Below are 53,592 nucleotides of genomic sequence, written 5' to 3'. Positions count from 1 at the left end.
AGAAGAAGAGAAGGAGGAGGAGGAGGAGGAGGAAGAAGAAGAAGAAGAAGAAGAAGAAGAAGAAGAAGAAGAAGAAGAAGAAGAGGAAGAGGAAGAGGAAGAGGAAGAGGAAGAGGAAGAAGAAGAAGAAGAAGAAGAAGAAGAAGAAGAAGAAGAAGAAGAGAAGGAGGAGGAGGAGGAGGATAGAAAGAAAGAAAAGAGGTATTCTTGAGGAAATAGCCGATGAAGAAAAAAATCATCTTGTGCAAGAGAAGTGTGAAATGCTTTATCACAGGAGACAGCCAGGAAAATGCTGGATGGCGGCTGAATCATGCTGAAAGGACTCACAAGATGATAGCATGATTTCCTCACTGCCTGGGGTGTCTGATTTGAACTTTGACTCAGGGGAATTGTGGCAGTGGATTGAGACCTGCAGAATACCTTACACCCATGAGCTCACCGTGGTCAAAGGAAAGCATATGATCACCTGTGGGACACTTGACCGGGGCCTCATTTGTTACCACGAGACAACATAAGTAAGGGAAGGAATGGGGCATTTCCTACACAGACGTTACCACCAGGCACCTAAACAGGATGAAGGGAGGAATCTGTTGTTAAATATTTTAATTTTTATCTTTAATTATGTCATGTGCACATGAGTGCAGGTGCCCAGAAGAGGGTATTCGATCCCCTGGAGCTGGAGTTGCATACAGGTAGTTGTAAACCATGCAGTGTGCATGCTGGGAACTGCACTCTGTCCTTCTGCAAGAGCAATACATGCTCCTAGCCAATGAGCCAGTTCCCAGTCCCAAGAGCTCCAACTCTTAATAGGAGGATGATACTCGCTAAAAGAATGATCAGATATTGATTGCCATATTGTAACACCAACGACTCGCAGATCTTGGCATCAATCAGTACCTGCCGCTATCACCAAAAGAGACCCAGACGTTATGAACCCTCCAGTGGAAAATTAGCATGGACCCTCCAACAGTAAGAAGTGTGGCGGCTAATGCTTGTAATCCCAGCACTGAGGAAACTGAGACAGAGGGATCATGTGTCCCAGAAAAACCTGGACTACACAGAAAGATTTTACCTCGTAAACATGTGAAATGACTCAGTAGGTTAAGGCACTTGCCACCAAGCCTGGTGACCTGAGTTCAGTCCCCAGGACCCAATGGAGCCAACTTCCATAAGTTGTCCTCTGACCTCCATGCATGTACATGTGACACACCTTCCCCCACATATGCACAAATTAATAAAATAAGATGTAATACATTTTTAAGGATTCTGTCTTCCAAAAAAAAATGCAAGAAGATTTTGTGCCCAGCGTCCTGTCAGAGGCACTGGAGTGAACTAGAGTCATGGCGAGGACTCGCAGGGAACAGCGGGTAGATATGCAGAAAAGCCCTTGAGAGACCCATCTAGAAGTCCCAGGCAGGCTAGTGGCCCTAGCCCCCTGCAAAAGGGAAAAAATAAAATAGAAAGGAAAGTTGTAAGATTAAAGACTCATTTCTCTCTGGGCAAGCATTACCTGTATGTTCTTGCTTGCTTTGGTGATAAAACAATTTAAAAACATTTCAATTCTACTTCCTGCTCTCTTCCGGAGACAAATGGACGTCACTGGTTCCTTCTAATGCAACTATGACCGAGCACCTGTGAGGACAGGGGAAGGAGGGAAGATCTCTTTTGTCGCACATATTAAAGGGTTTGGTCCTGGCCTCTTGGTCCTATGCACTTGGGCAGAGCATGGTGGTGCTAGGAACATGTGGAGGAGGCTGCTAACCTCATGGCGGGCAAGAAGCGGAACAGAGCAGCAACAGGAAGGGGCTGGGGCAAGATCCGGTACACACACACACAGCTTCATGACCCACCTTCTCTAACCAGTGCCAATACCTTCAATAGTCTATTTGAAAGGTTTAGAAACGTTACTTGTTTTTTTATTGAGGCAGGATCTCAGCCTCACAATGGAGGAGGAGGCTAGCCTGAAACCACAGCAGGCTGGCCCGAACTCCTGAGCAACAGTTCTGCCCCAGCCTCCTATATTGTTAGAATTACAGATTTGCATCACCACACCCGGCCTTACTTTTCTTTTTAATCATGTGTCTATATGGGTGCTTGTGGGTGAGTGCTGGTGCCTACAGAGGCTAGAAGATGGCGCTGGATTCCCCGGAGCTGTAGTTTCAGGCAGTTACAAGCTGCCTGCCATGGGTGTTAAGAGCTGTCCGCGGGTCCTCTGCCTTATCAGTATGCACTGTTAACTGCTGAGCCATCTTTCCAGCCTATTCAGCTTTTGACTTGATCAGTACATTAAGCCATGCGGTAGACCAGAGCTCCCATGAACCAATTGAACCCCCACCCCAATACACTAGGGTGTTCCTATCTCCTAGACATCTTTCAAGCTAATCAAATTGACAATCAAGATTAATCTAGAAGTATATCCAGGCTTCATACTGGTCTTGGAGAGTTCAGATGGTTTATGGGGCCTTCTAGACTCCCTGGTCTGCTGTAGGCAATTGTGTTGAGGTCAAGAGCTCTTTTCCTCTCTTAGGAAACTCCTGCCTGTCCCTGTGCTAGGATGGGGATGCTGTAGCAGCGTGAGCCTCTCACCGGGGTTCAAGAACCCACTGTGTGCCAGGCTCTATACATGAGCTTCCTCCTGCAGCCTAACAAAAGGCAGAGATCAAGGTCTCACCTCTCTCTTCCCAAGTTCTGTGGTGTATAGAATTGTTATCTGGTTTCTGCCCCTAGTCAGACACTTCGGAGTGCTCTGGGTGCTAATAGATGTTGTGTTTTCTGCATCTGTTAGTGTTCTAGCACTGATCAAATGCCATGACCAAGGCAACTTATGGAAGGGTTTACTTGGCTTCTGAGACCAGAGGGTTCTGGTCCATCATGGCAGCCAGCGCAGAAGCTGAGGGTTTATACTGTAAACTCTAAGTAGGAAGCAAGAGAAAGAGAGAGAGACTTGGGAATGGCATGTAGCTTTTGTAACTTCACAGCCCACCCTCAGTGACATCCTACCTCCAGCTAGACAACACTTATTAAATTTATTCAAACAGTACCACAAACTGGGACAAACTGGACCCTGGTCCAAGTCAGTCTACCTGAACCAAGTTTCTGCTGCCCTTCCAGAACTCTGGCTGATCGCCCAGCCAGCTGACCCAGAGCCAGGCTCTGCTTTAGTCCTGCTGGTCCCCCAACTCCCACTCCAGTCTCTGGGGGCCCAGCCCTTGCAACTCCCCAATCCAAAGCTCCCATTGTGACCCTCAACACACCCTTCCAGACATCCTCTTGCCTAATATGCCTCGATCTTCTTCCTCCTGACCAAGTAGCTTCATATTTGTGGCAACTCTACCAGTCTTGGGCGAGGCCAAAATGTTCCCACAAAGCAGATGAGAGCCAAAGAAGGGCCTGCCATTGTGCAATAAAAATCGTTTTGCTGTCTGCTCAATGGGGTCACTGCCAGGTGTCGAGTGTGAACCGAGCACTTACTCTAAATGTATGGGGGACAAGGGATGGCTCTTAGCTTTGAGACACGGGGAAATTATCTGTAGAATTGGGAGCTAAGAGTCCCAGTGGGGATACAACTGCAAAACCAGTTGCTATGACCCCTGAAGAGTCCCCTAGACTGCTGGGTAAGTGGCTAACTCTCAAGGCCTGTGATCTGGGTCTGGACCCTTGTTCTGCTTCTGACCAGGCTCATAGACAAGGAGAGTCACTTAACATCTCCTGCCTCAGTTCCCTCATTTACAGAATGGATCTTACATTAGGGGGCTTCCCTCGGCACCCCACTGAACTACACTGGTTAACGTTTAGGATTTAGAAAGGGTTTCATAGCCGGTGGTCCATGGCCCACAGTCTGTGCCCAGCACATGTTGGCTGTCAGAGTGACAAGGGTTGCCACTGTCACTGGTAAGGAAGAGGGACAAGGAGAAGTATTGTCCACCAAGCAGCACTGTGGGGCTAACCTCTATCTGTGTGCTGGATGGCATTCATAGCACAGTGCCCACTGACCCGACCTGCTGTTCCCCGGGGCGTTACAAAGAGCTTGCTGAGAGTGGGGTCTGGACGCCAGCCACACAGAAGGCTGTCGGTAGAGTCGTGGAAGAGGACTCGGTGATATTTACAAGCCCATTACATGCAGAAGTGTTTAAGGGCTGGAGTTCCACTAAACTGCCTGCCAATTTTCATCCTGCTGGGTTTGTGCAAGGCTGAGCCCTCCCCTTCTCCCCTCCGCTCCCTCCCTTCCCAAGCCCTGGACAGACTGCCAAGGTCTTAATGACTCTGGAGAGCTATTATGAGCTACGAGGTGAAAAAGAGGATTTTCTTTACAAAGTGGTGTATGTGTTTTTCACCACTGATGGCGACAGCGGTTAAGAATCATCTGGGTCACCGTGTGTGTTAAACTTCTCCAAGCATCTTGGGTCTTACATGGTGGAGGCAAACAGCCTCCCAGGACTACTCTGCCCCACAGAGAAATCCTGAGCACTTTCAAAAACACAGGCTGAGTACAGACCAGAGCCATTGCCCGGGGCCCACCAACTTCTGTCTGGGAGATGTGGGATTCAGACACTGTCTTCCCTCCTTCTGTGACAGCTCAGAGAAAGAGACACGAGAGGGTGACCAGCCCAGAAGGCATGCACCCTGCCTCTCCTACTGCATCATAGGACAGACAGGGCCAATAAAGCTGGACATTAGCTGAACCAATCCTGTCCCTCGATGCTATTGGTACAGCCATAGGGTTATGGTTTTCTAGAAAAGTGGTTGGGGTTACAGTTTGATGGTGTTTTAGGATCCACCTGGTCCCTTGCCCTGTCATCTCCCTGTCCCCTGTGTGAAGTCCCCAGGGCCATCATCACAGAGCTGCAAGAAGCTGGTTTGTCTTGTCTTGTCTTGTCTTGAGGCAGACACTTTAGTGGGGCCCCTCATCAATTTCCCAATCACGGTTACTGGGACATTGACTCGGGTGGTGTGAGCCAAGCCAGGGATGAAGGGAAAAAGATGCCAGCTGCTGGGGTAGCTGGTGAGAGGCACAGCGCATGCCTGCTAGAGGGCCTCAGCAAAGACTCTTCTGTTCTTTTGCATTTCTTGGGTTTTCTACAATAAGCTTGCACACACCAAAACAAAACAAACAAACAAAAAAAACCCCACCCGATCTTAGAAGCAAATTCTGAGGCTGCACCAACCTCCTACTGCAGTAAGAAGACTCGGGTCTCAGCACAGCATAAGCTGCCCATATCAAGATGGAGACATATGATGAGCTTAGTGGCGCACACCTTTAATCCCAGCACTTGGGAGGCAGAGGCAGGCAGATCTCTGAGTCTGAGGCCAGCCTGGTCTACAGAGTGAGTTCCATGCCAGCTAGGGCTACATGGGGACATAACAGAACCTAGGATTTTTATCTCTCTCTTTTTAAAATTTATTTATTTAGTGATAATTTTCCAGAAGTTGGCTCTCTCTTTTCACCATGTGGATCCCAGGAATCAAATGCTTGGCTCCAAGCACCAAACCACAAGTATTTTATTAAAATGTGCAGGGGTGGGTCCTCAGGAGAAGGGGAAAGAGGGGAGGGAAGAGTCCAGTCAGTAAAATGCTTTGCCTTACAAACATGAGTCCTATCCTAGGAATCTGTGTTTAAAAAAAGAAAAAAAAAACAAAAACAAGAGTCAGGTGTAGTGACTTTTTATGCCGGTGCTGGGAGATAGAATTGGGGACATCCCTGGGGCTCTGTGGCCAGGCAGCCTCACCTACGTGGTGAGTTCCACATCAGCCAGACCCTGTCCTCTGTGGGCGAAAGAAGACGTGAGGGTGTTCTCTGACCTCCACACGGACTTGCACACATGCACATGGACCCTCCCACAACATGGACCCTACGCGCACACACGCACACACACAAATGTATGGGAGAAAGGACACAGCTGAGAACCAGAGAGTCCTTGGGTTTCTGTCCCACGAGCAGGAGCTAAAGCCACTTGCTGATGCTTAATCTCATAAATCCTTACCTGTGTGCAAGTGCTGGCCCAGCCTCCAGCGACCCACACCTTCAGTTTCCCTGCCCAGATCCCTTCTCTTTCCATTGGCCACTGCCACTTGTCCTATCTCCCGCTCTGTCCAATTCTGTTTGGATGTCCCTATTGCTCCCAGGTCTAGTTGGGCTCAGGAACAGCTAAACTAGAGAAGGCACAAAAAGCCTGAAGTGGGTGGCACTAAAGAGTATAGGATGTGGGGGTGGCTACTTTTGTGGGTCCCTAGGGAGAGCTTGTCTGAGGGTGAAGCCAGCAGGTGAAAATTGAGCAGAGATGAAGAGGAGGCTATCCCGGGGCTGTCACCAGAGCCTGAGCCCTATGTCTATCCTGGATGACCCTTTGCAAGCCTTTCAGACCTCTTCTTTGCCTGAAGGAGTGTGGGGAACACGGGGAGCCATAAACAGAGGCTTATGACTTGTAATCCCAGAGTCCACATGAGACTGAATATTTAAGTCAACATGTTAAAGTCTGGATTTCATCTAAAACAGTTCCCCTGGGAACCATACAGACAATCTGGTGACAGGCAGCCTGTGCCCTTCACAGTTCAGTCAGGGACCTGCCAGGGAACGGTCCCCCTAACTTCCCATTTCTCTCCCCATTGACACCTGTGACAGTCTGCTGGCATTCAGCTTGAGGTCTCAGTCTATCTTCTGGGGTAGTTTGTAGAGAGGCTTGCAAGCCTGTGCTAAGATGAAGACATGGCAGCAGCTTCTGCTTTAGAGGCTGTGCTCTGCACACAAGAGTTATATTCTTGCAGTCACAAGAGCTATGCTCTCCTAAATAATCCCCTCTTTGTTGAACTACACCTCCCAACACCATTGCATTGCAGCTCAAGTTTCCAGTACATCAATTTGGGGGCACATCCACACCATAGCAACACACACACCATAGCAACTTATACCATAACACTCCCCCACATATATTCACTCATATGCACACACATATTCACAGACACATACATGTGCCTACACATATACACACATATATATGCACACACATATACACAGAGACACAAATATACACAGATGCATATATACACACATGCACATGTTCACAGACACACACATACACGTGCCTACACAATACACACAGGGACACAAGCATATGTAGACACATGTATACATACACATACAGACACATACACACAAGTATACACACATAAGCATGCATACATATACATACAAGGCACATATACACATACACACAAATACACACCCTTATTAGTTTTACTGAAGGCCACATATGAATCTGAACTATGAATTTTAATAAAAAATTTTTTTAATATTTTTGAGACAGGTTTCTCTGTGCAGCCCTAACTATCCTGAAACTCTCTCTGTAGACCAAGCTAGCCTCAAACTCAGAGATCTGCCTTCCTCTGTCTCCCGAGTGCTAGGATTAAAGGTGTGTGTGCCACCACCACCTGGCATGGATTTTAACAAATGTTTAAATCTTTTTTTCTCCATAAGGATCTCTAAGATTCAATGACTGGGTCGTTCAGCAGCTAAGTTTTCCTGCCACCCTGAACTACAATTCCTTATGTCCTGCTACAGAGTCGGCTGCCCCAGACAGGGCACAGCCTTGTTGAGAATCTCTGAGGGTGCCAGCTAAGGAGGCTGCCAGCAGTCAGTCTCCCTGCAGCCTCTTAGTAGTCTCTCATGGAGACTGTCACTACAAACTGTTCAAATGTAGCCACTGGCATGGCATGAGGTCCACAGATCTCAGAACGATGGGGGCTGGCCAGCCATGAACCACAGATAGTGCCTCCAAGCTCTAATGGCATGGTCCACTTCTGCCTCAGTACCCTCAGCAGGTGCTGGCATGGTATGTCTTGGAGGGAAGAGAACAAGGAGGCCTTGGCCCTTTTTTTCTCAAAGGCCATCAGGTACTCCCCTGACAAACCCCTTCCTCATGGCTTTACCCCTGCCAGCTCCAGGGAACTGAACTGGCAACACGCCTTGCTCTCCTCAGAAGTGATTAGAGCAAACCTACTCTCTGGGGGAAGGTGATGAGGAGGGGAGAAGACAGACTAAGTATCTCAGGCTCGTCCCTGGAGAGGTAATTAGTCTATCTCGGCAATGGCTCATTTTTAACTCTGTCATCATTTTCGTCAGCAGGTTAAGCTGCTCAGAGAAAAGTAACAGCTATTAATTAGTATGCAGATTCATCAAGCAATATGAAACAGAAAGGAATTGGTTTGGGAGTTAAAGGTATAGATTATTCCAAGCTGCCTCCCACCCCAGGGTGATGGGTCTGGTGGCTGGACTTGAAGGAGGGTCAGTCTGCTGTCCTCTCAGGCCTGGTGACAGCAAGACACACTGGTCACAGGATAGTGAAGGGTCAGCCTCCTGAGTATTGCTAGCTTGGCCACAAGTCTTGAGATCTGTTATTCAGGGGGACACACTGTCCTATCCAGGTCCTGTTCCATTCTATCATTGTTAAATGCATACTGATATTTAACTTGTCATTTAAATTTTTCTTTAAAAATGTATTATATTTGAAGAGAGAGAGAGAGAGAGCAGGCGTAGCCACAAGCACCTTCATCCACTAAGTCACCTCTCCAGACCTAAATAATATTTTTGGCCGGGCGGTGGTGGCACACGCCTTTAATCCTAGCACTCGGGAGGCAGAGGCAGGCGGATCTCTGTGAGTTCGAGACCAGCCTGGTCTACAAGAGCTAGTTCCAGGACAGGCTCCAAAGCCACAGAGAAACCCTGTCTCAAAAAACCAAAAAAAAAAAAATATTTTTGGTGAGAATATAAACTTCAGGGTGAAATCCACAGCCACTCAACCCAATTCAAAGTTGGTTTTTTTTTGGTTTGGTTTTTTTTTAGAGGGGGTTTCTTTGTGTAGCCCTGGCTATTCTAGAACTCCCTCTGTAGACCAGGCTGGCTCTGGCCGCCTCTGCCTCCCAAGTGCTGGGATTAAAGACATGCACCTCTGCTGCCAAGCTCTGAACTCTTATTCCAATGCTTACTGAAGCATCTTTCGAACTTTGAGAGACACACGCTTCATGGCCAGTGAGTGGGAAACTGTGTGTGGTAAGTTCCAGAGCAGAAGGAGGCTGTGGGGTAAAGAAGAGCCAGAGGATGGAGAGCTCCCCTTGGAGACAACCTCGGGCCACTGGGACTCTGGAACCCCTCAGTGGCTCTCCAAGTATGGTGGAGGCGATGAAACGGTCTTCTATGCCTAGTTCTTCACCAATCTACTTGGACTCTCCTGAAACTTACTGTTTTGCCTCCCAATGCTCAGCAAGTCCTTCATGATGCGTTTGAGTCATGGGGTCACCTAGGGTCAGCTAGGGGAGAGATGCCAGTCTTCACTGGGCAGTGTCTTTGGGACCGGGTATTCAGTTAGCACTGAGTCTCTACCATGAACAACACATGGCGTTAACTCCTGTGTGGAGGGGGACGGACTGAACGGTGAAAAGGAGAACAGACAGGCAGAAGAATAAAGGTCAAACCCTGCTAACTGAAACTTGGGATGGGGATGGCAACAGCTTTAGCTAACAAGTAATTACAGTACAGTGGGGAACAATGGGAGGAAGGGTAGAGACAGGAGGATTCCAGATGCTCGTTGGCTAGTCAGCCTAGCCAAAAGGGCAAGCTTCGGGTCACCTGGAGATGCTTTGTTTTTGAATAAGGGGAAGAATGATGTAATAAGACACTTATTGTTGATCTCTGACCACATGTACACACATGTATTTAACACACACATGCACACATGCATGCAGGCAAAAATTGTGTGGCTATACACAGAAAGGCAGTGGGAAAATTCATAAAAGCCAGAAAGTATACTAGAGGCTTCCAACGTCTGGAAAAAGAGGGGCCATGGGCTATTGTCTAATAGGTAATGATTTCTTCTAGAAATCACCAGAAAGTTCTGGAAAAGGATAGTGATGGAGGCAGCATTTCCACTATGAATGTATTTAATGGCCCTGAACTGTGCACTGAGCCTTGAGTACTTAAACATGGCATCAGGACAGGACTGCCAGCTCATTCCACAAGACCAATGGTCACTCTGAAACAAAACCCAGACGGAGGCAACACAAGAAAACAACCCCTCTGCATGTCTTCTGAATGCCGTGCTGCAGACCTCAGGAAAATGCTAGCAGACTGTCCAGAAACCCATAGGGAGGCATTTGCACCGTGACCAAGTGGATTTGCCCTGGAATTCACAAGGATTCTTATCCTGGGGATGGAAATCTGGCTTAGCATCCAAAAATCAATTATGATATGCCACAGTAATAGGATAAAGGACAAAACCCCCAAGATCATCACAGCAAGAAAAGGCATTTGGCAACTCTCACAGCCTTTCACAAAAACGCTTGGCAAACAGGATATGGGAGGGGATGCCCTCAACTGGAGAGAGATGCTCCGTGAAAAGCTGGTTCCACCGCACTTCCTAACAGGAGGCTGAACCTCTCCCTCTCAGGTTGGGAACAGGATGAGAGTGTCCGCCCTCACCACTTACAGTCTTACCCAGTGATGAGACAGTGCTAGAGACATGGAGCACCCAGATGACACAGAGGGTTCGAGCCCAGGCACAGAAAATGGTAAGAGACTGGCAGCTATGGGGGAACAGGGAGCAGATTCAGCAGAGTTCCAGACTTCCAGATCAGGATCAAGTTCAACTGCATTTCTCCAGTGAAGTTGTGACACTGGGATAAAGGAGAGGATTCCAGTGACAACAGCTTCAGTAAGGATAGATGTTTAGGATGACACGGAGCAGCAGTAAGGAGCTAGACACTAAAAACTACACATTTTTTTTTTGTAAACAAGCATTTTATTTATTTTTTTAATTAATTATTTATTTATCTATTTATTATGTATACAATATTCTGTCTGCATGTATGCCTGAAGGCCAGAAGAGGGCGCCAGACCTCATTGCAGATGGTTGTGAGCCACCATGTGGTTGCTGGGAATTGAACTCAGGACCTTTGGAAGAGCAGGCAATGCTCTTAACCGCTGAGCCATCTCTCCAGCCCCCTACAAATATTTTTCATAAAAATTAAAAACCAAAGTCTTGTGTGGTGATGAATTCCTTTATCCTATTACTGCGGCATGTCATAATTGATTTTTGGATGCTAAACCAGATTTCCACCCCCAGGATAAGAATCCTTGTGGAGTCCAGGACAAATCCACCTTGTCACAGTGCAAATACCTCCCTATAGGTTTCTGTACAGTCTGCTAGCATTTGGAAGGCAGAGGAAGGTGGATCTCTGGGTTTGAGGCCAGCCTGGTCTACATAGCAAATTCCAGACCAGCCAGAACTACATAATAATACTGTCTCAAAAAGAAAGAAAGGAAAAAAGGAAGGAAGGCAAACAAAAAAACTCACACAGATAAAAAGTTATCCATGTTGGAGAATTTATTGTTTGGTGCTGTGGAATAATCCTTCTGTACACTGTGTGAATATATATCACTATGATTGGTTTAATAAACAAACTGTCTGGCCAATAGCTGAACAGTATAAAGTTAGGCGGGAAAACCAAACTGAGAATGATGGGATGAGGAAGGGCAGAGTCAGAGGAGTCTCCAAATAGATGGATAACGACTCAGACATACCAAATGGTATAGAGGTATAAGTCACAAGCCTTGGGCCAGCACATAGATTAATAGAAACGAGTTAAGTTGTAAGAGCTAGTTAGTCACAAGCCAGAGCTATTGGCCGAGCTTTATAATTTATATTAAGTCTCTGTACTGTGTTGGTTATTTGGGAGCAGTCAGGACAGGAAAACTCCACCTACAAATGGCACCCAACATATGGCATAAATCTACATAAGATCTTAAAAGTTTTTAAAAGGTTCTAAACCCACAAAAATGGTGCCAGCCACAGCAGAGAGACGCATCTCCTGGCAGGTGCTGGTATACCATGAGCTAAGCCACATGGCAACTCCCGCAGTCTCTCACCCAGGCGGTGATACAGAGAGGCCTATTGATTCTGTTGCTGTTGCTGAAGAGAAGTCAGCAATACAGGCTGCTCCTTGGTCTCTGTGGGGAACTAAACTCCTTGGATGGTCCCTCTAGTTGGTCTTCTGTGTTATTAGCCTTCATGTTGTGGAATATTAACTATGTAAAGATGTGTGACATTTGTTTATGCTGTATTTGTTTAACAAAGTAAGGATGTGTGTTTATGCAAAACTGAGTTGCAGGGGCTGCAGAGATGGCTCAGTGGTTAAGAGCATTGCCTGCTCTTCCAAAGGTTCTGAGTTCAATTCCCAGCAACCACATGGTGGCTCACAACCATCTGTAATGAGGTCTGGTGCCCTCTTCTGGCCTGCAGACATACACACAAACAGAATATTGTATACATACTAAATAAATATTTAAAAAAAAAAACTGAGTTGCATTTGTTTCACCTTGCCTGCCTAAGGCACCTGATTGACCTAATAAAGAGCTGAATGGCCAATAGCTAGGCAGAGCAAGATAGGTAGGGTTGATGGGGAGAGACAAATAGGAGGAGAAGTTTAGGTGGGGAAGAATGAGGAGAAGGGAGGAGGGAACAAGGGAGATTCCCCGGGAGAAGAAGCCAAGCAGCCACCAGCTAGCAGATGGGAGAAGCAGTGAAAGTACATTATACAGAAAATAGGAAAAGTAAAAAGCTTCAAGGCAAGTGGTAGATAAAGAGAAACGGGTTAATTTAAGTTAAAAGTGCTAGCTGGACACGAGCCTAAGCTGGCATGAACATTCATAATAAGTCTCCCTGTCATGATTTGGGAGCTGGTTGGTGGCCTAAAAGCAAAAGCCTTCATATCCAGAATCCACCAACCATAGATAGAAAATATGTTTAGATTCAGAAAACTGGCTGTACTCCACCCATAAAGAAGCTTTGGGAAAGCTGGAACAGGTAGGTGTCACCTTAAGACCAGTGTCTGAAATCCTAGCTCTGTCCCTCTTCATTAAAGCTTTGCCCTTGGGAAATCTGAACTGCTGGAAGATGCTCAATTGGGCACTTCTGAGCTGCTTTAGATACACAAACAAGCACTCATCAAGTCGATCACGGAGGTCCTGTGCTCCGGGAATTTCCTCAAATGCTCTCTCCTGAATCCAGTCTCCCTGGAGCTCCCAGTCTGGGGCTGGCTTTTAGCTGGACTCAGTGGGACCCATCTCTAACAGGAGATATTTTCTGGTAAGCCATAGTCCATCCGGGAATATTTCAGGAACATTCTGCTTCTAAGTTCTGATGGAGCTCCTCTACCTTTGGTTCACAGAACAAAAATCTTCCTTCTTCAGAACACTGCCATTACAGGGCTTTAACAGGTTAAAACCAGGTTATATACATAATAGGCTTTTCGAAAAGGATTTGTTTTTATTTTATGTATATGTCTGTGTATATGCATGTACACCACACATACAATGCCTGTGGAGGCCAGCAAAGGGCATTGGATCCCCCCCCAGAACTGGGGTTACAACTGGTTGTGAGCCCTCATGTGGGTGCTGAGACGTGAAGTCACTCTTGGGAAGAGCAGCCAGCACTCTTAACCTCTGAGCCATCTCTCGGCCCCACGTATTAAGTTTTCAATGTACGCTAATGAAAACAGTCATGAGATGCTTGTGTAGAAACGGCTTTAACAAACCAGGAATTCTCGCCAACAGACATTCCAGGGCCCCAGACTTCCTGCCGTCATAACAACGAACACAATTTAGTTTTGGTATAAATTCTGAATGGACCCACCTCCTGGAAGAACCCTAGAAATGCCAAGGAACTGAGCGATCAATGACGGGTCCTAATCTGATGTGTAGGGACATTCAAGGGCAGACAGCAGCGCTCCATTTCTCTCTGGAAATGTTTCCTCGTGGTAGAATGGAGTACTGCTCTCAGAAGAGGTAAAGATGCAGATGGCAGGTGAATGTGCCAGATTTGGCATGTGTCACCTTTTAGGTAGATGACAAAATGAGCTCTTAGCTTTTCTTCCCTCATCGCTGGTCTTGGGATTCTGGAGGCCTTGCCCAGCCTGTCCTATGCCTCCTCCATGGGAAAAAGTTAAGGTGTCCCCGACCTTCAAGATAAAGGACACTAAGTTACTCAAGATTTACTCTAGAAATCCAAAAAATAATTATGGCTTGCAGGGAAAATCAAGGCATTTCTATAAATGCGAGATCCAAAAATCTGGTCTCACTCTGTGTTAGGCATTTTTCTATTGCTCGGATAAAACATGATGACGAAGGCAACTTATAGAAGGAAGCGTTTATTTAGATTTACAGTTCCAGAGGGTAAGTGTCCATCACATCACAGGAGGGAAGTGTGACAGCTGGAAGGCGTGGCAACTGGAGCAACAAGCTAACAGCACACATCTTAAACGGCAAGGAACCTCCAAAGCTGGTAACATACTTCTTCTAGCAAGGCCGCACCTCCTAAATTTGCCCAGACAGTACCACTAACAGGAGACTAAGTGTTCAAATGCCTGAGTGTTTGGGGGGGAAATCTCATTCAAATCACCACACGGCAAAATGCAATCAAGACGTTCAGGCCATGCTGTGCTGGCCAATGTTTAACAAGTGACTCTTTCAATAAAATCTCAGTTTGCGATGTTTGCCAATTACGGTGGTGTAAACACGCCCATGATTACCAATTCGAACCAAGAGCTTGGTGTAATTACGTGAAGAGTGGAAGAGAGAGGTGCACAGCCAGTTTTATCATGAGAGCACACTCTGGTCTTAGGGGGACATGGGCCAAGGATGTGACTTGTAACCATATAAGCGTAAATCAAGAGTCAATCGCATTTTGTCCTATTTAAAGGAATGCCGAACAGACTAAAGAAATGGCGACCATAGGAAACAGAAGAGGAAAGAATAAAGAGCTGAACTGGCTGTGCCTCTCTGGGCAACTCTCCAGGAAGAGGGAGCCCCACCTGGGGACACAAGCTGCACCTCTCAGAGACACAGCCCATGCCCATGGTGGTTGCATGAAAAATGGAACTCTACCGGTACAGTTGAAGTCCCTGGTCACCAGGCAACTTTCTGATTAGAACTTGTTCTCCTGAAGAGTCATGGATGTCCAGGGGAGAGAAGCCAGGTCCTATGAGCCAGCAGTTCACTCAACAGTTCGTTCCCTGTTCACCTTTCACTAATGACTGCCATTCGCAACCACGTCGTCCCTCACTCTTTGATCACGCTGTGATCACTTTTGGGGAAGTACATTCCAGACATTCCAGGGTTCTCCACTATCTTGAGACTCCTCCCTGGGCAGCTCCTCCCTCTGCCTCCAGTGTCCACCCCCGCTCCCCCTCCCCCCATCCATGCAGATCAGCGGATACCTGGGGTAGGGGGAGCAAAGGCAACACCTTGGCTATGTGGTCAGCCATCAGTGCCTCCTAACAGGTGTTTTTCCTCCCCCATCAACTTTCGTGACTGTTCTAAGAAGGTGGGTCTGATACAAGGTACCTCTGAAAATACTTTTCTCCACACCAAAGATGTTTTTTAATGCCATGGCCTAGTTCAAATGACAGCCCTGTATGGTTTTTTTCCTACACAGAAAGAATTGCTTCTGCAAAACCAGCTCCCCAATCTTCTTTCCTCCCCTGTGACAGGGAGGAAAAGTAAAATGGGTGTGCAGAGGCTGTCAAACCTCCAGATGTTTTCTATTAACAGGCAAGGAGAGCAGGAGAGAGGTCGAGGAAGCCTAGCCATGAGACCTACCTTCAAAGTTAAAGTCCGGACATGAGGCAACCTCTGCCCTCCTAACATTTAACTGCTTAAAATTGGACTCTGCTCTGTGTCAATGTTGCCACCTGCCATGGGGCCATGGTGCTTGCTGGGAGCCAGAGGGCACGTTAATTAGCTTTAATACCACACATCTGGGCAACTTCAGCGTGCAAACACCAGAGCTGGCAGACAGACTGACAGCTGGGAATGGGAAGCACAGTCAAGACGCAGCTTTAGAGAAGACCATTGTTGAATCAGCAGAATAAAACCGCCTGGTCCGTGCCCTCACCACCAACGCTGCTGGTGTGGCGACTCCTGTGTATGAAGGTCTACGTGGTCCTGGATGGGAACACAAAGATAGGACAGCATCCTAATTCTGGGGACCCTTAAGAGACAGTGTAGAAGGACTTGTTTTTAAACATCCTGACACACTTGGCAATCAAACATTCCTCTTTGTTAAAATCCCGGGTCCTGACAAAGGCGATATGCAGCCGTAAATGACCCCCAAATGAAAGGGCTCTTGGATCGCATTCATCCATCTTGCTGGTGTTAGTATTTTACACTTCAGCTTTCAAGTTCTTCTTTCCTTTGGAGAAAAGGTTTAATGTTTCCCAGTCTGGCCACAGACTCACTATGGAGCTCAAAGATGACCCTGAATGTCTCATCCTCCTGCTCCTACTTCCCAGGTGGTGGTACATCACAGGCAAGTGCCACCTGCCTGATGTATGTGATGCAGGGGGGGGGACAGGGGTTGAACTCAGGACTTCATGTCTGGCAGCAAGCTCTCTTTGAAATGAGCTACATCCTCATCCTGGCTTTGAAACTCAACTGTCTTTTATACCTTAATGACGATGGTGTGAAAACACCTGGAGACAGTGACCTTTCTCTACCTCTAACTCCCTCCATGAGCCTGTGGTCCATTGTTTGTGGGACCTCTGGATTCCTTCATCTTTGTGGTGTTGCACACACCACACATAAGAGAACCTTTCCTCATTCCATTGGGAGCCCCTGCTGCAGAAGGAAAGCCCTAAGTGAAGGCTGCCTGTGTTTTCCTGCAGGAAGATGCAGGGGCGTTCCAGTGTCTCCTGGGATACCTTCCCCACCGACAGCATCCCTTGTTTTGTGCAGACCAAGGGAAGGAAACTGTTCCTGAAAGTAAGCAGACGTGAGGATAACAGCATCCTGTGGCCACTGCCACCCTTCCCTCACAGTGTACTCCAGTTGCTCCTCTATAATTTTTAATGTGAACCCCACCATGGGCATGTGTGTACATGTGCTGCGGTAAACCTCTGGCTGTCAAAGGACAAGCTGCTAGAATCTGTTTTATCCTCCTGCCACATGAAAGTGAACTCAAGTCATCAGGTTCGGCCGTGAGTGCTCCACTCACTGTCCCGTCTGTACACACTCGTTTTTTGAGACAGGGTCTCTTATTGAACCTGGAGCTTGTTTGCCTAGACAGGGCTGGGCAGTGAGCTGCAGGAACCCGTCTGCCTTTCACTAGCTCTAGGGTTACAGAGATGCCGGTGTGAGACTTCCCTGTGAGTGCTGGGAATTAGAGCTCAGGTCCTCACGCTTGTGGGGCCAGCTGTCTACTGAATGAGCCGTCTCCCTGGCCCTCTTAGATGCTTCAAGAACTCTTTCACTGAACTTGACCTTTAACCATGCCATGCGCATATAAAGTGCATTCCGATTGCTCACCCTTTCCCGTCCTTTTCCTACCCCTCTATCCCTGCACTCTACAAGTCCTTCCCGTAGAAGATCATGTCTTTGATGATCTTTTTAACTGGGATCACTATGTGTATTTAGAACTATTACTGCTGAAGGCAATAATTGCCACCCGCAGAATCCATCAGTAGACAATAATTCAATGGGGGAGGGGGGCCCATGAGCCCTACCCCAATCCATAATTGACGGTTGAGAGGCCCAGTCTTGTGCAAGCCCACAGTAGCCCGTCACAGCTCCTGGAAGTCATGCTCAGCAGACAGCATTTCACTGCCCCCTCCTTAGTCTCCAGCTCCTACATTCTTTCTGTCCCCTCTTCCACAACGACCCTCGAGTCTTAGAGGGGGTGGTATAAGTGACCTGGCTAGGGCTGAGCACTCAACCATCGCTCCTTCATAGCAGCTTTTGCAGCTATGCATCTCTGCCCTTACCATCATTCACAGCAAAAAGAAGCTTCTCTTAGACTTAGCGTTCGTCTATGATATAAACATAAGCATCTAGCAGGCAGCTTAACACCATGGCAATTTAGCTAGACCACAGTTATATGCTTGCCCCTAGGGCTTAAGACCTCCTCAGCTATAGGGTTTACAACATGAGGCCTGAATTCCTTCTTAAGGAGCATGACTTAATTAAGAGTGCCACCCATTATTGCACCAGTGGGCACATCTTGCCTGGAAACTTTGTGCCGTGGTTTGTAGGGTTCACCTCTGGGTAAAGTGCCTGATGCTTTTTCTACCCCCACCCCACCCTCCGAAGCCTGTGTAGCATCTTCTGGTGCTATGACAGCTAGGTAGCAGTGCAAGATGCTTTTAGCTAAATAAAACTAAAGTCATTTTTGTCACATCCAGACAGAGCTTTCTGGATTAGTAATAAAACTTATAAGAACCCTTACAGGAGACCTCATGCTATACCCCAACCTGCTTTCTACCTGCTCCCCACATCTGGCAAGCTGACCTATGGTGATGCCTATGACCTGCCCTGTTAGAACTCTCTGCATTAAGTTTTGTTATTTCCTTAACCTAGAATGTCATTCTGCCCCCGTGTTTCCACCAAACAAACTAATGAATGCTTCAAAGTCCGTCCTACATAGCCACTCGCTGATTTATTCATCGCTTAGGCAGGCTTGGCACTGATTTAGATGGAGCCTAGTGGGATGGGGGAACATGACGGCAGAGGTGATGAGAACGCTCGGCTACTGTATTATTAGTCAGGGTTGACAGAAACAGAACCAACACAGGTGCTCACAGCCACATGCTGTCTAATAGGTAGGGTTCTGGAAAGCAAGGGGTGGAAATGGGAGCGACATTACTATCTATTAACATTAGTGACTTGCAAAATTTTTGCTTCCTGTTCCTGCTGGCCTAGAGGTCTTTATCCCAAAGGCAAGACGCTTGGATGCTTCTACTGGGAATCACAACAGTTCCATTGAACCAGCAGCTATCATGTCTTGCATGTATACCAGGATGGTAGTGTAGGAATTGAAGGTATGAGCCATGATACCCCATTCTTATTGAATGCTAGTAAATGTACTGATTAGGAACAACCCTCTTAGATGTCCAGTGTAGGAGTTACTTTTTAAGATCCTCAGTGTCAACAGGAAATTGGTTTTAGGAGTGCTCACATTTGAGGATCTCTGCAAATACCAAGGCCAGCAGAGTAACAATTCCTTGAGGTAAGATCCGATCCAATTCAGCAATCCATGTTGGTTCAAACTTCTAAGGAAGTTTATTTTGGGTATATTTACTTACAGTATAATTTGGGGGAAAGTAACACAATCCTGTGTAACAATAAAGCTTCTGAAATAATTACATTGAGAAAAAAATTAAATTCTTTTCAAAGTACATGTCACTTTTTTCATGAAGATGGGTTCCATAGATAGACTACATATGTTATCTTAATAACCTGGGGGAGTGATATAGATATGAATAATTTGCATTGGTATGGATCTTGGTTTATTGATACAAATTTAAGGTCAATTTTGTTATATGTTGGCACAGCTTAAGTTTTAGATAGGGCAGGCAAGCAGAAAGTACTGTGTATACCATAGTTATGGTGCATCTTAAGTTTTAAGAGGCGCTTAGTATTTTAAAAAGCGCTCCTGGGCCAGGCTGTGGTGGCGCACGCCTTTAATCCCAGCACTTGGGAATCAGAGGCGGATCTCTGTGAGTTTGAGGCCAGCCTGGACTAGAAGAGCTAGTTCCAGGACAGGCTTCAAAGCTATAGAGAAACCCTGTCTCTAAAAACAAAACAAAACAAAACAAAAAAGCGCTCCTGGACAGTAAAGAATTACAGATATGCAATAAAGACAAATCCAGATGAGTCATAGTGTTGGATAAATATACAAAGCTTGGACCTTGGACGAGAGAAGAAAAAGAATATAGAGAGTCATAAAGGTTAATGCTTAAAAAAAGGATAAAGTCTTTAAAGAGACAGAGTACAGATAGTCATAGATTAAAAGGAGTAAAGAAAGATAAGCCACGTAAAAATGGAAAATTTACAGAGTCTGGATTATGTATATTATTATGTCATCTTTGAATTTTTTGACTGTGAATGAGCTAAGTACAGAGAGACATTTCATTATATGGGCTGCTAAGCTAAACCAGCATATATATTATAAAGGTATCATGACTTCCAAATTTGGGTCTGAGGATATGTTCCTTTGGAAAAGAGATTCTTCTCTTGTTTCCACAGAGGATGAGAACCTGTGGATTGCTTCTATACTGGTATGATTTAATGAAACAAGACCCCCTCCCCCAAAGGTCCCCGTGAACACTCCCAAAAATTACTATGCCCAACAATCAGCAGGAAGCAGTATGGAGAAAACTACACCCATATTCCCAAATATTGTCTATAAATGTTTGTTTACATTTAAAGGGGGATATGATATAGATATGAATAATTTTGCATTGGTATAGATCTTAGTTTATTGATACAAATTTAAGGTCAATCTTGTTATATATATATTTTTTTCTGCTCTCAATTAAGGTGTTGTGTAGTTCATTTAAAAAATGTAATGTATAATTAAGAAATATAGGTTAATAGATCATCATCTATAATAGTCAAGCTTGTACTAATGTTAGTTAGATTTTCTAGATGTATAGAGATATATTTCAGTTAGAGAGGTATTCTTTAAATCTTTCAGAGACCATCAGAATATGGCATTTAAAATGTTTAAGAACTTAAGACTTAGCCGGGCAGTGGTGGCGCACGCCTTTAATCCCAGCACTCGGGAGGCAGAGGCAGGTGGATCTCTGTGAATTCGAGACCAGCCTGGTCTACAAGAGCTAGTTCCAGGACAGGCTCTCTGTGAATTCGAGACCAGCCTGTTTATAATAGCTAGTTTTAGGATAGGCTCCAAAACCCCAGAAAAACCCTGTCCCAAAAAACCAAAAAAAAAAAAAAAAAAGAAGAACTTAAGACTTTTCATGACAGTGAGACACATCTGCTCTTGGCAGCACCAGTTACTTCAAGAGGAAGATGGGCATCGAAGAGGCTCCTTATGGAGTTTGCCAGCCATTTGGGCAAGAAGCTGCTCTTGCCTGTACTACTTAACTGGGCAAGCAGGACCCACAGAGAAATGACTGCTTAACTTGCCTAAAAGTGAGACAATCCTTTAGGGTTCTTGATACATGAAAGAGTCTGCCAGACATTCTGCAGGGCACAGAAAAACCAACAAACTGCCAATATAGGCAGAACTGTCTTTGAAATTTCCTGCTTCATGGAAAAGCCTGCTGGATACTATGGGCCTGTAGGCTGAAGATGGATGTCCCAACAGTACAGACATTGGGCAACTGTCCAAGCAGTGAAATGTCTCTAGAATGTTGGAAGTTGGTTGCAATGCACTTCATGTTTACTTAGGTAATAATAGCTTTTTGTAGTCTTTGATAGAGTTGAAGAACAGATAGTAATAATACAGTTTTCCCCACTTATGATAAAAAATAAAAGATATAACTGTAATTTTTGCTTCATACCTATTTTGTTATATGTAATTTTACTATGTTTAAGTTAAAACCTTTCTTTTTTATTTAAACAGAAAAGGGGAGGTAATGTGGGATTTCCCTCTGTATGCTGTGATTACCATTAGTGAATGAAGAAAACTGGCTTGGCCTGTTGATAGGGCAGAATTTAGGTAAGCTGAATGCTGGGAGAAAGAAGGGGGGAGTCAGAGAGAAGCCATGGAGCCGTTGCCAGAGTCAAACATGCCAAAACTTTGCCAGTAAGCCACTGTCATGTGGCGATACACAGATTAATAGAAATGGGCTAAATTAATATGTAAGAGATTAGCCAATAAGAAGCTAGAGCTAATGGGCCAAGCAGTGATTTAATTAATATAGTTTCTATGTGATTATTTTAGTTCTGGGAGGCTGAGACAAACAAGTGGCACCCTCCTCCAACAGGGGAGGATCTGGTGTCATCTCTGGTCATACAGTTAGCACAAGGTCACTAGGCTACTAGATACCTCCTGCTTATGAGGGTCTGCAAGGACCAAGTGTAGCCTGGCTGCACAAATAGCACAAAGGTCACCTAGGCTATTAATCACCTCCATTCACAGCCTTCAAGGTAGAAAACAGATTATATGTCTCTTCCTTTGAAGAGACAACCCTGTATGTTCACATTCCAGGTTTTCCTAATGCTTATGCATGAGCTCAAGGACCTTTGTGCCCACACCTGCAGATATACAATCTTAAGGTGTGTTGTCTCTCTTTTTCTAAATTTAGATTATTTTGAAGTATGAATGTTTTGAATTCCTAGAGAAGATGCTCAGACATGGATTTAAGCCAACAGAAAGTCTTTATTTGCTGACCAATGACTACGCTGTGTGTTCAGGATCCCACTGTAGCCCTGAGTTTTGCTCAGGGTGAGCTTTAAAGCACAAAAACCATACATTGGGTTGATGTACTTCAGCTAAGCAAGAATTGAACCCAGGTCCTCTAAAAGAACAACTGCTTTCAAACACTGAGCCGTTTCTCCAGCCTGCTCAAGGCTCTTATATGAAGTGGCACAGTGTTCACATATGTACTTTACTTACAGGTTTATCTGTTGGAGAAAAGGACCTCACTTGATAGTTCAACATGGCCTTGAACTTGCAATCCTATCCCAGTTCCCAGATTATCAACAGCTGGATTTCAATGTTTCCTAAAACTACTATGTAAGACTGCCCATAACCTAGACTGCAGGCAGGATTCACAGTGACATCTAATGCCAATGAACCTGGCTTCCAGCCGGGCTTTTGTTCATCAATACTGAGTAGTGGAATTACAGGTGTGGGCCACCACCTCTAATTTACTTATGGCTTATGTTTGGTATTGGGGCTTGGATGTAGGGCCTCACAAGTATAGCAAGTGCTTTACCTCTGAGCTGTATCCCCAACTCTTTAGGTTAATTTTGCTATTGTTTTTTTTTTAATATTTATTTATTATGTATACAACATTCTGTCTGTGTGTATGCCTGCAGGCCAGAAGAGGGCACCAGACCTCATTACAGATGGTTGTGAGCCACCATGTGGTTGCTGGGAATTGAACTCAGGACCTTTGGAAGAGCAGGCAATGCTCTTAACCTCTGAGCCATCTCTCCAGCCCCTAATTTTGCTATTGTTGTGTTTTAGAGACAGGGTCTTTTTGTGTAGCTCTGGCTGTCCTGGAACTAGGTAGATCAGGCTAGCCTGGAACTCACAGAGATCTGCCTACCTCTTAGTCCTCAAGTGCTGAGATTAAAAGAGTGTACCATCATGTCCAGCTCTGGTATGTATTACAGAAGAAAGAGAGGCGGTGGTGGCACATACCTTTAATCCCAGCACTCAGGAGGCAGAGGCAGGTGGATCTCTGTGAGTTCAAGGCCAGCCTGGTCTACAAGAGTTAGTTCCAGGACAGGCACCAAAGCTACCTTATCTCGAAGAGGGCTTTTGCATTTCTCAGGCTGAACTGGGTTGATCCTCTTGCCTCAGCCTTCCAAAAACTATGACTTTGGTTGGAAGTCAACATGACCTGACTGGTTTCAGATACTTTGGAGTATTTGTATTAGCGAATACAATGTTAATGACATAGTTGAAATGTGTAGAGATTGACAAGAAAAATTCTACACATGTTCAACACAATTTTTCAGAATATGCTTAATTTGCAGGCAGTTGATTGCAGAACCCATGTAAGTAATAAGTGCAATCATTTTTTTCTTTCTTTCTGTGGCTTTGGGTTTGAATTTAGGATTTCCCATATGTTAGGCAAGTACTCTACCACTGTGCCAACTATTCTCTATTATTATGAGGGCGCTTGATGGTTTCTGGCTGCTCAGCCCAGAATTAATTACACAGAATCTATGTTATTTAAAACACTGCTCTAGCTTCTTATTGGCTAACTCTAACATATTAATGTAACCCATTTCTATTAATCTGTGTCTCTGTGGCTTTAACTGGCTCAAGTTCCCGTGTCTGTCTCCAGCGGGGACTACATGGCTTCTCTCCGACTCTGCCCTTCTTTCTCCCTGCATTCAGTTTAGTTTTCCCCACCTACCTAAATTCTGCCCTATCAACAGACCAAGGCAGTTTCTTTATTCACCAATGGTATCACAGAGGGGAATCCCATATCAATTATTTCGCTGTTCTGGTCAAGGGGTCGCTAGATGAAATAGCCTGAAACTAAGAGACTTGATTTCTGCTTGGAACCCTTTTTCTCCTCTCCTAAAAGTTAGGAACTGCTGCTCTAAAAATGCTTATTTTTCTGAAAATAATTTCTAGATGGTTAATGATGGGTCTAATGACAACAGTGTCTTCTGGTTGACATTCTCTTTAAACCTTAATCAGAAGAATTCGACCACCCGGAATCCCTTTGTGCAACTGAACCGCAGTCAGCTAAAAGAACAAAACCAGGAGTCCTAATGCTGGACGCAGATGTTGGTCCCGCAGCCGAAGCATCCCCCGGGGAACTTTATCTCCTGTTGGCCCCAACTGGTCCTCCAGCTTTGGGGAATTGACTTCACCTCCACAGCTCCCAAGGAGGCAATCGGAGGACGTCTATCAGGTGACAGCAATGGGGAAAGGCGACTCGTGAGAACCTGTCCCTCGGGGGTCTCCAGCCCCACGCAGCAACTTTCAGCTTCCACGCCGCGCGCAGAGACGCGGCAGGGACATCCGCGGGAGAAGCACGCTGAATCCGCCTCCTGTTCCCCGGCCCCGATCCCGCCGAATCGGCCGCCCAGCACAGCACCAGAGGCGTCCAGCAGAGTCACTGGCTGACCGCACGAGTCCTCCCGCCAGCGCCTTGCCCGCGACGGGCGCGCGGACCGCCTCAAACCGGGAAGGCGGCCGACACGTGACCAACGTGTTTCACCCGCGCCGCCGGAGGCGCCGGCTCTACCCCCTCCCGCCCTGCCAACAGCCTGCGTCCCAGCGCCCATGCGCGAAATTCATGCTCCTCCCAGCGGCCGTTTCCAAGGTGGAGGGGGAGGTGCAGTACGCTTGAGCCACGTGACACGCCGCGGCCCTTACGAAGCCGTGCTGGCGGCTGGGGCCCCGACGCGCTTGCGCAGTAGTTGGACGAGGGCGTTTCTGACTTCCTCCTCTTTTTATTTCGAATTGGTTCAGACGGGTATTTTCGAGTTACAAAATGGCGGCTCCGAGCGCTCTCTTCAGCGTTCAGTAGCGGCTTCCAGGCTGAGCGGATGTCTCTTCCCCTCAGTGTGGGACTCAAAAACGCACAGCTCCCAGGCCTGCTGACCACGAAGTCCTCGGAGGCGCTCAGGGCCCCGGAAGCTCCCCGCGGCCGCTACCGCCGCCTCGGCCCTGCTCGTCGCGGCGCCCGGCACCCAGCGCGATCTACGGCGGCCGCCCAAGAGGTGAGTGCCGGGCAGGCCGGGAGGGCGGGGCGGCGTTGGCCTTTGGCGACGCGGCCGGCTGTTTGTGAAGCCGGACCTGCCCAGCGACCTGCGGCGTCCTCCTGGCCAGAGGAGGGCTCAGCGGGGCTCGGGCCTCGGCCGGGGCGGCGACGGTGGCGGCGGTAGGGCTGCCCTGACCCACCCCTGGCCTACCTTCCTCACACGTCGTCCTCCGCCCGCCCCCGGCTGGCCCCGGTGGCACCGCAGCGTTCCCAGGCCGTTGGTCACTCGCGTTCGTGCAGAGCCGGTTTTGAGGTTAGGGCTTCCCGGGCGGTTTCAGTGACCTCGATCTGCGCTTGGCTGTCGCGGATAGCCCACGTGAAGTTCCTCTCTGAGCACAGGACTGTACCCGGTGCACACGCTCACTGCAGGAAGCGATCGCTCACGAATAATGCGCTTCTCCGAATATCTACAGCGCTTCCTTCCGATCTAGAAAGCATTTCATAACTTGGTGCCATTTTAGCCACAAACGCGGACATTTGGCAAACTCTTCCTGGCTGCTGGTGTAACTCATTTGTTACGGGGATTAGATTTCCCCGGTATCACAGTGGTCGAAGGTTGGACTAGCACGGACCTGAGTTCTGTCCCCAGCACCCCTAAAGAAAAAAGGAAAAGCCTTAATAATAGCTATAATAGCTAGCAAGTGAGTCTCTAGCGCCAGGACGTGTTCCAAGTACTTCGCAAAGATGTCTTTTCGAAAGAGGAAAAGAACTTTTTGGAGGAATAAGTAGGTATTTGGTATCTATGTTTTTAAAGGCAAAGTTTTGCTTTGTGTGGCTCCAGCGCTGTCCTTGAACTTGTGTGACTTAGACTGGCTTCAGCTCTCTCATCCTGCCTCAACCTCCCCATTGCCATCACCCCGGTTGGTGAAATGTGTTTTAAAAACTTAACCTATAGTTCGAGTTACTTTGTTTTCCCACACTACACCTTTTGGGTTTGGGAGTATAAAGAGTATTTTATTTTTAATCGAGCATGTTTATTTAATTTTTACAAAGCACTTCCTGTGTTCCAGGCACCATTCTAAGCTGTGCTTTTTATCTTACTTAGTAGTTTTTTGTAGCACTCCTTTCGTCCCACTAAACTCTGTCCTGGATCTTGTAATGCCACTCGTATCTTGTCTTTTTCTCGGATATGTAATGCCTCAGATCACTGATGCAGCAACAGTTAGCCATGAGTCAAGCGGGGTTGGGACATTTGGAGTCATCAGTAAACCGAACTAAAATTCTTGCCTTCTGGTTTATCTGACTGAATAAATATGAAATGGCCTCAGCTTCATTAATTTGTTTTATTATGGCAGTTACTTTTTAGTTTCAAGAATGAGTTAGACGCTCAAGTTTTACTTAGTATTTTATTTGCGGTTTCCACCATCCCTTTTGTCCACATCATGAAACAGTGACTCTAACTGGTCCACTGCCCGCCTCTTCTGCCCTCTGGTGTTGATTATAGGTAATGACTAGAAAATCTCCCAATGGATCCAGAGATCTTTCCTGTGAAGAATTCTATGAAGTATGCTATTTCTGATTAGGTCAACTTTGCACTTGGGGGTTGGGGGCATAAAAGAAGAGGGTTCCCAGTTACTGGTGTTATCACAGCTCATGCTGTGTATTTTAGAATCTTCAATTTTAATCATTCGTTCTGTAATCAGAAAAAAGACGTACCTATAAGAGAAATGTAAAAGATTGGGATGTATTAAAAGCCAGAGCCCTCCCTGCACATCAGATTGTGAAGGGCTTTGGAAATCTCTGATTTGAAACGAATTCTGTAGTTGCTAATCTTCTGATAGAGAGCAATGGACGATGGGTAAGATGGGATCTAGTGTCTGTTCTAGGATGCCCACTGTGGTGGGTTGCTGTGCTGAGGGCAGGGGAATGGAGAAAGTGTCGGAAAGAGTCCTGACAGATACAGCCAGCCTGGACAGGTGCCCTGCTGCTGCTGCTGCTGCTGCTGCGACTCGAAGAACCCACACAGTGCTTAGATCAAAGCCCTCAGTCAGATCTGATGGGGCTTAATTTTTTTCCATTTTATTTGGTGTGTGTGTTTGTACACAGTACCTGTGAAGGGTAGAAGAGGGCACTGGATCCCCACAGCCTGTGAGCTGCTGGACGTGGGTGCTGGAATAAAGCTCAGGTCCTCTGCAAGAGTAGTTTGTGCTCTGAACTGCTGAGCTCTCTCTTCAGCCTCTGTTGTTGCTATTGAACTCACAGAGATTCACCTACTTCCAACTCTAACCTTGAGGTTAAAGGTGTGTGCCACCACCATCCCTGGCTATTACTGTCATCGTCATTATTATCATTATTAAAGATTTATTATTTGGGTGAGTGCTTACTCAGCTGTGAAATCCAGAAGAGTTAGGTACCCCAGGAATTGGAGTTACGGGTACTTGTGAGTTTCTGGTGGGTGCTGGGGATCAAACACTCGTCCTCTACAGTACCAGCGCATTCCCTTACCTGCCAAGCCATCTTTCCCACCCTGAGGGTGTATTTTTGAAGCATGTTATTTTCTGAATTTGTGAGTAATGTCTTACCTTTTCACAATATGTAATTCAGAGCAATTAAATGTTAATTGGAAGACATTTATGTCAATTGTAGCCTTGAGAAAATTACTCATTGCCGGGCGGTGGTGGCGCACGCCTTTAATCCCAGCACTTGGGAGGCAGAGGCAGACGGATCTCTGTGAGTTCGAGACCAGCCTGGTCTACAAGAAGAGCTAGTTCCAGGACAGGCTCCAAAACCACAGAGAAACCCTGTCTCCAAAAACCAAAAAAAAAAGAAAAGAAAAGAAAATTACTCATTGGCTGGAGAGGTGGCTCAGAGATTAAGATCACTGTCTGCTCTTCCAGAGGTCCTGAGTTCAATTCCCAGCAATCACATGGTGGCTCACAACTACTTGTAACAAGATAGGGTGGTCTCTTCTGGCATACAGACAGAATACTGTGTACATAATAAATAAATCTAAAAAAAAAAGAAAAGAAAATTATTCATGTTACTGAAGTATTTCCAGTATATTATTAAATCCTTAATCCAAGAATAAACTTATGGATCATCTTTAAATTTTAAATATTAAAAATGTTTTGTTTATGACAAAAATATTTACTTTGACTTAAGGACTTTACTGTATGTATAATATGCTGCATAAATATTGTAGATTTTGAAAGATCAATAGATGTTTCTTCTTATCTTTCTGAATGGAGTTGGCTTCCTGTTCAGAAAGAGTGCCAGTGTTCCTCAGGTGTCTTTGCCTGCCTCTTCAAATAGAGATAGAGTACGCACCACCGGAGTCCCACAGCCTGACAGAGCTCTCACTGAAGCCGTTTCACTGCATCAGGAGCCTGCTTACCACATTCAGTGCTGGACTAGATTTTTAAAATTACTTGTAACAAAAAAATTAATTAAAAAAGTAAAATTAGCTTCTCTTAACTCCATATTTTCCTTAATTTCCTACTATATTTCCCTCCCTTTGAGCAAAGTCCTCTAAGTAAAGCTCATTTGCTTAAAACCAGTTAACTGCTTTTTCTTACGTTTCTCTATTTTGTGATTTTATTACAAAATAAATGAAGACAAAATTATTTGTAAGACCTATCTTGGTGCAAAAAAGCAAACATCTTATTTCTATTTTCTATAATCTAGGTTCACAAAAATGGCCAAAAGAATTGCTGAGAAGGAATTAACAGATAGGAATTGGGATCAAGAAGACGAAGCTGAAGAGGTACAGAGCCATTCCCTTAGTGGTTTCTTGCTGTCCGTGTTTATGCTCATGTTGCGTTCCCCGTGAAGAATGTGGTAGAATTTTAAAGCCTTTAGGAATACACAGCAGGAGAGGTGATGCTTCCTCATGAGCTGTATGCATTTGCTGTAGGAACTTGTTCTTCATATGTGACTGTGCTTTTCTCCTAGTGTGTGCTCCTGATGAGTGTGGAGAAGTATCTTCCTGCAGAAATCAGACATTTGCAGCATCCTTTGCTGTGGTTTCGTGTGTTTTAGTCATGGAATTAGCAGTCTGTAGTTCTCACCTCAGTCTGCTCTCTCCATGCTCCCCCTTGCTCCTGTGTTTCTCATGCCCACTGTTTGCTGTTCAGATCCTAGCTCTGCGCCCCAGCAGTTGCACTGATTGGACTAGAATTTCTATCAGTGTTGTAGTTTCTTTGCTAGCAAAATTAAAGTTGTCTTTTGTGAGGAAATCTTTGCAGTTTTAGGTCTCTTGTGCAAGTTAATACTTGTAGGCCAGTTCACTAAGAAAATTTGTAGCAAAGCTAACTCCAGCTCTATAGCACACAGCTAGGTGGTAAGGGGAAAAGGAACGGAGCATAAACAGTGTTTTGCAGCTTTATTCATGGGGTCTTCCTTTTTGATACTGATATGCTTAGGAAAGCAAACCACTGGGAAGTTAATATTTTTCAGGACCTTTGACTGACTTGGTCTTTAATCAAGTCTTTGGTCTTAAGCACAGCCTTTGGGTGGAACAAGCTATACACTGCCATATAATTGTTTTGACACTAAAGTGTCTAATAGTGAAAAAACTCAACAGGATCTACTGAATGAGTATGGAAATCAATTAGATTAATTGGTCAAATATAGCCAAATGGTCTTTGTTCTGGGTATGGAGGTCCTTTTTAATGTTGACACAATCCGAAATATCTGTAGATGAGGGTACTTTTGTTTTTGAGATAGTCCCACTTTGTAATTCATGCTGGACCAGAACTGTCTATCAGTCCTGCTGCCTCAGCCTGCTATGTGTAGGAGCTAATTGATTGGAGCTGACACACCTAGCTGGATGAGAATTTTGTACAGGAACTAGTTAGTTCTACCCTATAGGTGAGAGAATCGGTGAGATAAAACTTTCAGCACATTCATCACACTGTGAAGAGCTCTGGTTGGCTAGGGTCATTGTGACCGTGGTAAGGTGGGCAGGACCGGGACTGCTCTCCGAAACAGTGAGCGAAGGCTGTGGCTCAGTTGTAGAGCTTAGCAGTGCAGGATCCCAGTCTCTAAAGAAAAAGTGGATGCTATCTGTGTCAGCTTTTGTTTTGGTTTGGTTTTTGTTGCTTTGGGTTTTTCTCTTTTTCAAGACAGGGTTTCTCTATGTAACAGCTCTGACTGTCCTGGAACTTGGCTTTGTAGACTAGACTGGCCTCAAACTCACAGAGATCCACCTGCCTCTGCCTCCCAAGTGCTGGGATTAAAGGGGTGTGCTGGAGACAAACCCTGCCTACTCCCACTCTCTTACTTTCTGCCATTCTCTCTGAGGAGACATCTCTCAGTCTCTCTGTCTCTCTCATTCTCCCCTTCCCATTTCCTTTTTCTCAATAAACTTCACACTCAAAAAATAAAATAAAATGTATCACCACTGCCCCACTTTCAACTTAATGTTTTTAAAAATGTAATTGTCTCGGAAAAAAAAAATGTAATAGTAAGGTTCGGGCTCCTGGTTTCAGAATGGGCTTCACTGTCTACCGATCAGGAGCTTTTGGATGGTAGCTCTTATGTCTTGTTGATAGAAAATTTTACTGTGACCTTGGTAGTGCCCCCTCCCCCCCTTTTTAAGGACTATATGTCTAAGATGTGAGGAAACCAGCCGTGACCATTAGTGCACCAGACATGCAGTGGTGTTTATCTTTTCAGAAATCACATTTCTATCTCTGGGTTGGAACTCAAAGTATGGATTTGTAGATTGCAAAAGATTCATAACACCTGACTAGAATTAAAATCTACAGAAATCTGTAGATATTAGATGTGAGCTGTTTCTTAATGTGTTAGCAGTCAACTCTTAAGATCATCAATACCACATAAACGTGTCTGTTCTGGTATTTATATTTAGCTTTTAATCCTCTTTTGGACTTATTTTCTGCTAATTTGTCTATTCTTGCAGGTGGGAACATTCTCAGTGGCCAGTGAGGAAGTCTTGAAGAATAGAGCCATTAAGAAGGCAAAGCGTAGGAACGTTGGATTTGAAGTGAGTGCTTCTTGCAGCTTTGGTGTCTTGCTAATTTAATCAAGAAGATGAATCACAGACTTGCCTATAGGAGGCATTCTCTCAGTTGGGGTTCCTTTTTTCCAGATGACTCTAGCTTGTGTCAAATTGACAAAAACCAACCAGAACATGGACTGTCTAGGAAATTAAGGTTTAGCTATGTGTGTGTGTCTGAATCTGTGTCAAATTTCATAAGGAATGTAAATTTCACAGCATCTCTGCTGACTGAACAGGCTAGCAAGGGAAGAGCTTGCTAAAGACAGGAATAAGGAAACAGGAAGGAAAAGACAGATACTGCACTGGGTTGCTTAACAGTAAAAAGGCTGGAGTCTGCAGTATGGTCTCCTTAGATTTCTGTAGGCTGAGAACAGCTTGGAAACCCAAAATTCTTGAGAAATTAGGTAAACAGTGAAATTTTTAATTAATCTAATTTTGTATTTCTAGAGCTTCTTTAGGCGAATGCTCTTTGAAAAGATGCATGAGGTTTAATTGTATTGGGAATATTTCCAGTTATTCTGGAGCTCAGTGGCAGGTACATGAATATGTAATGTTTGAATATATGCAATGCCTTTAAATACAGATCTAGCGATTGCGACCATCTCTCCTGGCTATTTTAGGAAGGCAACTGTGAGAGCTTGTTCTTAGAGGCACTGTCTCTCCCTTGCTCCTGTCTGGGCTTTGTTAGTAGCTTCTCTTAGGGGCAGAACCACCACTTCTGAGCTCTGTGCTCTTTCTGAGATCCTGTTGTCACTTATTTGAGGGTGGGAGGTCTACCTATCTAAAATGTGCTTTCTTTATATTTCAGTCTGATAGTGGAGGAGCCTTTAAAGGTTTTAAAGGTTTGGTTGTGCCTTCTGGAGGAGGAGGAGGGTTTTCTGGATTTGGTAGTGGCGCTGGAGGGAAGCCTCTGGAAGGACTGACAAATGGAAACAGCACAGCCAGTGCCACACCCTTCTCCAGCTCAAAGGCAGCAGTAGTGGAGCCCAAGGCAGCATTTGGTGAGTAGCCCTCCCTCTCCGGCTCCCTCTGAAATAGATGCTGAAAGAGAACTCTGCTACCAGGTTGTTTATTTTTTTTGTCTTTGGCCCAAGCTGATCTTGAACCCCGTTCTCCTCTTCCACCCTTCTGAATACTGGGATACTGTAGGTGTATGCTATCAGACCTAGCTGGGGAAATGTTTCTAGCACTGTGTCCTCAGGCAGCAGTAAAAGGATGAGACTCAGGGAGATGCATGGAGCAAGTGGGCCAGCAGAACACACCTTTGCACCAGCACACAGCGATTCTGTTCTCAGCTCCCCAGTTATTTTACTTTACCTCATTGTTCATTGTAGAAAATTTAAATATAATATAGACATATATTCAATGAAAGGTATGATAGAGACAAAAATATTTATGAGGTAAAATCTTTCCTAAATTCTTTCTTCTTTCTGTCCCATGCCAGATGGCTCCTGATATGAGACAGAAACTCTGAATTTTTCTTTTAACAACATGCTTGGATTTAGAGAAGGATAGCCATTGTCCAACTTCAAAGCCAGCTTTAATTTTTAAGTAGAGATATATATGTGTTCAGGTAATGAAATTTTATCCTGCAGATATGTCATCAGAAGTCAGATTTCTCTTCTCTTGGAGATCCTTTCTGGATAGTTATCTTTTCTCCTTTAGGCATCTAGATGTCCAAGATCTCTTGATATTCTGAAGATGAGTATTTTCCTGCAAAGACAAGAACAGAACTTTGCCCCAACCCTTATGAGGTTTCCTTACCACCTGTGGGATTGTCACCTCTGTGGATTGAGCTGTTATTTCTCTTTCTCAAGAGGTTTCTCTTTTTCAGACCAAATGTTTATTAATTTTTATGGTATCCATAGCTTTTCTTCTCCTGTGGAAGTAAGAGTGAATACTGAATACCCAGTCCTGTTTTGGATGAGCTAGTCAGCAACTTCTGGGACTCACATAGAGAATTGGCTCTAAAAGTATATGCTGCCTGGTGTTTGTGGGTTTGAGATGGGTTTTCAGCTCAGCTACAGAAATTCAGGCTGGCCTTTAGCTGGGTAGTGAGAATAACTTTGAACTCTGGATCCTCCTGCAGGCACCCACTCGCCTGTTTAGTCCTTACTAAGCAGAATGAACTAAGTGCCTTAGTAACCATTTGCTAGATATCCAGTTCCTCAGCATTGGTTTATGACACAAGCTTGGTGATCAGTAGCAGGGAAAGCAGAGCATGATAATAGCCGTACAAAAACCTAGTTGTAGCTGAGCCTGGTGGCACACTCCTGTTGTCCCTTCTCAAGAAGCTGAAGCAGAGTGGTGAATTCCAGCTTGTCTGGGCCTACATAGCAAGACTCTGTCTTAAACACAGTAAAAACATGTAACCCCTAGGTGGTTTGATCAAACTGCTTTTAAAGTGTTTGGACTTTAACTTCTTACAGGTTCTTTTGCTGTGAATGGTCCTACTACCTTGGTTGATAAGCAGCAATGTAATAGCAGCAATCAGCTGTCCTCTGGCCCGGCTTCCAGTACAGCCTGCACTGGGAATACCTATCACAAGCAGTTGGCTGGCTTGAACTGCTCTGTCCGGGACTGGATAGTGAAGCATGTGAATACCAACCCACTTTGTGACCTGACGCCCATTTTTAAGGACTATGAGAGATACTTGGCAACGATTGAGAAGCAACTTGAGAATGGAGGCAGCAGCAGTTCTGAGAGCCAGACTGATAGGGCAGCGACTGGAATGCAGCCCCCCTCTCTTTTTAGTTCAGCAAAACTACAGCAAGAGTCACCGTTTTCATTTCGTGGCAGCAAAGCAGAGGACACATCTGAAAAGGTGGAGTTTACAGCAGAAAAGAAATCGGACATAGCACAAGGAGCAACAAGTGCCTCGTTTAATTTTGGCAAGAAAATTGAGAGCTCAGTTTTGGGCTCCTTAAATTCTGGCTCCCTGACTGGGTTTTCATTCTCCCCTGGAAACTCTAGTTTATCTGCCCAAAGTAAAGCTGCCTCTTCACCATTTTCTGCATCAGAGAGTCAAGCAGGAGGCAGCAGCAGTGAATGCAGAGGTAAATACAAAGCCACTGGTTCATGTATGTGCAGCTCTAATGAGAACGTCGCTCCATTTTCTGTGTATGTCACAGTTGCTTCATCCTTATCCTTAAAGTAGAGCAAGGCCTGTTTTATAGGGTGTTCAAAGCTCCCAAAGGGTGTGGTTCTGCGGGAGAGAGGTGACATGGTGTGCTCCAGCAGCATAGCCTCTGTCTTCATGAGGTGGGTAGGGCTCCAGGTGCGTAGTGAAGGGCTATGAACAGATGGCTGCAGAGCAGACTGAACTTCTGTCGTGCTGACTGGAAAGTGCTGGGCAAGTGGTGCTGTGTATAGAAGCAGCAGATTAAAAACAGCTTGAAAAGTTGACATTGTACTGAAAAAGCTCAACATGAATGCCCATTGGAGTTGACTGTATTTAGACCTGCTAAATTAATTAATGTTGGGGCCAGACCTGCTAAAAAGGAGGGTCACTCAACCCCGAAGAAAGGCTCTGCTGTTGTGAATCACACTAGTGTCCTTGGGCCTTTTGTACCAGTGTGTCAGGTCTTGGCAATGGGCACAGTTGCAGGGTTTCTTCTGAGATATTGATACCCACAGTGCTCATGTTTGTTCTTCATAACACAGGACCAGTTAGTTCGTTCATTCAGTAACACTTTCTAAAATGATAGGTATGCCTACTGTGTGCGCTGTGCAGTGAGCCATTCCTAGGCAGTGAGTACTTGCATTGGGACTAGTGGTGCTGAGGGATTACATTTCTAATTTTCAGGAGCAGGGATTTTGTTTTTGTTTTTCTTTATGTATCCCTGGCTGTCCTAGAGCTTGCTAAGGTAGACCAAGCTGTCCTTGAACTCACAGGGATCTTCCAGCTTCTATCTTCCAAGTGCTGTGATTAAAGTTGTGAGCCGCCACCACAGCCAGCAAGTTTCTAATTTTTGATAGAACTAGTTAAGTGTTTTAAATAGTTAAATGTCCCTCTGTGTGAATGAGAACCTTCCACTAGAACATGTCTGAGGAGAGGAGACGACGACAAGAACAACGTTGGATGACCTGAGGCCACAGCAGAAGTAAAACGAGAGAAACAATTGCATGAAGCCTAAAAGCCTCTGGATATCCAAGAACACAGTCGGCAGTGGAGATGCCTGTGGAACAGAGGGGACATCTCGAAGCTGAACAGCTGATGGCCCTGATGTCCAAAATATAAAAATGTGGGGCTGTTAAGAGCTCTCCTTGCTATTCCATAGGACCCATAAAACCCAAGTTTGGTTTCCAGCTGCAGAATTCTTCTGACTTCTACAGACTCCTGCACACACATGTGCACATACACTCACAGATGTGTAAATAATACAAAGATATAAGGAAATCAGTACAAGTAAACAAATAGTAAAAATAATTGTGAGGACGACATAATAGGGTTGGCTACTTTCCATGGCAACAGAACAAAGCCAGCGTTCCCCTCAGGTATGGATGTGGCCTTCCCTCCAGAAGGCTGCATCCTCTGGGTGACAGTTCTGCTGGGGTGCCTGAGCCTTGGGTAAAGTCAAACCTAGGGACCAAGTCCCAGCCCCTTGACTTCCTCTGCTCTTGGAGTAGGCCCTACCACTGAGTCCTCAAGGACGCATGGTAATGTGCTGTTCTCCAGGGGAGCAAACGTATGTTTGACTGCACCACTACTGTCCAACCTGGGCCAGCCACTAGTGCTCCTTGTCTGAACTCTTTAGTGTATGCACAGGCCCTCAGGGTAGATGGTCCAATAAGCACCACCTCCCTCCTTTTTTAAAAAAAAAGATTTATTTATTATGTCAGAAGAGGGCACCAGATCTCATTACAGATGGTTGTGAGCCACCATGTGGTTGCTGGGAATTAAACTCAGGACCTCTGGAAGAGCAGGCAATGCTCTTAACCTCTGAGCTGTATCTCTAGCCCCAAGTGACCCCCTTTTATTTCTCCTCTGCCTCTAAATAAGAGAGTCTTCCTCATCATAGGCAGCCGTCTCATGCCCTATCCTGCACACTGCACCATCCGACAATTGCCATCTTGTGGTTACCATTAGAAAGACTTGGAATTTGTTGAAACTTCCCTAGTCCTGGGAGGCTCAGCTGAGTAATCAATTTGAAGCCTGCCAGGAGATAGATCCTCATGGTCTTTAGTTCAATCTTGGGATCCAAGTCCTCAGTATTGCTTTAGTCTGGCAGGTTTTACACGGCTGCCTTTCTTTTGAGGGTGTCCTTCCTGTTTGTGTGTCAGCAGTGTCTCAGTACCCCCTGTGGCTGAAGCTTTATTGAAAGAATGTGCCCTTCCTGCTCGTCAGTGAGCCAGGTTCCTGTAGTGCAATACCCTTGAGCTCTGTGACAGTTTAGTCAAAGCTTTGCAGCAGCTTCTCTGACAAGCTTGACCTGTAAAACAATCACTTTTGCCCTTTTGGCCATTGCTGATGCTGGTTATTCCTGAGCACAGTGTGGCTCTGGACACAAGAATATTGGCAAGGATGGTGTTGGGTGCTCTTTTTAGGTTAGATTCTCCACTGGGCAACCTGAGTATGTATAATTTTATACTTAAGTGTGTTTTGGTGAATGTCATAAGCAAGAATGGTTTTTATTCTAGAGTTTCCTACAAATTGGATGTACTTTTATAATAGAAATGGCTTACCATTAAATATTATTAAGTCTGGTGAGACGGCTCAGCAGGTAAAGGTTTTTTCCTCCCAGCCTAATGGCCTGAGTTTTATTTCAGGAAGCATCATGGTAGAAGGAAAGAACCAAACCCTACAAGGTACACACACAATAAATAAATTTAAAATTTCACAAAATAAAATCCAGCTGGCACCTCTTCCCGCAAAACAGTAAGGTGTTCACAGTCTTATTTACCAGCTTCCATGGATATTCCTGGATGATGTTCAGGGTGGGGAACAAGCGTTGCTGACTAAGTTGTTTCTGTGCCAGGTGGCGATGAAGAAGAGGATGATGAGCCGCCCAAGGTGGTGGTGACTGAAGTGAAGGAGGACGATGCTTTCTACTCCAAAAAGTGAGTGGGCTGTGTGCTGGGGCTGTGTCCAGCACTCTGAGCTGCAACAGGGAAGAATGATTGGCCTGTTTGGTTATTTTTGTTTTTTTCAAGGCAAGAGTTTCTCTGTGTAGTCCTGGTCTTCCTGGAACTCACTCTGGCCTCCAACTCACAGAGATCAGTCTGCCTCTTCCTCTCAAGTGCTGGGATTAAAGGCGTGTGCCACTACCAGGTGGCATAATATTGCCTTTTTGTTGTTTGTGTTTGCTTTGAGTTGGGGGGGTCATCTAAATTAGCAGCCTTGACTGACCTTGAACTTAACAGACCCACCTGCCTCTGGCCACTTTTTCTTAATAACCTAAGTATCTGCATTTCACATACTGGCTAGGAAAACAGCGCACTACTTTATTCATAGTCACAGCTTATCCCAGATTTTCTCAGTATCTTAGGGGATCAAAAATGGAAGGTCAGAAGAGAATTTGAAAAAATAAAAAGAGGAAAGCAAGGTGGGAGAGAAGTAGGACAGACTGCTATGTCTGTACCTGTCCTTAAAGGGCCAGTCTGCTCTGCCACACAGGACCAAGACACATGAGAAAGGGGGCAGAGAAGTGGGTCAGCTGAGATGTTGACTGACTAAGGAAGGTGGCCTCCGGTATTAAAATGGTCTGGAGGGGACTGTGTTTAGCAGAGTTTGTGTAGCATGCCCAAGATCCTGGATTCCATGCCCGCACTACACAGAAAGGTCTGTGTATGGGGTAAATTGTAGAATAACTGTTTGGTTTTTAAACTCAGATACCATCAATCTGGTAAAGAAGGGTTTATTCTCTTAGCCACTGCAGTTGGCTTTCAGGAAGGTAAGCAATGGTTATCAGCAAACTAACTTGTTGACTATCTGATCATAACTGTTGTTTTCCCACAGGTGTAAACTATTTTACAAAAAAGACAATGAATTTAAAGAGAAGGGAATGGGAACCTTGCATTTAAAACCCACGGCCAATCAGAAGACTCAGCTCTTGGTGCGGGCAGACACCAACCTAGGTGGGTGCACAGCCATCACAGTTCCTGTAGCGAGTTTTGCCTTGACTCTGGTTCTTTGGATTTTGAAGCTCAATAATGAGGGGTTTGTTATGTCTTATGAAAGTGATCATGAGGTCAGATTTATCTTCTGGTTACTAATATGTGTGTGGTTTTTACTGTCAGGTACATTGTGTACACAGTATAGGTGTATTGTTAAAAGCTATAGTAGAAAAGTACCACAAAGGGTTTCATTTCCATATGTTGGAGTGTGAGGAGTGGCGTGTATGTGGGACAGTTTGATGAATACAAAGGAGAAGTATACAGGTTTCAGTTTATGGGGGTCTTTGTGGGAGGAAGGATTTGTAGGTAAAGGCCCAAGGTTTTTAGGTCTCATTCCTCAGTCAATTTCTACCTTTATTTTTGGGACAGGATCTCACTAAACCTGAAGCTCACTGATTTTGGCTTGGCTGCATGGCCAGTGAGTTTCAGGGATCTACCTGTTTGTGCCACAGCCCTCATTCCTACCCCCCCCCCCACACCCCTTCTCTAAGCTAGGATTACAGGAATGTGCTGCTCTCCCCAGCTTTTAGCATATGTTCTGAGAATTGGAACTAGTTCTTGTGTTGCATGCTTAGCAATGGGAGCATCTCTCCAGCCCTGGGAATCTTTCTAGAACGAGAATGTCCCCTTTACCCCACTCGAGCTGATCCTTGCCACAGTCCTTTAGAAGAATAGCTGTGATAGCGGTGAGCCTGTGATGTGTGGTCAGTAGTGGGAGATTGCTGGGCAGCACCAAAAGACTCCTGGGGTTCTCTCTCTTAGGACTTGACTAGCTATGGCAGTATCACCATAATGTCACTCTGGCCTGGTGAGCAGTGCTGGTGAGAAGCACTGTATCTTTGCCAACCACTCATCCAAAGTTCCATGAAATGATGAAGATCTGGGCAAGCCAGTGCTGCTCTGAACAGGCTCCTGCCTGGGAGATTGTGGTGGAATGTGCCTGTCAGCCCCAGCTCCTCTCCTGCTTGTCACACCCCAGCATATAGGAAATGAAAGCCTTTATGGCCATAACTTTTAACACATTGAGAAGTTGTTTCATTGTTGAATCTTTAGCCTCTGAAAGAATCCTACAGTATTGATACATTTGTTTTTATATGTTGTTTTGATAAATATTTTCTTTTGTTTATTCAAAGGCAACATACTGCTGAATGTTCTGATTCCACCCAATATGCCATGCACCCGAACAGGGAAAAACAATGTCCTCATTGTCTGTGTCCCCAACCCCCCACTTGATGAGAAGCAACCCACAGTCCCAGTCACCATGCTGATTCGGGTGAAGACGAGTGAGGATGCAGATGAACTACACAAGATCTTACTGCAGAAGAAGGGTGCCTGAGCACTGAAGCCGACCAAGGGATGTTACAGCCACATTGCTGCTTCTCCTCTGCCCCCAAACTTAGTCACATTCTTTCTTCTTCTTACTGTGACATTCTGAGAACTTCTAGGTAACGGGAAACTTCTGTGAGGAAGATTAAGGCCAATAAAACCTGGGTGTGTCAGCTCTTTTCCCTTCCTGAAAACTAAGCAAAATACATTCAAGTGAAAAATTTGGGAAGATTTTTTTAATGTTGGTTCATTGAGTAAACTAACCGAAGTGATTCTTAGTGGACTGCAGTCAGGGTACCAGTTAACACTCCAAAGGCTCCTGCAGGCAGCTGTGGGCTCTGCTCTCCTGACTGCCCCAGGAGACCCATGGCAGTGTCCCACAGCACCCCAGATGACACCCATCTGCTCCCCTCCTGTGGGCTTATCTGACCCGTGATGAGCACTCCTGCCAAACGCCACGCCGCCACACTGTGACCATGCTGAACTGTGGGTAAGATGTCTCTGTCATCAGCCTGTTGGCAGGTGATGGCCTCTGACCTGGGGCTGCTTGACTGATCTAGGAACTGCCTTTTCATGGAAAGGACATGAGTGGCTCGTTGGGAGCTGGCAGTGTAGACCGGGTTTTGTCGTTTTTATCCAGGAGGTGCTCTTTCTTTACCCTCCTCAGTTAACGTGGAAGGGGATGTCAGGAATAATGGATTTTAAAAGCACAAATTTGGTGACTTTTTAAATATCATTTCTATACCACAAATAAGCCTTTATTTTAAAAGAAAAAAAGTTGAAAGAGGATGTGTGCTCATTTCCGTTTTTGCCCTGGTGAGCCCCGTGGGCGCAGTCTGAATGGGGTCCTCTCAGGAACCGTGCACTCACAAGAAGCAAGAGTGTGGGAATGGCGTTTGCCTGTTTGTCTTACAGCTTCGGACTACAGCATGGTACTTGGCATCTGAAAACTTGTTTATTTATTTTTTTTTTTTAAGGATGAGGTACTGAGTGTGTCCATTTGGAATAGAACCTTGGTTCTGCACGGGCCATTCATGTCACTACAGAGCAGTGAAGGTTACTAGTACTTGTATTCTCTGAAGACCAGACTTCAATTAAATGCAAGCTTTGTTGCCTAGCTGGTAATCCCAGTGCCAGAGAAGCCAAGGCAGGAAGATGTTTGAGTTCACAGCAGCCTGAGCTACCTAGTAGCCCCCCCCTTCAAAAAAGAGGGAGATTGAATGAAGTTGCACTCTGATTCCTCATGAAACCGTTCATCACTAGGACTAGATCTTTTCTGAAGGCTCAGGGTCAGTGCCCAGGGTGCCAGAGCGCTCAGCTAGTCAATAAATAGACAGTGCTCTGACCTGGGCAGAGTCACGAAACCTGACAGCACAGTTGCTTTCTCAAAACTGTACTGTTGTGAGTGAGAATGAAGCCTAATTAACTTTTATTTGGGTAGCCATGGCTAACCTTGAACTCAGAGATCCACCTGCCTCTGCCTGGGGGCGGGGCAGGGTTTATCACTGTCACACCTCTGCTCAACGGGTTGGCACTTGTCTGCAGATGGCCTGCTTGTGCTTGGGGGGTGTGAACCTGGGGAGGTGCTGTGCCTTTGCCATTTAGCATTGAGAATTGGTTTCTAGCAAGCAATTTGCTACTTCTGTTATCACTGGCCTTGCTCTGTTCACATTGGGTTTGCCCAGCTTTCCAAAGATGAAATGAGGGGAACGCATTTCAGACAGTACCATGTAACCACATGCCCATGGGGCTGACCGGTGTCAGACTCTCAGGCACTTTCAGGAACTTGTCTATTCATGGTGGTGATGCTCCATGAGCATCTATCTGCCCAAGCCTTGCATATTTACCAAAAGAATATAAGCAAAAAAGGTTGCGACTGGATTGCCTTCTAAGCCCCCTAGACCATTTTAATTGTAAATTAGTGAGTGTGGCTTCCCTTTTCCTAACATTCCCAGCACATTTGCTGCTAAGACTATCACTTTTGGAAGCGAGAATTACAGGGGAGAGATGGTGTGACCGGAACTCAGTGTGTCTTGTCTTTATGCTTTAGGAGCTCGCTCAGCATTCTTCACCCAAGTGTGAGTCACTATGAAGTCTGTCAGAGGAGGCCCCTGGAGGGCTCTCGTTCTCCCTCCATTGTGTTAGTTGCTGGTTTAATGTGTTACAAATTTGCCTATTGTGTGTTTATGTGAACTGAGGTTTTTATCTCTAGCTTGAAAATTTCCCTGAGGAAGTGTGTGTTCTCTATGGTGAGGGTGCAGACTCCGAGCCTGGGCTTCCCACACTGTATGTCACACTTTCGCACATTCCCAGTCAGCAAAGTTTCAGCCCTGCGCGGTCTTCTTCAGAGAGCCACACTGTATAGACCATGGCTGTGTCAGCAACAGGTCTGACTGCTGATGGGCTTTCTGTTATACAGTTTCAGTTCTAAATCCTATTTTTTACATGCTGCGTGCCAAAAATAAATACCTGCTGCAGCGTAGGGGAAAATTCTACCTTGTTGTCAGGGTTTTCCCTGACAGCCTCTTCTACCTTTTGAAGGTTAAGGAGTCTGTTCTTGCCAGTTTGTTCATTATATTACTATTTCTGAAGATGAGAAATAGCCCCTTTTAGGCTACAGACTACCTGCTCAGACCAAGTCTAATTCTGGAAGTGGGATTTTTAAGGAAATGACCTGTTCTGTTACGCGTAGGTGAAGTTGGGAGCTCTTCAAGGCATCTTCTAGCCCCATGCTCTGCACAAGGCCACCATGTGCTCTCCAGAAGCAATTGCAAAACTGAAGACTGTCCTCTATGCAGACAGATTTGTAAAGGGAATGTAAGAGTTCTTAACAATCACATAGAATAATCTGCTTTTTACCTGAAAGAGGAAATTGTTTTCTAAAGCTAAAATACTTGAATTGTCAGACAGTATAATCTCAGTGTGTGTGAGCTTTTGAATGGGCCTGTGAGGAAGTGTAACAATCCATGAAATGTGAATAAATGGAACATTAAAAACTGGGCCTTTGACAGTTTTGTTTCTGTGATACTCTTGGCAGATCAGCAGAAGAAGAAGCTCATGGCGGTAGTGTACAGAAACATCTCTGAAGTGGGGGCTGCCAAGGAGAGCTGACGAGCAGCCTGCATTGAATTACAGGGGGGTACAGAGCCTTGTGCTGGGCAGTGTCCAGCCTCAGACTAGAGCTGTGGGGGGGGGGGTAGCCTTCTACAGAAGTAACACTGAATTCTAGTCCATTCAGTGATGTGTTAGAGCTGTGTTCAGATCCTGAAATCCCCAGGGTTCTGAGCTGAGATTCCTAAGTGACAGGTGCCTCCTGAAGGGTAAGATTGTACCTGAGTCATTGGGGAGACTGGCTGATCTGGTGTGGGTTCCCAGTGTGGCCCGGTGCTCCCACACTTTGTAGAACTGACACCTTTGGGGGCTACCATCCTAAACCCTCTGAAGCAGACCTCGGACTAAGTCTTTATTTGATATAGTTAGTGGTTTGTACAATCAAACCATGTGTGAACAGGACTGGTGCACAGCTGTGCTTGAGCTCCACTGGCTGGCAAGCTCCCCGTCATTCCAGGTACGGCCATGAAATACACATGAGCACATCCCAAGAGGAAATGTCCCAGAACTGCATGTCCTTGTCTAATGTCATTGTCAGGGACCCTGAAGGGATGGGTGTACTAGGTTTACCTTTGAAAAGCCTTAGGCTCTGGGTTTTGTGGCATGGCTTGCTGAGGGGGTCAGGTCTACATGGCCCTTTCCAGTGTACCCGTTGAATCACTCAACTTCAGTGGTTTCTGGAATTGGCTTAAATCTGGAGTAAAATTGTTTATTCAAAATATAATCAAAGCTCACCAGAAACAATGGTTATTTCAAACTGAGCAACCTAATTGCTTTATTAAAGTCAAATTCCAAAATGAAAGAGCCATCCACATAAAGAAGAGTCTTGATAGCCCACTGGCTTACATGAGGCTGTAGGAGGCAAGTGAGTGACAGTGTAAGATCAGGGCCCTTTCCTTCATCACCCACCCCCCAAGCACGCTTCCCCTTCCTTTCCAGGCTTTCTGTCACCTTTAACAAGCACAAAGTCCGATGTCTCCAGGTGACATGGTATATACAATGAGCTACAAGGAGTGCATTATTTTACATTGCTCTTTTTTTCGTATGTTCTGCAAGGTTGTCCTTTTCAGGGAGAATTTTCTTCCAACCTAGGGCTGACGGGTGCTCCTAAAAGGTATGGGTTTGCAGAACAGCCTTCCCAAGCATCTCCTGAGGGAGGCTACCCAGGGGTTGATGTGGATAGCAACCTGCTAAGCTGATGCCTCCTTCCCACCACCTTCAAGTTGGAGATACCAGTTCAGAAAATTCTGGTCCTGTGTTCCTAGGGTAGCGGCTGACTCCTTACTATGTCCTGTCAGAACCCCGTCCTCCACTGCAGTTCCCAACTCCAATGTATATAGTATATTAGGCCCAATTCCTTGTGACGTAAGGAAGCCATTTGGCATGTTTCCTATGCATGAAATGTAGCTGTGATATTTTCAACCTGTGATGACTGCAGGTGCCTGCTCGGCAGCCCTCCAACACAGAGGTGCTGGGCCACAGGAACAGTATGGTCCCTGCGGGATCTTTCCTAAACTCCCTAGGTTCCCAGCTTCTATTCCAGTTGTCTTCCCACTAATATAAGGGTTTTTATGGGATTTTCTTAGAAAAGCTTGGGAGGTTTCCATTCAAACACTGCCAGGGTATATTTCATAGGAGCACAGAATTGAACCCAAAAGGCAAATGTGATCAGCTTTGGAAACGCCTACACCTCTGGCCAGGATGGTCACTGTCCCCCCTCACAGGGTCTTCACAGACCAGCAGCCAGCAGGACAGCCAGTGCATGGAGTGGCCTGTCAACCCCAGCTGGAACCATTTCAGAACAGTATCTTGTGGCAAAGCTTGCAGCAAATCAAGGCCATTCCCTTGACTTGCTATAGTGTCTTGTCTTAACCTGAAATGGACATTATTAAAAGAAACAGGTACAGGTCGGGGGCACTTGTAAGAAAGCATTTTAAATGTCTCTAAATTCAAAGCCGTGTCTCAAAGAACCAGGAAGTCATAAAGCAAAGTCAACAACCGCCACAAAGCCTACTGAGAGCCCTGAGAGGCTTTCTGTTGGGTGAGGATCCATGGTTAGTCCCCACCCACGCTCATATACTCATGGCTTTGCTGAATTCATTTTTTTAATTACTCCTATGATAATTTTGGAAGAGGGAAATTTACTATTTGCATCTAAGTGTCCTGACCTACAAAGTAAGGGGCTGAAGTCAAAAGAAGCTAAGAAAGGGCTGAGGGGTGCAGTCCAGCAGATAAGAGTGCCTGCATAACACCAGGCACAGTGGTGTAAGCCTGGAATCCCAGCACGTGGAGGTGGAGACCGAAAGCTGTTAGATCGAGGTCATCCTCTGCTAATACAGGAAGTTTGAAACCAGCCTGGGCTATGTAGACACTGTCTCAAAACCAAAACAAACCCTATTGGTAGCTAATGGTCCGTCTTAACCTGAAACATGTATTATTAAAAGAATCAGGTACAGGTCGGGGGCACTTCTAAGAAAACAAAGTTTAAATGTCTCTGAAATGCAAGGCAGTGTCTCAAAGAACCATGGAATCATACAGCCTTGGAAACAGAAACCCGTAAACACACTGTCAGCAGGCCATGGCTTCCTCCACTTCCGGGGATATATCTGCCGCAGATCTCAGATCCCTACCCCAGCTACGGGTTTGTCAGGTCACTTAGCTTGGTGTGGTGTTGCAAGCAGAGGCCTGGAGGCCCATGTCAGCAATCCCATCGGTGAAGGCCTTTCAGGTACTGCCACTCCTCACCTAGAGGGACAGGCATTTTGGCTACTTTCCAGGAGGGCCATTGCAGATGCCCCAAAAGGCTACTTCTGTTCAAGCTTAAGATCTGTACACTTGGTCTTGAGGCCCACCCAGGTGATGCAGCCACGCCAGGCTAGTGACTTCTGGGACGCATCCCATGGCACTTGCGTGCTCGTGTGCTTAGAGCCCTTAGTCCTTTTGGGTCCTATATTTACTTTTCAGGGTAGCTCCATCCAGAGGTGAGAGTGAGCCTGAACAGAGAAACCATGTACTACCAAGATACTTGGATCTTGAAGCTGGACTGGACTAAATCATCAAAACTCATTATATCCAGAGTTTTGGGCAAAACTTAAAACTTATGACACTGCCAGGAAAAAAAGATATAGATAGTAGAATAGGCCCGCTACACAGGAGCTGGAGTGCCTTTTAATGAAAATGTTTTGAGACCGGGTCTCACTATGTAGCCCTAGCTGTCCTGAACTCACTACATAGACCAGGCTGTCCTTGAAGTCATAGAAATCCACCTGCTTCTGCCTTCAAAGTGCTGGGATTAAAGGCATGTGCCACCACACCTGGCTTATTTTATTTTTCGCTTATGTTTTAAATAATAAGCTTTTGGAGTGGAAATGAGCCTGGGCTGCCTTTGTGGAGGCAGCTGGGATTCCAGCAAGATCTCAGGAGGTAAGGTGGACACTGCCTGAAGAAACGGACGCAAAGTGAACAGCGCTTTCTCCTTATTGTCCTAATACGTTGTATGAGGACAGGCGTGTTCCCAGGAAAAAATTAAAGCTCGCCTCAGAAGCCAAACTATCAACTCCAGGATTCTGGGGGGTGCGTCTGCCATTTGTAACTCTCAAACTTTGAGACGGGGTCTTGCTACGCAGCCTAGGCTGGCTGAGAACTCTGCCCTCCCTCAGCCTCAGGATTGAGATTTGCAGACACGTGCCACCGTGTCTGGCCCACCAATGTCAGCTATTTGAAAAAGTAAACATCAGACTTCTATCCCAGTTTTCAAGAGCTTCTGAACATGCTTGCAACTCAAAAGTGCCCTTTGGAGAAAGCTGAAGATTGACCAAATGTCTGGCTGTGTACCCAGGGACTGGGGCTCAGAACAAGCTTGCCTCCTTCCACTGTTCCTCATGGTTCAGTTTTGAATTCGTTCAGACTCTCTGGGGTGCTTTCCTTCTACAAAGGGATGGTGGTACTGAAGCATTAGAAATGGGCCTGTGGATATCAGTTATTTCTGTGTGCCGCACAGAGCCAAGTTGCATGACACGGACTCTGTACTTTCCTATGGCCTGGGAAGCACTTGTCACAGTTACCCCAGCTTCGAGAAGCCAGCCTTGCCCAAGCCCAGCCAAGAGAGCACGGCTGAGCTCTGGGGGAGTGAGGCCAGAAAAGAGAAGCCATGGGATTGCCGTGGGTCTAGGACTCTCCCAGTCTTCCACAGAAGACACACCTGGCTCTGTTTCCCCCAAGATAGCAAGTTCTGAGTGTGCAGACCCCAGAATGGCTGGGTCCTGAAGTGGCAGGATGCTATGACCTCCCTAGAAACAAACATGGGATCGGCATTCATGGGATCTGCAGAAGAAATGGTTATGCTAGACTGCAGGACCACACCCATAGACCTGAGGTACTCTGCATTCTAGGGCAGGCTGGGAGTCTGCTTCAATGGTTAGATTAGAACGTGACCCCAGGCTCCAGCAGATCAGTGTGTAAACTCACCCACTACTCGTCCCTTTGGAGGGAGTTATTTCAGAGCAGGCCGCCTAACACCCACTCCTAAGACCCAGCCTGAGCTGTGCAGAATGACATGTGGTCTAGCCCAGACTCAGCCATGCACTTGAACCCTGGAGACTTCAGTGAGGTAGGTGGTATCAGCCCCATTTTACAGGTGGGCAAACTGAGGCAGAATGAAATGCAATAGCTCGCTTTTAATAACAACATACAAAATCTAGAGAAAGCCCCAAAGTAGTTCCCACTCCCAGAGACCAAGGAGTGGAGCCGTGCTCCTGTGCCTGCTTTACAGCCTAGAGGAGCCAAGCTCTACATACACAGCTGAGTTCTCCGGAACCTGGGACACTAAACCCAGCAACTACAGGGCCCAGCTTCCAGTTTATTCCAGTTGGGTAGTGGAGGCCTGAGCTAGAGCACACTGCCAGGGGAGCCCTGGGGGGCTGACCTGTGGCCATTTGCACTCACTGAGGACAAGACCAGCATGCTGACCAAGCACGGCAGAAAGGACAGCACCAGCCTTGCTCTGAGCTCTGGCCCCAGGGTGGTTCTACCTGACACCTTCCTGCAAGGATTCCAATCCGGTCCTCAGGGCAAGTTCCCTCCCACATTGCTTCAGAACCCAAATCTGCGTCCCGGGGTCAGAGGTGTGTGTGTTGGGCGGTGTTCTTTGGATGGAAGCAAAGGCCGTTCTGGGGGATCGGGCCTGTCTGCCCAGCTGGAGCTTGAGACCCATTCTGAGCTGGGCATGGGGCGAGGTATTCCCAGCCGACAAACAGCTCATGTCCCCTGACTCCCAGCTGGAACCCACTGCAGTAAGTAACTGTGGGGGAGCAAGTTGGGGCTAACTCGCGAGCTGAAGTTTGTCAGTACTGCTTTACAAAATCTTCAACTGGCTTTGTGTAGGATGCGTGGACAGTGGCCTGGCACAGAGCCCCAGCAGGGGGACGGGAAGCGAGGTCGGGAGGTCTAAGAACATTCTGGAAACTGGCAGCCCCTCATGCTCTCTATGACCTCTTGGTGTCTCTGGCCCTCTGGGAGCAGAAGACTCTCCAGAGATGGGCTGAGGGGGCCGAGTGCAGGACAGGGTGAGAGCAGAGCCAGCAGAGGAGGAGGGCGAGGCACTTCAGTTTGGGCTGGTGTTCATGGAGTCGGCCCTGGCCCCAGGAGTCGAGTGGCCCTGCCTGGCTGTAGCTCCAGCGCTGGCTTGTCACAGAAGACCCCCATGGTGGTGACAGGTAGGCACTTGGCAGCATTCCCAGGGCCAGGCGGGGCCGGGGCTCCGTGCAGGCTCCACACACACTAGGTCATCAAGATGGGTTTCTGTCGTACTTCCAGGATGTCTAGGATGACAGGAGGGGGCAGGCAGGGTGAGGACACTCTTGGGAGGGAGCCTCAGCTGTCCTGTACACCCACCATCTCTGATGATGCCTCACAGGCTCCAGATACCAACACCACCCTGCACTCCCATGACCACTCAAAGAGGGGCCAGTGAGGACATCAGGGACACGTGGAGGGAAGCTACTGGCTATGGGAACTACAGCCCACTGAAGCTGGGCAGGGAAGCCATGGAGGGCTCTGCCTTCACATACCTGTTAAGATCCGATGTAGTGGCAAGGTGACGTAGGTCAAGTGTGCATAGAGAAGGAAGTTTCCATCAGCTCTGTTCAGCTTCAGCCAGGACCCAACCAGGGACCGTCCTGTGCCCGACAGGGATCGAGACCGCAGGTTGGTAGCATTGTGCAGGTCAGCTGCAGGGAAGAAGGGCAGGTCAGCCTCCCAGTCTGTGCCAGGGAGCGTGGGGGAGGGGTAACAAGACCTCTGCCCCACTGGACTGATGCCACACTCACAGATGCTCCCCACCAATGTCCACACTCCCAAAGCCCTGCTCCAGGCCCTCACACCCCCATCTGCCAGGCCTGGAAAGCACCCTGGTAAAGTCTTTTCTCTTCCAGCCACTCACTACAACATGGAACTGACGTGGTACCAGCTCACGAGGGATGCTGGGCATTTCCCCTACCCCTGTTACCTGAACCCCATTTTCTCCAGAACTGATGGAGTGGCCAGTTTACCCACCAACCCCCAGCATTCCTGGTCCAAGACTGAAGAGTCCCGTTCCAGGCTGCACAAGTCCCCGGCAGTGACTGACCACTGGGGAGGGGGTTGTGCACACAGAGCAGATGAGTGGGTGGACCAAGGGTTTCACGGACCTCTGGGCAGAAGGTCATTGGTGGGGCCACAGGAAGGATCTGGGAGTCAGCGTGACTCACGCGAAACCACGAGAGGTAACAGAGAAACCCTGTGGGTCACCCAGGACAGAAGTTTCTAGAATGAGGAGAGCTAGCCCAGGAAGCAGAAGAGGAAGAACAAGACAGTCCTTGTGTGCACCCAGGTCAGCGGAAAGTTCCAGAGCCTCTGAATATGAGCTGGGTGAAAACAGGGCTCAGATGCAGACCCCCAATCTACACATAGCTTCACTGCAGCCCTGGGGCCAGCACTCTACCCCTGATGCGGCTCTCTAAGCGACACTGGGTGAGGGGTGGAGGCACAGGACACAGCCAGAGCAGGGACCATTAGCCACCTCCACTGTCGTCCTCTCTGAAGAACTCCTCACTGTCGTTGGCCGAGTGTGACTTCTTCATCTCCGCGATGCGGTTCCGGGGCACCTTCCTCTTGAGGGACGGAGAGAAGAAGGTGGGCCGGTTGTTTCGCTCCGGGGTGGGCGGGGTGCTAAAGGAGGTCACCTGGGGACAAGGAGCCCAAGTCACAAGTGTGGCAGGAGCAGACCCTGCCATGAGACCCCAAAGCCACCTGGATCAAAGCCAGCCCAAGCAGGGGCTGTAGTTATAGCTGCTGACCCTGACCATGGCCTGAGGGCCATCTGCCCTAGATGAGGGGGATGCTGGGCACTGGGGGCTCACCACACACACAGCAGCCGGACCTGCCTAAGGAGGGAGCAGACTGCCACCAACACTGACAGAGGGGCCTCACTTCCACATCTCAACGCAAATGCCGGGTGATGGGTTGCAGGGTGTGGTTTAAGCACTGCCATGTTGCATGGGCCCATCTCACATCCAAGCAGGTAAGGCCCACAAACGGCCACCTGGACCTGTCTAAAGCCACTGGGACTATACCCAGTCACCCCTTGGACCTTTCCCCTTGCACGCAGCCCCTCTCACAAGCGCCAGACCGAGCAGCTTTCTGGCCCGTGTCTCCTCTCCTCCCTTCCAAGCACATTCAGTCCCAGCCACCAACATTCTCCACACTCACTTGGAGGTGAGGTGGGCACAGACAGGCACAAGACATAGATCCCCTGCCCTCAAGGAGCTCACAGTCTGCTGGGGGTGACAGACTCAAGTGACATTCACAGACTGCATGCTGGTCACTGAGACAGAGAAAGGGAAGCACAGGACATGGAAGGAACAGTGGAAGGAGGGACAGACAGCCTGTGAAATCAGAGTAGGCTTCCTGGAGGAGGTGCTGCGTGAGCTGGGTCTTGAAGGACGAGTAGGAGTTCGCCAGGTGAAGAAGGGGGGGAAGGGCGTTCCAGGCATAGGGAACTTGGCCCATCCCCTCCCTCCTCCCCACGCAAACAAGAATCAGAGCAGCAAGATGAGCTGGGACCCAGACTTCGGGGCCCCATCAGCCTCCTCGTCATAGCTCCGACATCCACCAAAGTCCCGGCGGCTGCTGGGCTCCAGACGGTCCTCCCTCAAGTCAGGGAAGGTTTTAAAAGATAAAAACAAAACAAATACCAGAAACCACAATACACACAAGTCTGCATTTCTTGAACATTGGTTACAAGTGACCCCTGAGGACAAGAAGACAAGCAACAGTGTGTACATGGGCAGTGGACTTGAGTCCTGTGGTGACCTCACGACTCCTCCCCAGGGGTCCACACCTCCCTGCTATGAAGGGCATGGCTAGGGGCCATCTCATCCCTCATGGCCACTCCCACTTGGTAGGTGGGATGATCAAGGCTTGGGTGGGTCATCTGTGGGCACTCAGAGTTGCCCAGCTGGGCCCATATCTGCACACCTGTGCACACACACCTTTCAGTGTCCAAGTGCAACACAGAACTGGGCAGAATCAGGCTGTCACCTGGAAGCTCAGAGTCCAAGCTACCTCCATTCCAAAAAGACGAGAGGTCTCCTGCCTGAGGCTCAACACTTCACAAAGTCCCAGCATACTTGGCTTTGTTTGGCTTATAAAACACACTAATTATAGAAGATTCCAAAAGAAAGAAAAAGAGGCACCCTGGAACTAACCAAACAGCAGTCGGGGAGGCACTGTCTGCTCTTGAGTCTCCTCCCATCAACTGCAGATAGTAACCACTGTGGCTGCCACTTGGGACACTTCACAGGGCCAAGCCCCACATAAGGCATGAGTAGTGCTCCTGGAAACCCCTCACTTCCCAGTGAGAAACAGAAGCATAGGGAAGGAAGGGACTCATCCAAGGTCACATGAGCAGCAGAGCCCTGGGTCTCTTGGGCAAGGGCTGACTCACTCACCCAGCTCTGATTCCATGGGCAGAGCCTTTCTCGTGCCTGAGCCTGGGGTCTCTATGGCCACTGACATCAGCTCCCCACTGAGGACTGAGAGAGCTCAAAGGAAGCAAGATTTGAGGCCCTATGCTGAGCCCTCAGAGCTGTGGCCGGGGCAGCACCCCAGACAGCATCCTTACGCCTGTCGGGGGGATACTGCTAACAGACTGAGTACCCTGTTAACAGACTGAATACCCTAAACAAACGACCAGGCCCAGAGCGAACCTTGTGCTTGCTGGCTGTCCTTGTGGGACAACCCAGGATTCAGCCCCTCCTCATCCTATTGGCTCACGGCAGAAGGGCTGTGTGGTCATAGCTGACCAGCAGGTCCAGGAGGCAGGCACCAGGCCTACTTCCTAGTCAACTTTTTTCTCTTCCTGGACCCGGGGACCTGGGGACTCAGCCTCGGGGCAGAACCTCAGCCTGGGTATGAACCTCCCCTCTGAGGGCCTCAGGTTCCTCATCAGCAGTGGAGGGGGCTCCCTCACTTGGGAGCTGTGGGGTGAAGGAGCCATGGGAAGAGAATCCAAGGGACAGGAGATTCCTCCCACAGTGCGCAGCCCTTACCCGCTCATGCATGGGCGAAGCTGGGCTTGAGTCTTCTTCGGTCCCACAGGGGGATGTGTCGCCTGTAGACACGCGACTGACAGCCATCTCAGCATGGCCCTTGCCCTGAGGCCCCTTCATGCGCACAAACTCCATGTTGTTGTACTTGTAGAAGCCAAATGACATCTTCTGGGCCATGCGGGCCGCCACACTCACCTGTGGTAGGTGGGAACAGTTAGTATCACAGGCCCTCCCTCTAGAGACACAGCAGCCAGTTATTACCCTCTCTGAGGCCATCTTGAGGGAGTCTGAGCCACAGGGAAGCCAGGGAGCCCAACAAACAGGCATGTGTTCCAGATCCCTGGCCAAGGCTGTTCTCACTGCCCTGAATGCTCACACTACTGACCAGGGCACTCACCCCAGGCCAGACAGCACCAGCTGCAGGAGAGTGGCCTGTCCATCTGGACTCCTGTCCCTGCTAAACTACTCGGGGGTCAATTCTGGGAGTGTCCCCAGTACTAGGGTGAGTATCCCTTACCAACTGGCTGGCACCTCACAGGGACATGGGTGGGAGGAGAAGTCCCGTCCCGTCCCCCCCCGCACCTCAGACAGACACAGGTGGACTGGGATGAAGAACATGACAGAAGGGAGAGACTGTGGGCCCCAGAGGAGCGGATGCCCTGCTGTGGGGTGGTCTCAGCAAAGCAGGCCTGGGGGGGTACATATGAGGAAAGAAGGGTCAGGACACCCCACCCCAGGCAGCCCTGCACTCACGCGGTTGTCATACACCTTCTTGAGCGCCTCGTAGCGGATGGACCCCTGAAAGATGACACCTTGGAACGTGTTAGTCTTGTCACTAGCCACCAGCTCAACACAGACCATCTCTCCTTCCCCCACGGTCATGTCACTGAACACCTGAGGGTGGGGAGGAAGAAATGGGGATATCAAACAAACATCAGCGCCACCACCACACCATCCCCCGACCCGGCTGCTGGGAGGACTGCTGAAATCACTGAGTATGGGGCAGGCTGTAATCCTAGCACTAGAGAGGCTGAGGCAGGAGGATCAGTATTTTGAGCTCAGCCTGGGGTGGACAGGGACAATGTGTCTCAAGACAGGGAAGATGGGGAAGAAAAGGAGGAAGGGAATTGGGGAGGAGAAAGGAAGGAAGGACGGGAAAGAACAAAAACAAAGGGGGTTTAATTTTACAGAAGAGGACGCTGAGAAGAGGCCAAACTACCTGTGCACAGCCACCTGCTGTCCACTGTCCCC

General features: G+C 47.1%; 2 protein-coding genes across 2 annotated transcripts in view; one reads left to right on the top strand and one right to left on the bottom strand.

The window, feature by feature from the left end:
- Positions 1–24,970: 24,970 nt before the first annotated feature.
- Nup50 (nucleoporin 50) lies at positions 24,971–42,643 on the top strand. The gene is made up of 8 exons (XM_005354412.3): positions 24,971–25,198; positions 28,864–28,942; positions 31,103–31,186; positions 32,010–32,202; positions 33,631–34,257; positions 37,180–37,261; positions 38,160–38,278; positions 39,451–42,643. The coding sequence occupies exons 2-8, from the start codon at positions 28,874–28,876 to the stop codon at positions 39,651–39,653; spliced, it is 1,377 nt and encodes a 458-aa protein (XP_005354469.1). The 5' UTR covers positions 24,971–25,198; positions 28,864–28,873; the 3' UTR covers positions 39,654–42,643.
- A 4,767-nt stretch (positions 42,644–47,410) lies between these two features.
- The window catches only part of Kiaa0930 (KIAA0930 ortholog), a 37,320-nt gene continuing 31,138 nt past the window's right edge, over positions 47,411–53,592 (bottom strand). The window contains exons 6-10 of the mRNA XM_005354411.3: positions 53,095–53,235; positions 52,342–52,536; positions 49,812–49,974; positions 48,823–48,981; positions 47,411–48,573 (exon numbers count right to left, since the gene is read on the bottom strand). Of these exons, the coding sequence (XP_005354468.1) occupies positions 48,533–48,573; positions 48,823–48,981; positions 49,812–49,974; positions 52,342–52,536; positions 53,095–53,235 (699 nt within the window). The 3' untranslated portion in view covers positions 47,411–48,532. The remainder of the gene's footprint in view (positions 48,574–48,822; positions 48,982–49,811; positions 49,975–52,341; positions 52,537–53,094; positions 53,236–53,592) is intronic.

The sequence above is a fragment of the Microtus ochrogaster genome, chromosome 15 (assembly GCF_000317375.1).
Source record: "Microtus ochrogaster isolate Prairie Vole_2 chromosome 15, MicOch1.0, whole genome shotgun sequence".
In the NCBI taxonomy this organism is placed as follows: domain Eukaryota; kingdom Metazoa; phylum Chordata; class Mammalia; order Rodentia; family Cricetidae; genus Microtus; species Microtus ochrogaster.
This window is presented reverse-complemented; position numbering and strand designations above follow the sequence as displayed.

Bases quoted from the DNA above. Each gene is read 5' to 3' on its own strand.
- Nup50 (XM_005354412.3), top strand. From the start codon at position 28,874: ATGGCCAAAAGAATTGCTGAGAAGGAATTAACAGATAGGAATTGGGAT. The intron at 28,943-31,102 runs GTACAGAGCCAT...CTATTCTTGCAG, and splicing joins AAGAAGACGAAGCTGAAGAG to GTGGGAACATTCTCAGTGGC. The intron at 34,258-37,179 runs GTAAATACAAAG...TTTCTGTGCCAG, and splicing joins CAGCAGCAGTGAATGCAGAG to GTGGCGATGAAGAAGAGGAT.